The following is a 54,033-nucleotide window of genomic DNA, read 5'->3' as shown; positions in this document are numbered from 1 at the left end:
TTAATGAGTCTTTTACTGCCAATTGCTTACCCCCTACTCTACAGCAAACGTCTGTCTCCTTAATATTAAAAAAGAACAAGGACCCACTTCTTTGCAGCTCATATAGGCCCATCTCATTGATCAATGTGGATGCTAAACTATTAGCTAAGGTGTTGGCTATGCGTTTAGACTCAGTCCTACCGTCGTTAATGTCTAATGACCAAACTGGATTTATCAGAAATAGACACTCCTTTTTCAATGTTAGACATTTATTTAATATTATATATGCTCCTCCTTCACCCGCTTGTTCGGAGGCTGTTGTCTCCCTGGATGCAGAGAAGGCCTTCGACCGAGTGGAGTGGGAGTACCTTTTCTATACTCTAAGAAAGTTTGGGTTCTGTAAAAAATTCACTTCCTGGGTGAGGCTTCTATACTCCCTTCCTTCTGCCTCCGTCAGAACTAATAATATAAATCCGGAATACTTTAGTCTTCGGCGTGGTACCAGACAGGGCTGCCCCCATCTCCTTTACTTTTTGCAATCACCATTGAGCCTCTTGCTATAGCTTTAGGTTCCCATCCGCAAATCTCTGGAATCTTCAGGGTTGAGGCTGAACAAAAGGTAGCACTGTACGCAGATGATCTGCTCCTTTTTCTCTCCAATCTCAGTCTATCACTGCCACATGTACTTTCCACACTGGAGGCCTTTGGGGTAATTTCAGGTTACAAGGTCAACTATGACAAAAGCAAGCTATTTCCTTTGAATGCTGCTGGGCGCAACTTTTCATCACAACAAGTGCCATTTAAAGTTGTTGCTAATAAATTCACATACCTAAGTATTCAAATTACAGATACCTCTGAAAAACTCTTTAGAGCAAACTTTGAACCTTTGCTTATTAGAACTAAACAAGATCTAAAGCACTGGTCCCTACTTCCCCTATCTGTAGCTGGATGTGTTAACTCTGTTAAAATGAATATTTTACCAAAATTCTCTTACCTCTTTCAATGTCTACCAGTTTACTTAACAAAAGCTTTCTTTCGTAAACTAGATCGTTTGATATCAGAGTTCCTATGGTAGGGACAGCCTCCAAGACTTTGCAAAGCTTACTTAGAAAGTGTTAGGGTTTTGCTGGGATTCGAACCTGGTTCGTTGGTGTGATAATCCAGCAAACCCCCACTAGGCCACCAGGGGGATGACTCAAATGCAGAGGCGTGAGGCGGAAGTAGAAAAAGAATCAAAAGGTTTATTTAAACTATATACACTATATACAGGGCAAAACAAAAGACAAAAAAAAACCAAAGAGTATAATCCAAAAGAAAAGCAAAGTGCAAAAATACAAAAGCTAAGAAGATCAAAAAACACAGTACAAAGGAAACTGGAGATAAACATAACAGCACAAAGACTCCGTGACAAGAGGACTGAACTCAGGGGTATAAATAGACAAACTAATTAAGGACACAGGTGAAGATAATTAGGCAATTAACACAAACACAAAAACACAGGAACAGTGGCGGCCTCTAGAGGCCAAAATAAACATGACATGAAAAGGAAATAACAGCGGCCTCTAGAGGCCAAAACAGTCCTAGTCCTAACAGGACCCCCCCCTCTAGGAGCGTCTCCTGACGTTCCCAGGGCGATCCGGATGGGCCGAATGGAAGTCCCGACATAGTTCTTTATCAAGGACATCCCGAGCAGGAACCCAGCAGCGCTCCTCAGGACCATAGCCCTCCCAGTCCACCAGATATTGCAACCCGCCGCGGACCCGGCGGGAGTCAAGCAGGCGATTCACAGTGAACACAGTCTGCCCCTGGAAGATGCGGGGGGGTGGGGGGTTCCTAGGGGCAGGGGCATACGTAGACGTCAGTACGGGCCGTAACAGGGAAACATGGAAAGTGGGGTTGATCCTCAGAGTCCGGGGCAACTGGAGCCGGTAGGAGACAGGGTTCACCCTGCGCACCACCTTGAAGGGGCCAATGTAGCGAGGAGCAAGCTTGCGGTTCTCCACCCGCAGTGGAAGGTCCTTAGTGGACAGCCAAACACGCTGCCCAGGGCGGAAAGCGTGTGCAGGTCTTCTATGGCGGTTGGCCTGAGTCTGGTTGGTTCTGGAGGTCTGTATGAGGGTCTTCCTGACCTTGCTCCAGGTCTTGCGACACCGTCTCACATATTGGTTGACCGAGGGCACCCCCGCGTCCTCCTCCTGGTCCGGGAACAGAGGTGGCTGGAACCCGAATTGGCACTGGAATGGCGACAGCTTGGTGGCCGATGACTGCAGGGTGTTGTGGGCGTACTCCGCCCATGGCAGCCAGGTGCTCCACGATGTCGGGTTATCCATAGCCAGGCCTCGCAGGGTGGTTTCCAGGTCCTGGTTGAGCCTCTCCGTCTGACCATTGGACTGTGGGTGAAACCCAGAGGAGAGGCTGGCAGTGGCTCCGATGACCTTGCAGAACCCGTGCCACACTCGGGAGGAGAACTGGGGCCCTCGGTCTGAGACGATGTCCTGTGGAAGACCAAAGACTCGGAAGACATGATTAAACAAAAGTTTCGCAGTTTCAAGAGCAGAGGGGAGTTTGCACAGTGGTATGAAGCGGCAGGCCTTGGAGAATCTGTCAACTAAGACCAAAATGACCGTGTTACCTTGTGACTCAGGGAGACCCGTGATAAAGTCGACTGCCACGTGGGACCAGGGACGCCGGGGAATGGTCAGAGGATGCAGGAGACCCTGGGGACGCTGTCGTGGGTTCTTGGTTCTGGTGCAAACCTCACAGGACAGGACAAATGACCTTACTTCCTTCTCCATGTTAGGCCACCAGAAGCGTCTTTTCAGGAAGTCCAGGGTCCTCCGAGCTCCCGGGTGGGCGGTGAGAGGGGAAGAGTGACCCCACTGGAGAACCTTGGCCCGGGCTTGATGTGGGACGTACAAGAGGCCTGGTGGCCCCGTCCCAGGACCGGGGTCCTGGCGTTGGGCTCGTCGGACAGCCTCCTCAATACCCCAGCGGACAGGGGCCACAATCCGGGACACAGGGATAATAGGCCCGACTTCATTCTCCCTGTTAGTGGCAGAGAACAGTCTGGACAGTGCGTCAGGTTTGGTGTTCTTGGAGCCGGGGCGGTATGAGAGGGTGAAGTCAAACCGACTGAAAAACAGGGCCCACCTAGCCTGTCGAGGGTTCAGTCTCTTGGCTTGCTGGAGGTACTCCAGGTTCTTGTGGTCAGTCCAAACCAGGAATGGATGTTGTGCTCCCTCCAGCCAGTGCCTCCACTCCTCAAGGGCCAGTTTGACCGCTAGCAGTTCTCGATCCCCCACATCGTACCAGGACTCAGCAGGACTCAGGCGGTGGGAGAAGTAAGCGCAGGGGTGCAGCTTTCCTTCCGAACGTTGAGAGAGCACCGCGCCGACACCACTGTCCGAGGCGTCCACCTCCACGATGAATGGTTGGGAGGTGTCCGGGAGAACCAGAATGGGTGCCGTGCAGAAGCGGTCCTTGAGGTCTTTGAACGCCTTTTCTGCCTGAGGAGACCAGCCATAAGATCCACCTGTCCCTTTGGTGAGGTCAGACATGGGTGCTGCCACAGAACTGAAGTTCCTGATGAACTTGCGGTAGAAGTTAGCGAATCCTAAGAACCGCTGAACCTCCTTAACGGACTTGGGAGTAGGCCAATCCCGGACGGCCAGGGTCTTGGCAGGGTCCATTTGGAGTTGGCCTGTCCGTACAATAAATCCCAGAAAGGAGACCTCGGGAACATGAAATTCGCATTTCTGGGCCTTGGCGAACAGATTGTTCTGTAGCAGCCTCTGGAGAACCTGGCGGACATGGTGGCGGTGCTCCTGCACGGTCTTGGAAAAGATAAGGATGTCGTCGAGGTAGACAAAAACGTATAGGTTAATCATGTCCCTTAAGACGTCGTTGATTAGGGCCTGAAAAACAGCTGGTGCGTTGGTGAGTCCGAAGGGCATCACCTGGTATTCGTAGTGCCCAGACGGGGTGTTAAAGGCAGTCTTCCACTCGTCTCCCTGTCGGATACGGATGAGGTGGTATGCGTTCCGTAGGTCCAACTTGGTGAAGACGGTGGCGCCTTGGAGCAGGTCGAAAGCTGTGGACATCAGCGGAAGGGGATATCGGTTGCGCACAGTGATCTTATTCAGGCCCCTGTAATCAATACATGGTCGGAGCCCCCCATCCTTCTTGCCGACAAAGAAGAAGCCGGCTCCAGCAGGTGAAGTGGAGGGTCGAATAAACCCAGAGACCAGGGCATCTTTGAGGTATTCCTCCATGGCCTTGCGTTCTGGCTGAGAGAGTGAAAACAGTCTGCCACGAGGAGGGGTAGTCCCAGGGAGCAAGTCGATGGCACAGTCGTAGGCCCGGTGCGGAGGAAGAACGGCGGCCCTGCTCTTGCTGAATACCTCCTTGAGATCCCAGTACTCTGTGGGAACTTGAGATAACTCGGTGAGATCAGGGGGCTCGGCAGGAGACACAGGAGAGCTAGAGAGCAGACAAGAGGCATGGCATGCAGGGCCCCATTCCACAACCTGGCTTGTTACCCAGTCTATGCGAGGGTTGTGGCGAGTAAGCCAAGGAAGGCCTAGAATAACTGGGAACTCAGGTGAAGGAATCAGGTGCAGGGATATTTCTTCCTTGTGACCTTGAGACTGGAGGAAAACTGGAGAAGTAACTTGGGTGACTCTTCCATCACCTAACGCTTGGCCATCGAGGGCAGACACAGACAGTGGGACTTCAAGAGGTGCAGTCGGAATATTGATGCTTTGGGCGAAGTGAATATCCATAAAGTTCCCAGCCGCCCCTGAGTCTATCAAAGCTTGACAAGAGTGGACAGACTCACCCCAGGAGATGGAGACCGGGATGTAGATTCCTTGGCCAGGGAGTCCGGGAGAGAGGGTAGGCCCCGTCACAACCCTCCCTCGACTGGACGGGGCGGTCCTTTTCCCAAGAGTTCGGGACATGATGCTCGGAAGTGACCAGGCTTGCCACAGTAGATGCAGCACTTGTCCCTCCTTCTGCGCTCCCTCTCAGATGCGGAGAGGCGAGTACGACCCACTTGCATGGGTTCTGGACAGTCACTGAAGGAGGTAGACGGTCTCCAGGTAGAGGTAGGGAGGCTGGGGGGGCTCAAGGCTTGGTGGCGTTCTCTCATCCTGTTGTCCAGACGAATAGCATGTGAGATGAGGGTTTCGAGGTCACTTGGGCATCCAATAGAGGCCAGACCGTCCTTGATGGGGTCAGACAGACCATGGTGGAAGGCTGACACCAGGGCAGTCTCGTTCCATCCACTTACTGCTGCGAGTGTTCGGAACGAGATGGCGTAATCTGCGACGCTTCCTCCTTGCCGGATGGACATGAGCTTTCGGGCTGCGTCGGTACTGATGTCTGCCTGATCGAAGACCCGAAGCATCTCTTCAGAAAACAGCTGGAAATCAAAGCACTCAGGTCCCTGTCTTTGCCAGATAGCAGTAGCCCAGGCTCGCGCCTTACCAGCTAATAAGGTGATCACAAAGGCAATCTTGCGGCGATCCGTAGTGTAGGTGGTAGGCTGAAGCTCAAAGGTGAGTTGACACTGGGTAAGGAACTCTCGGCACTCACTGTGCTTGCCGTCATACCTCTGTGGTGCAGGAAGGCTGGGTTCGCGAGGTGAAGAAGGCAGCATTGCAGGAGGCACTGGAGCAGGAGTGGGAGCTGGATCAGGAGCAGGAACTGGATCAGGAGCAGGAGATGCAGGCAGAGATGTCAGCTGTGCCAGGGTTTTCCCAATTTGCTGAAGCAGTTCCTCGTGGCGAGCGAGGGCCTCACGTTGGCTGGTGAGCGTACGTCCATGAGCGTCCATGGTCGCTCCGAAGCGTGTCAAAGCTGCCATAATTCCCTGAAGGTTGGCCGGGTAGACAGTTGAAGCAGCCTCTGCTGAGTCGGTCATGACGGAGTCTTTCTGTTAGGGTTTTGCTGGGATTCGAACCTGGTTCGTTGGTGTGATAATCCAGCAAACCCCCACTAGGCCACCAGGGGGATGACTCAAATGCAGAGGCGTGAGGCGGAAGTAGAAAAAGAATCAAAAGGTTTATTTAAACTATATACACTATATACAGGGCAAAACAAAAGACAAAAAAAAACCAAAGAGTATAATCCAAAAGAAAAGCAAAGTGCAAAAATACAAAAGCTAAGAAGATCAAAAAACACAGTACAAAGGAAACTGGAGATAAACATAACAGCACAAAGACTCCGTGACAAGAGGACTGAACTCAGGGGTATAAATAGACAAACTAATTAAGGACACAGGTGAAGATAATTAGGCAATTAACACAAACACAAAAACACAGGAACAGTGGCGGCCTCTAGAGGCCAAAATAAACATGACATGAAAAGGAAATAACAGCGGCCTCTAGAGGCCAAAACAGTCCTAGTCCTAACAGAAAGGCCAAAGTGCCTTGGTGGTCTGGCTCTACCCAACTTCCAATACTACTACTGGGCTACTAATCTACGTGTGATGCGCTACTGGCTGCAAACCACCAATCCAGTACACACTGCTGCCTGGCTTAGTATTGAAGCTGCCTCCTGTAAACTATCGTCTCTTACAGCACTCTTGTATTCTCCAGAAAACTCTACTACTGTGCGATATACAAAGAACATAGTGGTTAGGACTACTCTCCAAATTTGGAGGCAATTTAAACTTAATTTTGGCATTCTTCCTTCCTTGCTTCATGTCCCTATAGAACAAAACCATTTATTTCCCCCATCATTGATGGGCAAGGAGGCTTTCTCTACATGGGTGCAAGCAGGTATCACTTCTTTCAATGCTTTGTACATAGAAGGAACCTTTGCCTCGTTTCAGCAGCTGACTGAAACATTTTCCTTGAAAAAAAGTCATTTTTTCCAATATTTACAGATCTGTAGCTTTGTTCAAGCTGAAATGCCTAATAAAACCACAAAATCCACAACAAGACATATTTTTAGAACCAGTTTTTAGGGAGAAGGGTTTCATTTCGTATATGTATGGTAGAATCTTTTCTGAATACAATCATTCCTTGTCTTCCATTAAGACACTCTGGGAACAGAATCTTGGGGAGGTGTTTGATGAGGATGTTTGGGGGAGAATCTTGTATCATGTCCATTCCTCCTCTTTTTGTGCCAGACATGGACTAATACAATTTAAAATTCTCCATCGCACTCACTGGAGTAAGGAGAGGATCTCTAGGACTTACCCTCACATAAACCCCCTCTGTGATCGATGCCAGCAGGCTCCAGCCTCCTTAATTCATGTTTTTAACCCTCATCCTACCATGTTATTTTACGCCTTAATCTTACCATGTGGGGTCCGTTTGGACCCCAATACTTTTCTTTAAAATTAAAGCTTATAAAGAAAAAATCACCAGATAAGTTTTGTTCAGAACATCCTGTATTCATAACAGCAATACACTAAAGGGCCCAAGGCATAAAGAACACACTTAACCTTCATCCTACCAGCCAGTTTTACATACACAAACTACCAGGCGGGGTCCGTATGGACCCCAGGAGGGAATACCTTGAAATCAATGCAGTAAGAACCAATTCAATGCAGCAAACAGACATAACTTTATTGAAGAACAAAATCCACTATGGCTGAATATCAATTATGTATTATAAATGCAATAACGTTGCAATAATATTGCAATAACTAGCATACATGTAGCAAATTATAGCGCCACAAAAAAAATTGGCATTATATACATGATTTTTGCAGCTCATGCAGCTGTAAAACATTCTGGATTACAACTTAGGTCTTTTCTTACAGAATTTAAAACAAAAAAGTAATTGTAAAATAATTTAGGGCTTTTGTTTTGCAGCCTGTGCTTACTGCAGCAGTGGGGTCCACACGGACCCCAAGAAGGAATGCCTTCGTAGTTTCATTATGGAACATAAAAGAAATAAAAGAAGTTAACTTTCAGTGTGCTATTCAATTATAAAATGAAAGACAGATAAACTTTACTCTGGGGTCCAGTTGGACCCCAGTAACAAATTAATTATACCTTCACAATGCAAAAAGCTGATCTTCCGGTGCTTTAGTGTTTTAATTAAGACATAAATTCTGACAAATTCATAAAACGGTGAGGCAGTATGTCACATATTTTTAAAATGGCAAACAAACATATAGGTGCGGGGTCCAGATGGACCCCACTTGGTAGGATGAAGGTTAACTTGTCCAACTCTCCATAACTTTTGGACTGGAATTTTCAATACCCTATCTACTATATTGAATGTGCCCTCTGACCCTAGCCCAGTAACTATTCTGTTTGGGGTGCTACCTTCTACCCTAGCGGTGCCTAAATTTAAGGCTGACTTTACAGCATTTGCCACTCTATTGGCTAGGAGATTGATCCTACTCAGATGGAAATCCTCCACCCCTCCCACAGTTTATCACTGGCTGAAGGATCTTTTGTCCTACTCCAAGCTAGAGAAGATGAGGGCTACATTGCATGGCTCCGCCACTAAATTCTACAAAATATGGAATCCTTTTCTTGAACATCTGAAATCAATTCAGTTCCGCTCTGCCAATCTGTAATCTGTATTGTACTCTTTTAGATGTATGTAGTCTTTGTGCGCTATACGTAAGTGGGAATAACATTTAATATATACCTTCTGCTGGATAGTGTCATTCAGAAAGGTCCCCTTTTTTCTTTTAAATTTTTTTCCTCTCCCCCTTTTTAAAATTTTTTTCTCTTCATTTGTGAGTCTTTAATTGTAATCTGTACTGTGTCTGTAAGTGTGTTTGTGTGTGTAAGTGTATTCATGTCCAAAATTTGACCCAGAATCTAAATACTGAGTCTTAATGGGTTATTCTTTTTGGGTCTTATAATTCTAATTCTGATTTCATGCTGTCATTTGTAAAACATTCTATTCATTGATATCATCATTGTATAATTTTGACTTGAAAAGGAAACCAATAACAAATCATTTGCCAAAAAAAAAAAAAGATTCAGAGAATCCAGAAAAATCTCTGTACATAAGGGACAAGGACGAAAACCAACATTGGATGCCGGATGATCTTCGGCCCTTCAGGCGACACTGCATTAAACACAGACATGAGCCTGTGGTGGAAATTGCTGCATGGGCTCCAGAACACTTCCTAATATCATCGTCTATGAACACAGTTCATCACTAAATCCACAAATGCAAGTTAAAACCATATATAAAGAATATCCAGAAACTATACTGCCTTCTCTGGGCCCAAACTCGTTTACAATGGACTGCGGTGAAGTGGAAAACTGTCCTGTGGACTGACAAATCGAAATTTGAAATTCTTTTTGGAAATAATGGAGGCTGCATCTTTCGGGCTAAAGACAATGCAAAACTGCATTCTGCACCTATTCCAACTGCATGGCTTCATGGAAAAAGAGTCCAGATGCTAAACAGGCTTGCCTGCACTCCAGATCTGGCTCTCATTGTAAACGTCTGGCGCATTATGAAATGCAAAATGCAACAAAGGAGACCCTGAACTGTTGAGCAGCTGAAATTGTATATCAGGGAAGTACAGGATAACATTTTACTTTCAAAAGTACAGCAGTTGGTCTCCTCAGTTCCCAAACATTTACAGAGTGTTGTTAAAAGCAGAGGTGTTGCAACACAGTGGTAAACATGTCCCTGTCTCAACTTTTTTGAACCATGTTCCTGGCATTAAATTCAAAATGAGCATAATATATTACTTTCAGCTCCAACATTTGATATGTTGTCTTTGTATTGTTTTCAATTAAATATAGGGTTTTGATGATTTGCATGCCATTTCATTCTGTTTTTAATTTATAATTTACTTTTTTGGAAACAGGGTTGTAATTGTTTCCGGGGCATTGTGGCAGGGTTCATCTCATCTCATCTCATCTCATCTCATCTCATTATCTGTAGCCGCTTTATCCTTCTACAGGGTCGCAGGCAAGCTGGAGCCTATCCCAGCTGACTACGGGCGAAAGGCTGGGTACACCCTGGACAAGTCGCCAGGTCATCACAGGGCTGACACATAGACACAGACAACCATTCACATTCACACCTACGGTCAATTTAGAGTCACCAGTTAACCTAACCTGCATGTCTTTGGACTGTGGGGGAAACCGGAGCACCCGGAGGAAACCCACGCGGACACGGGGAGAACATGCAAACTCCACACAGAAAGGCCCTCGCCGGCCCCGGGGCTCGAACTAGGGTATTAGGCAGAAAAAGAAATTTACCAGTCAAAAATACTATTTTATATAATCCTGATAAGCGCCGCAGGTGCGAAGACGAGCGCCGCAGGCGCGAAGTCCCTCTAGGGGGGTCTGGGGGCATGCACCCCCAGAAAATTTTTGAAATTTAGACTTCATTTCCTGCATTCTAGGACATTTTCAGGGTGAAATGGCGTGTAATTTTTGATCAGAAATATTGCATATTTTTACTTTGTATTTTTTTCAGTTTCAATCCTGAATGTATCAGATGTATGTATGGTGTTTGATTTGGTAACAAAAGTGAAAAGAAAATAAATAACAATGAATTGTATATAATCTTTTGATCTAGTTACAGTATTTAATAAAAAAAAAACCCAACAGTATTCTATTTTACCATACCCCAATGAAACCCCCTTGTTAATCAATGTATCACACATACCTTTTCTGTCTTTTTGTGGAAAAACGAATCAGTTTTTGTCACATTCAATTTGGGGCGTTTGTTGGGATTCATCTTGATCCAGAAGAGTGAGTCAGCAAAAAAAAATGCGGTTCTCCCGCCAAGAAAGAGGAAACTACAACGCAGGGTGTTTGGCAATTTTCGACCAATCAGAATTCGCGATTTATTCAGTCCGCATGTTACAAGATTCAGTGCGGGCCAAAATGGCGGAAACGATTAAATATTCTGATTTTTCATTTCAAGTTTTCAGTATTTTTCGTATTAAACTGTGTTTCTTACGATTTGTAAATGATGGCGGAACCACACACGGACTGGCCATCGGGAGTAGCGGGAGTTTTCCCAGTGGGCTGGTGGTTCAGTGTGGGCCAGCGGAGAAAAAAAAAAAAAAAAAAAAACAGTTGCGCGCTGGCCTTTAATATGATAAGCAATGTTAACAGTTTCTTTAACAAACTGTTAACATTGCTTAAAGGCCAGCGCGCAACTGTAATAAGCAATGTTAACAGTTTGTTAAAGAAACTGTTAACATTGCTTATCATATTAAAGGCCAGCGCGCAACTGTTTTTTTTTTTTTCTCCGCCGGCCCACGCTGAACCACCAGCCCACCGGGAAAACTCCCGCTACTCCCGATGGCCAGTCCGTGTGTGGGCGGAACATAACTGGATTTATCGGATGACATGTGGGAGTATTCATGTGCGAAAATTTTCGGCATTATCGTCCGTTTCAGTATCCGTCTGTGTGTATACTTGCCCGTTGAAATCGGCAATCGCCCGTCAAATTTACGGGTGGACGGGTCTCTGCCTAATACCTTAGCTCGAACCCAGGACCTTCTTGCTGTGAGGTGACAGCGCTAACCACTACACCACCGTGCCGCCCGCCATTTCATTCTGTTTTTAATTTATAATTTACTCAACATCCCTACTTTTTTGGAAACAGGGTTGTAATTGTTTCCGGGGCATTGTGGCAGGGTTCATATAAAAAAAATTCTAGACTTCCTCCCATTCATAGCCAGTGCTTGACCATACCCTCTTGACCACCCAAGTAATCACATGGCTCAGAGATATTTAAAAAACAAAAAAAACTTATTGTGGTTTAAGCTAGAAATGAAGCAAAACCTGACTAATTCTGTCAACTGCACCATTTGTCATTTTTGTTTCATAACTAAATTAGCTGGATTTTTTTTCCTGCATGGCACCAGGGCACTTCCAAAAATTTAGGCAAACAAGAAAACTATTTTTGTTAGCATTTAACACATGGGCTATGCAGCAAAAACTATATTGAAATAAATGACAGAAAATGACATGTTTAAATAAACTTTGATTCCATTTTCAATACTTTCATCTGCACAATTTGTTTCAAGTGTCTCACAATCAGATAAGGACAACATATCATTTGCACAGGGTGATATTACGGACATTCAAAACATAAGTGCCTTCAGGAAGTAACAACCAGTTTAATATGTAAAGAAGTTTAGAATTGCATTGATGTTGATAACCAGCACGGTGGTGTAGTGGTTAGCACTGTTGCGTCAGAGCAAGGGGGTTCTGGGTTTGAGCTCAGTGGCCGACGGGGGCCTTTCTGTGTGGAGTCTGCATGTTTTCCCCGTGTTTGTATGGGTTTCCTCTGGGTGCTCCAGTTTCCCCCACAATCCAAAGACATGTAGGCTAGGCTAATTGGTGGCTCGAAATTGAACGTAGCTGTACCTATGAGTGTGAATGGTTGTTTGTTTCTACCGTATGTGCCAGCCCTGCGATGACCTGGTGACTTGTCCAGGGTGTACCCTGCCTGTCGCCTGTAGTCAGCTGGGAGAGGCTCCAGCTTGCCTGCGACTCTGCACAGGATAAGTGGCTATGGATAGATGTTGATCACTGTGTAATGGAGGCTGTTTCAGTGTCTGTTTATACTTTGTCAATCACTAGTCAATGGATAGAATTTACCTCGGGATTCTACCCACAATGGGAGGTCCTGGGTACAGAGCCCAACCCTTTGTCCAGGACAAAAAGATGGCGCTGGCCTGTGCCAAAGATTACCTGTAGCTGTTGACACTGGGAGGCACGTAGAAGAGCCAACCGAACCTTCCTCTATGTGTGCCTACAGCGTCATACAAACCTCTGCAATGATGGGACCCTGACCTCAAGTTCCTCGTCTGCGAACAGAGGGGGCTGTTATCCAACCTGGCACTCAAAAGAGGACAAACCAGTAGAGGAACAGTACAGAATGTTGTGCACACACTCTGCCCACAGAAGTAGACTCCTCAAGGAGGAGGTGTTAGTGGAAATGAGGCAAGGCAGAATCGATTCCAGGTCCTGGTTAATCCATCTGGCCATGAACAATTTTTCTTGTAATATGGTAGCTTGGCTATTTTAGGAGGATTTTCATAACTGGGTTTTGGTTAATAATCTTGAGGTGCCAGCCTTGACTTATAGTAACATAAAATTTGGTTTTATCTCTTTGAGAGTTATCTTTGCTTAGACTCGTTGAAACTGAATTTGAATGCCATATATGTTTATGAATGCTTGTCATATTTATCATTTAATTTGACCCCAGACAGAAATCCGGATTAGAACTGCCTTACTCTTGTATCTTTTAGTTATTTTTTTTCTTAATCTAATGGCTTTCACTGTGCCCCCGACTATTATTATTATTATTATTATTATTATTATTATTATGCCTCTTTCCTCTCTGGGTAACTCACTGTAGTAATATCAATCTGACTAAAACCAGCATGGGGAGATGAGAAACCCAAGAACGTCACTTCACTTGATGAATTTTCACTGTTCCTCTTAGAAATCAGCTAATCCTCATATTCACTCAGATGTGTAGGCCATGATTAAACCATGAAGAGCAATGTGAAAATATTCTAGGGCATTTAGGCAGCTTGAAAAAAAGGTGAGTGAGGCTTCTTGGGTCTGAGCCCCTCATAGTTTAAAGTCCTAGTACCACCCCTGGGCAGGATCTATTGAATATTTAATGTGTGGCACATCGTGTGACGTGATTGTGTACAAAAACATAGTCTGGTTACCTGTAGTTAGTGCAAAACATTTACCCTGTGTCCAAAATCACTCACGTCTCATTATATAGTGGACTGTATAGTGAGCTTCCCTTTTTGTAATGCTGTCCGAATGTATAGTGAGAATTATTACACCCTATATAGTGGACTCGTAGTGTCCCACAGTGCACCATGAAAAGTAGTGTACAACCACTGTGTACAACCGATGGTCACTAATCAACCAATATATACCATCATGCATTGCGGTCGTGCTAAAAGGAAAAAAAAACGTGTTGGGGTTAATGGACAGAGGAAGAAACATATAAATGGACATTCAAGTAAAATTAAAAATAGTAAGAGAATAGAAAAAAGCTAAAATAGAATGAGACAGATAAACTAGACTGCATTTCTGCAGAGAAAATACAAAGTGTGTTTGCTGACCTGTAGCAGAAGAGCTAACATGCTAACATGCTAAGGCCAACATGCTAGCATGCTAATATAATAATGGCTAACATGGTAACAGCTAGCATGCTAACATGCTAAGGTTAACCTACTAACATACTATAGCTAACATGCTAACTGTGAGCATGCTAACAGCTGCCATGCTAACAGTGAGCATGCTAACAGATAGCATGATAACATGCTAAGGCTTATATGCTAACTACTAGCATGTGAACATGCAAATTGCTAACATGCTCGCAGCCAGCATGTGAACATGCTAATTGCTTATATAGTGAAAATGACATGTTAGCATGAACTGGTGTAGCATGCTTGTATAAAGTTTTTGGATTGATGCACCTGTTCTCTCGTTCTTGTCGTTTTTCTGTCTTTTTTTGATGTGGAAAAAATGACACCAGTTCAGACGGATGTGTCGCTATTTCAAAAGCTGTAGGAGGAGTAGCGGCTCCAAAATACGAGTGTGCTATAATAGTAAATACCGCGAGTTGGCCTAGTGGTTAGCATGTCCGCCTCTCGATGGGTAGATCGCGAGTTCTACTCACGGTCGGTTCATACCAAAGACCATCATAAAAATGGTACCTACTGCCGTCTGGCAAGGCATGCTGCAATACAAATGCAAGTGGGGAGTCAAACTCTCGCGGTTACCAGAGGACTAGCCCCCCACTGTAACCCTAGCTATGCAATAGGCAAGAGGCCGAGGGCTACGGAAACGGGGATCGGCACCGCCCTATGCGCCACAGGGCGTGGGAAGGACTTTGATAATAATAAATAAAGTAAACTTAATAATAAGAACTAGACTGCATTTCCACAGACAAAATGCAATGTTGGCTTGCTGAGCAGTATCAGAAACAGCTATCATGCTAACCGGCTAAAGCTAGCATGATAACATGCTAAAATGCTAACATGCTAAAATGCTAACATGCTATGTCTTACATGGCAACAGCCAGCATGCTAACATGCTCATGTGAACATGCTAACATACTAATGCAAACCTGCTAACCTGCAAATGCTAACATGCTAATATGTGAATGTTAACATGCTAAAAGCTAGCATGCTAACATGGTAATACTAATATGCTAATACGCTATGCCTTACATGTTAACAGCTAACCTGCTAGCATGCTAATATGCTATTGCTAGCATGTTAGCATGCTAATGATACCATGCTATACCTTGCATGCTAACAGCTAGCATGCTAACATGCTAATGCAAACATGTTAACATGCAAATGCTAACATGCTAATGCTAATATGCGAAAAGCTAGAATGCTAACATGCTAATATAAACATGCTAACATGCTATGCCTTACATGTTAACAGCTAGCATGCTAGCATGCTAATGTGAACATTTTAACATGCGAATGCTAACATGCTAAAAGCTAGCATGCTAATATTAACCTTCTAACATGCTAATGCTAACATGCTAGCATGCTAATTGCTAACATGCTAAAAGCTAGCATGCTAACATGCTAATACTAACATGATAACATGATAATGGATAATATGCTAATTGTTTGCATGTTAACAATCTAAGGCTAATAGGCTAACAACTAGCATGCTAACAGCTAGCAGGCTAACATGCTAATGGATAACATGTTAACTGTTAGCATGCCAACGTGCTTAACGTGACATCCTAATATGCTAAAGGCTACCATGCTAACTGTTAGCATGCTAACATGCTAATCCTAACATGCTAACAACTCTCATGATAACATGTTAAAGCTAACATGAGAACAACTAGCAATTGCTAATAGCTAGCATGGTAGTGTGCTAATGGCTAACATGCAAACAGCTAGTACGCAGTGTGCATATGGGCAAGGATTCCTAATAAAGTGGCCTTTGAGTTGTAGTTGATTTGTTTTCAAAGTCTCAAATGAGCAGATCCTTGCCAAATGCATTATCGCGTGTGGGGGAATGGAGGGATGACTCTGTCATGCTTCCAATAATTAGTGGCAGTGTGGAGGAAAAAGGGATGAATGAAAGGCAAGACAAAGACGAGTGCAGGTCAGAGCTGATATCATGTGTGTGATGGGTGAGTTGGCCTGAGGAGCCACATGAAGTTTGGTGGATGTGCGGTGAAGTGTTACTGAGTAAAACTCCATTCATTTGAATGGGGCCAAAAATCATTGGAAGACTATGGGGGGAAAAAGGGATGCGTGAAACCCAAAGAAAAAAATGAGTGCGGTCTCAGATAAGGGGATGGATATGTGCAGGGACTTGGCCTGAGGCATCATTTGAAGTTTCTTGAACTTTGGTCACTCGGTTCAAAAAATTGACGGAGACTGAAAGTTTTTCTCCCGAAACTCCATGTATTTTCAAAGGGGCCAAAAAGCAATGGAAGCCTATGAAGGAAAAAGGGATGAGTGAAAAGAAAGGAAAAGACGAGTGCAGGTCAGAACCGATTGCATGGATGTGTCGGGGGAGTTGGCCTGAAGTATCACATGAAGTTTGGTGCGTCTCGGATGGAGCGTGTCCGAGCAGGATGATTCGATTCATGAGCCCTATTCATTCTCTTTGGGGAAAAAATGACAGAAAAAGGACAAGAACGAGAGAACGGGTGCGTCGATCCAAAAGCTGTATACAAGCACACTACACGGGTTCAGGCCGGACGTGTCAGAGTTGGAACGGTGTCGCTATCTCAAAAGCTGCAGGAGGAGTCGCAGCTCCAAAATATGAGTGTGCTATAATAATAAATACATCAAGTAAACTTAAGAAGAAGAAGAACAATAGTGTGCTTGCTGCTTCCCTATATAGTGAGTAGGGAATAGTGAATGAGTGCGTGATTTCGGACACAGCCTTTACTGTCGGATGGTATCAAAGCGTTTTGTGTTATCATTCAAAATCATTCCAAAATAGAAGGAGCACGTGACATGAGCCAGAGCAAATCAACGGCAAACAATCAAAAATCAACATCAGGCAAGCAAACTTAACAGCAGCAAGCGACTTTAACAAGAGCAAGAGATTATTTCACAATTTAACACCTTCAACTACTTCAACACCATCAACTTGACGTTTCAACAGGAGATTCACTTCAGACTTCACACCATCCTCTGGAAAATGGTAAGTTTTAACCACATACCTTTCTGCATACGGTGATGTTAATTAGCAAAATTGATCGTCAGGATTCACAGTACAGGACCACTGTTTTTTTTTTTTTTAATTTATGGTATTTGTCACACGCCGTGACCCAGAGCAACTCACATTTATCTCATTTATCCAAGTGATTGGTATTTAAGGGACTTGCTCAAGGGCCCAGCCAGAGCAGCTTGGCAACACCGGGATTGAACTCAGGACTTTGAGCAGTAGTCCAACTGCTGGGAAAATTCTGCATGTAGACGCTCATTGAAGTTTCCAAATCTGTCACTGCTCAACTCCTGAATATTTTCTATCGTGAACACAGTCATTAAAAAGCTTATAATCTTTGCTTTCCAAAGAAATTCATCTCGTTAAGATCTGTTCAGTACTTTGGGAGGAACGGCAGGTTGAAGTTGGTACAACAGAGTTCACTCTCTGCTCGCGGCACATCGGGAAACTACCGCTGCTTTTTGAGTCACGGGAAAGCGGTCAGGCTCTCTCTCTCTCTCTCTCTCTCTCTCTCTCTCTCCTGATAGGTTTCCGACTGGATTACTCCTGAATATCAATCAGATTACTTTTATAGGGATGTTCTCTCACTCTCACTGTTTCTGATGAAGTCTCATCTCATCTCATTATCTCTAGCCGCTTTATCCTTCTACAGGGTCGCAGGCAAGCTGGAGCCTATCCCAGCTGACTATGGGCGAAAGGCGGGGTGTTTCTGATGAAGTATTCAGCAAAAATTTCCGTCTGCTGATGTTTGATGTTATGACGTACGAAAGACTTTGAAGTGAGTTTTCATAGCTTTACCGACTTATATTTTCAAATCAAACTGATTCATGAAAATAAATGACTCTTTGAGCTGAGCTCCTGCGCTTTGTGTACGACGGTGCGTATGATTGGTAATTACTAACATCGGCCACTAGGCGGTGTTTAGGACTGGTAATTACTAACATCGGCCACTAGGCGGTGTGTATGACTGGTAATTACTAACATCGGCCACTAGGCGGTGTTTAGGACTGGTAATTACTAACATCGGCCACTAGGCGGTGTGTATGACTGGTAATTACTAACACTGGCCACTAGGCGGTGTGTATGACTGGTAATTACTAACATCGGCCACTAGGCGGTGTTTAGGACTGGTAATTACTAACATCGGCCACTAGGCGGTGTGTATGACTGGTAATTACTAACACTGGCCACTAGGCGGTGTGTATCTCGTTCTATGATTACCAGTCATACACACCGCCTAGTGGCCAGTGTCAACCAAATTAAACAAAAGAGGCTGGCTATGATATAAGAAAATTCTACAACCCAGAAACAGATGGGAGCTCCGCTTTTAAGCAGTGCCTAAATCTATATATTAGAATATAACTGTAGTTGTTTTGATGAAAAATAGTGAGATATTAGTGTTTAGAATGATAATTTAAAAATCTGGAAGTCAGAAACGGAGTGTCAATTTCAAATCAACTAAATGCAATTGTTTATTGGATGTGGCTCACTCAGTTTTTTCGACGTTCGCCTTGAAAGCTGTGAATATTAATCGAAATAATCATTTATATTCTTTATATTTAATTGTAATTAACACTGATTTCTCCTTTGTGATGTATACATGAGAGTTAAGATCAGCCTTATATTGCACAAATAAAGCCATTTGGTGAAACTTTGAAGAAGAAAGTGTACCGATTTAACATTTTTATCTAATTAGCAAAATAAATACGAATTAAATACTAATTTGCATCATTGGTTTTTGGTAATTTTTTAAACTTTGCATTCAGTATACAACTCTCTATGTGCCTGACAATTTCCATGTAAATATCTTGAAAAACAGAAAAGTTATTAAGAAAAAGCACTTGAGCTCATTCATTAATGAGGCCCATGTTGGACTGTGTTATCCTCATACAGAATATCACAACAGTTTTCTAAAAATTAAGTTGTTTTTCCAATCTTTGACTGGTAATATCTCAAGAACAGATATACATATTTTAATTATGTAAAAATTATGTTGTTCTGCAATCATTTCTGAATTCAGTGAGATCAGTTTTAAGCGATTTGGATTTAATTTGAACTTTCAGCTGATATGCCTAATAATATATCCAGACCTGTTTATTCAGAGAAATGTAATTATTTCATCATTAGGCTTCAGTATGTACCTGTTTCTTCACCTGTTCACTAAATACTTGTTCATGACAATTAAACAAAACACAGCGGCTGTATTACCCAATGAGGAAAGTGCCATGTTTTGGTCTTAAGCAGCTCTCAGATATTAAGTGTCTTTAAGTGCCCCAAGAGGCAAGTGTCTTTAAAGCCAACTCTGTTCCTTTCTTCACTTTCAGGCTCAACAATTTTTCAACGTTCTTCAGAGTCCAAGCCTGTCCCACCCCATCCTTCCACCCCATGCGTCATGGGGTGACATAATGGATGCTCTGGACGATGGGCTCGAGGGTGTAGAGCCCTTCATGTTACATGTGAGACACTAAGCTTGTGAATAAATTGAACATACAGTTAGGTCCATATATATTTGGACACTGACATAAATTTTGTTTTTTTACCTGTTTACTGAAACATATTCAAGTTATAGTTAAATAATGGACATGGACATAAAGTCCAGACTTTCAGCTTTCATTTGAGGGTATACACATTAAAACTGGATGAAGGGATTAGGAGTTTCAGCTCCTAAACATGTGCCACCCTGTTTTTAAAGGGACCAAAAGTAATTGGACAATTGACTCCAAGGCTATTACATGGGCTGGTGTTGGCAATTCCTTCGTTATGTCATTCTCAATTAAGCAGATTAAAGGCCTGGAGTTGATTTGAGGTGTGGTGCTTGCATTTGGAAGATTTTGCTGTGAAGAAAACATGCGGTCAAAGGAGCTCTCCATGCAGGTGAAACAAGCCATCCTGCAAAAAGACCTGGACGCCCACAGAAGACAACAGTGGTGGCTGATCGCAGAATAACTTCCATGGTGAAGAGAAACCCCTTCGCAACAGCCAACCAAGTGAACAACACTCTCCAGGAGGTAGGCGTATCAATATCCAAATCTAGCATAAAGAGAAGACTGCATGAAAGTAAATACAGAGGGATCACTGCACGGTGCGAGCCACTCATAAGCCTCAAGAATAAAAAGGCTAGATTGGACTTTGCTAAAAAACATCTAAAAAAGCCAGCACAGTTCTGGAAGAACCTTCTTTGGACAGATGAAACCAAGATCAACCTCTACCAGAATGATGGAAAGAAAAAAGTATGGTGAAGGCGTGGTACAGCTCATGATCCAAAGCATACCACATCATCTGTAAAACATGGCGGAGGCAGTGTGATGGCTTGGGCATGCATGGCTGCCAGTGGCACTGGGTCACTAGTGTTTATTGATGATGTGACACAGGACAGAAGCAGCCGGATGAATTCTGAGGTATTCAGAGACATACTGTGTGCTCAAATCCAGCCAAATGCAGCCAAACTGACCCACAACCCACAAGGCCCACAAACAAACAGCAACTGAAAACCGCTGCAGTAAAGGCCTGTCAGAGCATTAAAAAGGAGGAAACACAGCGTCTGGTGATGTCCATGAGTTCAAGACTTCAGGCAGTCATTGCCAACAAAAGGTTTTCAACCAAGTATTAGAAATGAACATTTTATTTACAATTATTTAATTTGTCCAATTACTTTTGAGCCCCTGAAATGAAGGGATTGTGTTTAAAAAATGCTGTAGTTCCTCACATCTTTATGCAATAATTTTGTTCAACCCACCGAATTAAAGCTGAAAGTCTGAACTTCAACTGCATCTGAATTGTTTTGTTCAAAATTCATTGTGGTAATGTACAGAACCAAAATTAGAAAAATGTTGTCTCTGTCCAAATATTTATGGACCTAACTGTATATAGCATAAATGTTTAATTCTCTCTTTTCCTGTCTAAACCAGGATCCCTGGAGAGCAGATAACATCAGCCAGGAAGAGGAGCAGAAGCTAATGGAGCATAAGTTGCAAGAACATACACAAACACAGGCATGCAATATAATAACTCTTCTAATTCCTTTTCTTTCTCAGAGTGAAGATGTGCAGGCTGGCAGTATAAATGCTCCTCTGGCTCCACCTGTAACATCACCAGCAGTGTCAGAGCCTGAGCCCGGATCTGCCACCCATGTCCAGCCTCAGCCGTCCGTGGAAAAGCAAGACCGTTTCAAAGCGCCACCATCCACACTGCCAGATCCTCTTTCATGGGGTGACATCATGGACGCACTGGATAATGGGCTAGAGGACATAGAGCCATTCACTTTACATGTGAGACACTGAGCTCGTGAATAAGTTGGACATATATAATGTTAATCATTTTTTTCAGTGGTGTCTTTAATTCTCTAATTCTTTCATGTTTTTTTTTGTCTAAAATAGCATCCCTGGAGCATGAATGTCATCGACAAAGTAGAGGAGCAGAAGCTAGAGGAGCAGCAGGGAGAGGAGCAGCAGGTACAGGCTACAATCCAGAAGCAGCCTGTTCAGAAGAAGAAGGTCCCTGAGAAACGCATCAGCAAGAACAAGAAGGTAGAGTCTTTTTGCAGATCACAGATCTTTTGCAAAGAGGACATGCTTTAAATCCATATATGGATATGTGGGTGTATCTCTGAGTTCATGTCTGAGTGCAAGTCTGTGCTGACTTTTACATTTATGCATTCAGACTAGGTTTTGTACAGCTATGATTTTTTAGTTTAGTCATTCACTTCATTAACATGCTAGATGTTGACTCTGCCCTGTTCTGTAGACATTCACACTCCTACTGAGGAATTTGGATGGCAGCGTGGAAGACGAGCGCCTACAGGAGGAATTCAGGCGATTTGGGACGGTCATCAACGCAAAGGTCACTAGCAATTACTAATCCCTAGATTTCATTCCTTTCTCAAGAACCAGTGTTCACCTCACCTTACTCACTGTATTACATCAAAAGTAGTGTACACTTGCAGCACAAGGAGATGAATGTGTAGAGGGGTGATTTTTTTTCTCAAATGGTGTATTTTCTGAATGTGGATGAGCTACGAATCTTTTTGCATTGTATGTGCAATGCATGTAATGCTCATTCTTTGCTTTCTGTATCTTCTCGCTGTCCTCTACAGGTCATGATGAAGAATGGCCGTTCAAGTGGCAAGGGCTTCATCACCTTTACATCTCGTGATGAAGCCAGAAAAGCCATCGTCACCATGAACGGCAGGCTGTTGGGCAGCAGGCCTGTGTACATGAGTCCGGCTCAGAGTAGCCGCACTAGACAGCTGACCATCCAGCCACAGGGTGAGTCACAGCTGTCTGATTAGTTTTGCGTTAAGTTTAACAACACTGGTGTTGAGAGAGTGCGGTTTGGGTCTCAGCATGCTTGGGGGTGGTCAAGGTGTAACTATAACACCAGTGGTGGACTGAGAATTCATACTTGCGTGAATGTAGTGAGTCAAAATCTGACGCAATTAAAAAGATTGAAAGTGGATGTATACTATTAAAGTAAGCAAATTAGTGGAACTTACTGATTGTACGCAAAAGTGAAATGATTGGCTGTACCTACAGATGCCGCTCCAGAGAGACAGGAAGAGCCTCGGCGAGAAAAGAAGATGCCGGAGAAGACGATCAGCAGAGTACAAGCAAAGGTGCTACTGTGACTATATTTAGAGTGACTCTTATCGATTTGGACCAGCTTTTGGTCACAGCTGTGTTTAATCACATTTTTAGTTTAAGAATTGGCTTAATACTGAGTGATTGATCAGTACGTATTATTATATCCCACAGTACAAACACCCACATGCACACACTCACACACTGGATGTTAACTCTGCTCTCTGTTCTGTAGACTGGCGAAATCTTCGTGAAAAATTTGGACTACAGCGTGGATGACGAGTTCCTGCACGACTATTTCCAACCCTTTGGAAGCGTCATCAGAGCAAAGGTTACTTTCAACTACTAATCCCTACATTTTATTCCTTTCCCAAGACCCTGTGTTCACTTCCCCTTACTCACTCTATTAGGTCAAAACCTATGTGCACTTGCAGCACAAGGATATGAGTGTGTAGCGGGGAGTTTTTTTCTATAGTTTGTACCAAAAATTACCTTTAACATAAAAGAGATTCATATCAACTATGGGGAGGTGCAATACCAGAACCCTGACGCTAACACAACATAGCTGTACATAGTTTATATTTTTCTGGACAGACATTGCTCGGTTTTCCTCATGATTAATCACATGAGAGTGTGTAACGCTCACTTTTTGCTTTCTGTTTCTCCCCTACAGGTGATCATGGAGAATGGGCGATCGAGAGGCAGAGGATTTGTACAGTATACCACTCCTGACGAAGCCAGAAACGCCGTAGAAATGCTGAACGGGAAGATCCTGGGCGGGAGGCCATTGCATGTGGCGATAAACAACGAGCAGCACAAGACTACCTTTGCCTGGACGCAGAGGGTGCAGCAACATCGTGAGTCACAGCTGTCCTGAAAGTGTCTTCCAAAGTGCATTTCCCATTATGTACTTAGCTACTTACTGAACAAAGCACATGTGGAGTGACAGAAATTTTGAATGCAGTAATAAAATGATGTAAAATCCTGCAACAGTAAAACAAGATTGTCATAACAATATTATAAACTATGATATTTGACAATTATTGTGATGTATACAAGTCCACACACAGTGTACGCTAATATGGCTCTGCTTTTCTCTTTCAGGTCGTCCCTGTGTCGCGCCAGCAGCCAAATAAATTAATAAACCTTGTCAAAAATGTAACAAAACATGGTCTGGGTCTTTATTATAGTCAATAAATGTTGGTGCAATCAGCTTGCACAGTAACATCTGTGCTGTTAAATAATCAGTCATAAAATTTCACCCTAATAAATTTATATTTTTCATTAGAAATGAGACAAACACGAAGAGAGAATAATAATAATCTAGTCTTTTTCATAAAACACTGAAATCAGATCATGATTATAACAGTACACTGCTCAAAAAACATTGTAGGCTGATTTCAATTATACTGGGATATGAGTTAAATTGGGACAGTTAAACACAAAAAATTAATACACATAAAATATACTATGTACCTGTTCAAGTCATTTACTGATGTATATAATTGAATCATTTTCAACATTCGGTATGGTTCTAGTTATTTGTGACAGTCTTAAAATACAATAAATGAAGAGAAGAAGGGATGTGATGGATACTTGAACAGATGCATGAAACACCCTACTACTAAGTTTACATGATGAGTTAATACATTTTCTGCCTGAAAATGACTGATGCTCGAACAAGACGTGAGGCTTCGAAGACCACTAGCACTACCCGCTCAAAGCCAGACTCTCCAAAAAGCATGGTAACGCTGAAGAGACTAGCATCGAGACAGACACACTGAGTGCCACTAAATTCACGGATGCCCTACAAGCTTTAAAAGTGGATATATGTGGCAAAATTTATTCTAAAGTGGACTTGCTATCCAGCAATCTCCATACCGAAATCACAGCTGTTAAAGAGAAGCTTAAAAACTCCTTGTCGGGCTTGCAGGCTACAGTGGATAGGCATAGCGCCACTATTCACGATCTGGAGTGTTTTGCCACAACACACAGCGACACTGTTGCTAGCATGGAGTCCAAACTTGGCGAGTTATCCGCAGAAGTGTGTGCACTAAAAACAAACTGCAATGATCTGGAGGGCAGGCAGAGAAGACACAATCGTCGCATACTAGGCATACCTGAGGGAGATGAAGGGTCCCGTCCTACTGAATTCATTGCTCAACTACTTCAGGACATGCTGGAGTTGGAGGAGAAGCCCTTGCTGGACGGGGCGCATCGTTCTCTCCGTCCAAAGCCGAAGAGAGGGAAGCCACTGCGAGCATTTGTCATCAGAGTCCATTACTACCATGTCCACAACCAGATTCTTCGACGAGCAGCTGAGGCTTCTCCATTATCACACAAGGGTAGCAGGCTGTCCATCTTTCCTGACTTCACGGCGGAGGTTGCAAAGAAACGTGCAGCATTCGTGTCGGTAAAGAAGATTCTGCATGAGCACCCTTCAATCAAATTCAGATTTTTCTTCCCGGCTGAACTGAAAATAACGATGCCTTCAGGTGATGTTTCCAAATTCACTGATCCGGGCGTAGCAATGGCCTTTGTCAACGGCGCAGTGCGTGAACCAGCAAAGTAGAATAAGATTGCAGTAGGCTGTGCTTTTACCAGGGACAGTTGATGTTCTAAAGTTCTAAAAGTGTCAATCAGCTAGCCTAATCTTCCATTCGAGTAGCCCTCATCAATGCTAGTTCTGCGAGCATTCTTTATTTTTTTTATGTTTATTATCGGTAATGTGAATTAAAAATATTGTGCTTTTTATGACCTTTATATTTGATGCATTTATAGCACTTGGCCCAGTGGGCGAGTAGTGAGTTTAGTTTAAGGAGTTGGATGTTGGCCTTTAAGGAGAGCAGGCGCGCGCGTCACGGTCAGGATGACGCTTCAGCTGTTTGTGGTTTGTCTCTTTGTCTGCATGTTTTACCTGTCGTTTTGTTTTTTAGGGTTTTTTTGTTGTTTGTATAGGGGCCTTCTGATATATACAAAGGTAGCTTCTGACAGTCCTGTAAGGGTTCATTTGTTAGTCTACTGTATCATACATTTGCTGCTTTATCTTGATATAATATGATCTCACAAAGCAGTCCTCACCCCACTCCCCAATTTTTTTTCTTTCGTTTATTTAAAAGGGACAATGCACATTAATCAACATCTCCATATGAATTAAAAATGTAAATGTGCCAGAGTTAGTAAATTAGCTAATTTTCATCTGTAGTCCCTTGGCAGGTCAGTACAGCAACATAAAACAACAAAGCAACAACAACAAAACAATACAAGGACCCAGCACAAGAATGAGTAATTTTGTATGAGTGATGTGTGACCTGAGGGCTATTCATGGTTACAAGACTTTTGATCCATCTCTTAAGCCTGGTTTTAAAAGTTGTATAATTTGAACTTTCCCTTACCTCACAAGGAAGACTATTCCAGTAGTTAGAGGCCCTTACTGAGAAGACTGTATGCCCAAATTTACTATATCTGCGTTGTATCATACAGTCTCCTCGGGTGGTTGCCCTAGTTACCATAATTCACAATCCATCCATCTGCTTCACAAATTCACTCAATGGGGGAGGTGCAAGCCCATGTAATATCTTAAAAATTAGGCAAGCATCTAAAAAATGTAAAAAACTATCAAAATTAAATAAATTGTACTTCTTAACAATATGACAGTGGTGATAGCTGATTTTTTTTTGTCAAGAACTTTTAAAGTTTGCTTATATAGGACCTCTGTTGGTTTCAAAGTTGTCTTATTAGCTTGAGACCAACTTGTGAAACAATATGAAATGTAAGAAAAGATCATGGCATGCATAAAGAGGTTAGCTGCCTCTATTGTTAAATATGGTGGTATGTGTCTAAAATTTGCCAGGTTGAATTTAATGGTGTTGATCACCTTTTTAACATGTTTTTTGAACATTAGGTTAGAGTCTAAAATGATTCCAAGATATTTAAAATCAGACACAACCATGTGCTTTTCTCCACCAATTAAAACATCAGGTTGATGTGTCTTAGCATGTTTCTGTGAAAAGAACATACAAACTGATTTATTTATGCTTAAATGTAAGCATGAGTCTCTTAACCACTCAGAAACATGGACCCTTGGTACCCTTGGACCCCCTGCAGCTAACTTGCTTGCAACTTGTTGTTTGTTTTTTGCATGTACATAAAGAACTGTGTCATCAGCATACATCTGTATGTCGACAGATGAACATCCTGATGGCAGATCATTAATGTACAGACTAAACAAGATAGGTCCCAACACTGATCCCTGTGGCACTCCTATATTACAGTTTTGAAAAGTGGAATGAGTATTGCGAATAAGTACACTTTTTTTCCTGTTAAGTAAATAAGAACTCATCCATTTAATGGCATCTACTGAAAAATTACAAAAAGATAGTTTTGCTATTAGTGTTTGATGGTTCACAGTGTCAAAAGCCTTTTTAAGATCTAAAAACACTGCGCCTATTTCACCACCTTTATCTAATTGGGATTTAACACTTTCCAAAAAAATAACAATTAGCTGGTTCTGTGGAGTGGTTGGTGCGAAATCCAAATTGTTTTGGATGCAGTGGGGTATGGCCCAGATTTAGGTGTTCTGTCAGCTGTTCCGCTACCCATCTCTCAGCCACCTTGGATACCACTGGTAGGATGCTGATAGGTCTGTAATTTGACACAGAGGTTTTATCACCAGACGTATAGACAGGACTTATCAATCAATCAATCAATCAATCAATCAATCAATCAATCAATCAATCAAGTTCATTTGTACAGCGCTTTTAACAATAAACATTGTCGCAAAGCAGCTTTACAGAATTTGAACGACTTAAAACATGAGCTAATTTTATCCCTAATCTATCCCCAATGAGCAAGCCTGTGGCGACGGTGGCAAGGAAAAACTCCCTCAGACGACATGAGGAAGAAACCCCGAGAGGAACCAGACTCAAAAGGGAACCCATCCTCATTTGGGCAACAACAGACAGCCTGACTATAATATTAACAGTTTTAACAGGTATAACCCTCAACTGTCCTCATGGGGCCGTCCTTCACCGGAGTGGGGCGATAAAACTCCGACCAGACACAGGGCACCAGGATGGATCAAGCAGGTCCGAGGGGCAGAAGAGGCCAGCATCTCAATCCCAGGATCAACATGTAACTCAGAGGGACAGATTGGGGGGGGGGGGGGGGAAGAGAGAGAGAGAAAGAAAACATGTTGTTAGGTATGCCCTAAAAATGACAAGTATTAAATCTGTGTGGTAGGCTCGCAGAGACAAGAGTCTTTACATCAGGCATGACACACAATGGCATGTTAATATGGTAAAAAAATATATCATGACCTGCTCTGGCTGGATGCTAGATTGGGTGATGGGAGCACACTCCTCAGCAATGATGAGATGCAGATGGGACCCTTAGGCCTGGCCAAGACAATTCAGTTACATTTCACCGGGTCTGGGACATGCGACAGAATGTCTGACGGCCGATTCCCTGCAGGCTATGATAGCCAGTCGAGGTCCCCACCGTCTCCACCAAAAGATTTCCTGTTGACTCCATGTAACTCAGAGGGACAGATTTGGAGTGGGGGGGGGGGGAGAAAGAAAACACAGGTGGTTAGGTATGCCCAATGTCACCTGAATAAGTAGGAACAGTATACATATTGCACCGAGTACAAGCAGGGACTCCGGCAACTAACTATGACAGCATAACTAAAAGGAGAGAGCCAGAAGGTAACACAGGCATGAGGGAGCCCCGGGACATAAAGCAGCCAGCCACTGCACCGTCAACAAACTCGAGTGAGCAAGCGAGTGGGGACTGACAGCATCCATACATCCCAGTTTACCAAAACACTCTATGTCTGAGGACCCTCCAGACCTACTCCTTTACCTCATAAACACCATTAACAAAAGGCTTGACTAAACAGATATGTTTTCAGCCTAGACTTAAATGCTGAGACTGTGTCTGATTCCCGAACATTACTTGGAAGGCTGTTCCATAACAGTGGGGCTTTGTAAGAAAAGGCTCTGCCCCCTGATGTAGCCTTCACTATACGAGGTACCAGCAGATAGCCTGCACCTTTTGATCTAAGTAGGCGTGGCGGGTCATAGAGGAGCAGAAGTTCACTCAGGTACTGTGGTGCGAGACCATTTAGTGCTTTAAAGGTCAATAGTAGTATTTTATAATCAATACGAAATTTGATTGGGAGCCAATGCAGTGTGGATAAGACAGGCGTGATGTGGTCATATTTTCTAGTTCTAGTAAGGACTCTTGCTGCGGCATTTTGAACTAACTGGAGCTTGTTTATGCACTTATTGGAACATCCAGACAGTAAGGCATTACAATAATCCAACCTGGAGGTAACGAAAGCATGGACTAGTTTTTCTGCATCATGCAATGACATTAAATTTCTTATCTTTGCAATATTTCTGAGATGAAAGAAAGCTATCCGGGTGATGTTATCAATGTGAGTTTCGAATGAAAGACTGGGGTCAATAATCACTCCGAGGTCTTTTACTGCTGCACGTGAAGAAACGGAAAGGCCATCCAGAGTTACTGTGTAATCAGAAAACTTACTTCTAGCTGTATGTGGTCCTAGCACAAGTACTTCAGTCTTGTCAGAGTTAAGCAGAAGGAAATTTATAAGCATCCAGTGTCTAATGTCCTTAACACATTCCTCAATTTTATTAAGCTGGTGTGTCTCATCAGGTTTTGCAGAGACATACAACTGTGTGTCATCAGCATAACAGTGGAAACTAATACAATGTTTACGAATAATATCGCCCAGAGGTAACATATATAGAGAAAAAAGCAGTGGACCCAAGACAGAACCTTGTGGAACACCAAACTTTACCTCGGTACGTCTAGAAATATCACCATTTATATCAACATACTGATAACGATCAGTTAGATAAGACCTGAGCCAGGAGAGGGCCATTCCCTTAACTCCCACAACATTTTCTAGTCTATCCAGAAGAATGGAATGATCAATGGTATCAAATGCTGCACTAAGGTCAAGCAACACAAGTAGCGAGACACAGCCCTGATCAGACGCCAACAGTAGGTCGTTTACTACTTTAACCAGTGCTGTCTCTGTGCTATGATGAGGTCTAAATCCTGACTGATACATTTCATGGATGTTATTCCTATGTAAATATGAGCATAACTGCTGTGCCACAGCTTTTTCAAGGATCTTGGAGATAAAGGGGAGGTTTGATATTGGCCGATAATTGGACAGCTGACAGGGATCAAGGTCAGGTTTTTTAATCAGGGGTTTGATAACTGCTAGTTTAAAGGATTTGGGTACATAGCCAATCATAAGAGAAGAATTTATTATTTTTAGAAGCGGTTCAATTACTCCAGGCATTATCTGTTTGAATAGATGTGTCGGTAAGGGATCTAGTACGCAAGTTGAGGCTTTTGATGTAGAGATTAATGAAAGTAATTCAGTTTCTTTTAGGGGAGTAAAACATTCTAACTGATGATCTGATACAGTTATATTGTTAACTACAAGGTCACTTTCATTGTCTAACCTTAAATTAGTAGTTTGAATTTTTTGTCGGATATTCTCAATTTTGTCATTAAAAAAATTCATGAAGTCGTTGCTACTACATACTGCAGGTGTGCACGTGTTGATAGTGGACTTATTCCTGGTTAATTTTGCTACAGTATTAAATAGGAATCTAGGATTATTTTTGTTATCTTCTATTAGGGAGGAGAGATATGTTGATCTCGCAGCACTAAGAGCTTTTCTATACTTCAGGAAGCTCTCCTTCCACGCCAATTTGAACACTACCAATTTTGTTTGACGCCATTTACGTTCCAATTTTCGAGTGGTCTGTTTTAATGTGCGAGTGTCATCATTATACCAGGGTGCTAATTTTTTGTCTCTGACCATTTTCCTTTTTAGAGGAGCTACATTATCTAAAGTATGGCGGAATGTTGACTCTAAGCATTCAGTTGACTGCTATGACTATAAGTTGACTACTTATGACTGCTATTTTCCAGATACTGGGAAATACACCACTTTTAACTGAAAGATTGATCATATGAGCAATGGGATGAGCTAAAGCATCCTTATGTGATTTTAAAAATGTGGTAACTACACTGTAAAAAATATAAATGACAGTTGTTGTTCAAGCTCACAATTTTATTGTAAACTGACTCAGAAAAACAATTTTGACATCTAACAAACAAACTCACGTTTGTACAACTCATTTTTCTTAGAAAATAACTAACAAAGATACTTGATTAAGCAAAACAAGTTTTTCTTAGTTTCCCTCAAATTTCTAAAGACTGTCCTACTCTCTAACAAGAAGTTTTAAGTTTTCTTACTTTATGTTCATTGACACGCCTACTACGGGGTTTCCTTCCTTTCTCCACAAGCCCAACGAGCTTCATTCTCAGACCATACTCTCATACACACTAAGTTCTTGAGCAGCTCAGTTCATTGGGCCCAATTCTAATGTGAGTAAAGACCGGTTCTTAAGAAGATCAGTTCATAAGTTCATAAGTTAATTTCAATGTGTGTATTCAAAGTGTAATGTGTGTATTCTTGCACACAATTAGAAATGCACATCTTGCATTCATTCTCAGACCCAATACTCACACATTCATACACAGTATAAGACTAGTTCTCAAGAAGCCCTGTTCATAGGGCACGAGTCTGTGAATTCACAATTGTAATGTGAAATTTTCAAAATGGTGAAAAGGTTTTTTTTTAACTACACTTTGTGTTGTGTTGAATGATGGGGTGTGGTGAAAATTGTTAGAACTCAAAAAACAAAATTGGTAGAAGTTAGATTTTACATATGAAACTGAAAGTCTTTGTTGATCAAACTTAGTATAATGAGTTTGTATTATTAAAAACAAAAGGTTGGCAGAATTCACAAATCTGTGTTGTGTCAACCTTTGACTTATTTAAGTGAAGAGGTTGGCAGAATTCGCAAATTTGTGTTGTGTCAACCTTTGGCTTATTTAGGTAAAGAGAACTCAAAAAAACAAATGCATCACGTTGCCTAGATAATTTCAGTTCTGTCAACCATTTTTTTTTTTACAGTGTAAGCCATAGGCATCCTTTGCTTTTGAATTTTTGAGATGCAGTAATTCTTTTCACTGCTAATTCAGATATCTCCATTATTCTAAAAGATGGTTTTGTGTCATCAATAAGGACACATGGTGTAGTTCCGGTTGGCAAGCCTTGGGCCAGCTCCTTTTTTTTTTATTAGATAACCGACTCCTCCCCGCCGTGCACTCCCGCACCTATAATCCCATAGTTATTTCTGATCATGGCCCTGTGACATTAGAACTTAACTGGAAAGGTCATATTCACCATGTTCACCATGGCGTTTTAATATACGGCTATTGTCAGATGATGACTTTGTAAAATTCATGTCCACTCAAATCGATGTGTTTATTAAGATAAATAAAACCGAGGACACCTCTCCCTCTACCCTATGGGAAACATTTAAAGCGTACATCAGGGGTCCTATGATCTCATATGCAAGCCATGAGAAAAGAATGAGAGAAAAAGGAATGACAGATCTAATGTCTCAGATCTCACAACTTGACCAAAATTATGCCTCTTCTCCTACCCCAGATGCATATAAACAGAGACTTGTATTACAAGCTGAATTTAATAACTTGTCAAACACTCTTGCTGAAGATCTGCTTTTTAAATGTAGATATGCTCAGTATGAGCAAGGTGATAAGTCCAGCAAGCTGCTAGCTCATCAACGGCGCCAAAAATCCTCAGCTCACCAAATTCTAAAAATAAACACACACACAGGCATTACAACTGATCCACAATTAATAAATGATCAATTCAAAAACTTCTACAGTCACTTGTACACCTCCGAGAATCAAAGTGGGCTGTCAGAGTTCGACTCTTTCTTCAGGAACCTTTCCATACCAAGCTTAGATGCAGCCTCAGCATCAGGTTTAGAACAACCAATCACATTAGAGGAGATTTGTAGCGCAATCTGTGCTATGCAAAGTGGCAAATGTCCTGGCCCAGATGGCTATCCCATAGAATTTTATAAGAAATTTTCAGATCAGTTGACCCCTCTCTTACTTGAAATGCTTAATGAGTCTTTTACTGCCAATTGCTTACCCCCTACTCTACAGCAAACGTCTATCTCCTTAATATTAAAAAAGAACAAGGACCCACTTCTTTGCAGCTCATATAGGCCCATCTCATTGATCAATGTGGATGCTAAACTATTAGCTAAGGTGTTGGCTATGCGTTTAGACTCAGTCCTACCATCGTTAATATCTAACGACCAAACTGGATTTATCAGAAATAGACACTCCTTTTTCAATGTTAGACGTTTATTTAATATTATATATGCTCCTCCTTCACCCGCTTGTTCAGAGGCTGTTGTCTCCCTGGATGCAGAGAAGGCCTTCGACCGAGTGGAGTGGGAGTACCTTTTCTATACTCTAAGAAAGTTTGGGTTCTGTAAAAAATTCACTTCCTGGGTGAGGCTTCTATACTCCCTTCCTTCTGCCTCCGTCAGAACTAATAATATAAATCCGGAATACTTTAGTCTTCGGCCTGGTACCAGACAGGGCTGCCCCCTATCTCCTTTACTTTTTGCAATCACCATTGAGCCTCTTGCTATAGCTTTAGGTTCCCATACGCAAATCTCTGGAATCTTCAGGGGTGAGGCTGAACAAAAGGTAGCACTGTACGCAGATGATCTGCTCCTTTTTCTCTCCAATCTCAGTCTATCACTGCCACATGTACTTTCCACACTGGAGGCCTTTGGGGTAATTTCAGGTTACAAGGTCAACTATGACAAAAGCAAGCTATTTCCTTTGAATGCTGCTGGGCGCAACTTTTCATCACAACAAGTGCCATTTAAAGTTGTTGCTAATAAATTCACATACCTAAGTATTCAAATTACAGATACCTCTGAAAAACTCTTTAGAGCAAACTTTGAACCTTTGCTTATTAGAACTAAACAAGATCTAAAGCACTGGTCCCTACTTCCCCTATCTGTAGCTGGATGTGTTAACTCTGTTAAAATGAATATTTTACCAAAATTCTCTTACCTCTTTCAATGTCTACCAGTTTACTTAACAAAAGCTTTCTTTCGTAAACTAGATCGTTTGATATCAGAGTTCCTATGGTAGGGACAGCCTCCAAGACTTCGCAAAGCTTTCTTAGAAAGGCCAAAGTGCCTTGGTGGTCTGGCTCTACCCAACTTCCAATACTACTACTGGGCTACTAATCTACGTGTGATGCGCTACTGGCTGCAAACCTCCAATCCAGTACACACTGCTGCCTGGCTTAGTATTGAAGCTGCCTCCTGTAAACTATCCTCTCTTACAGCACTCTTGTATTCTCCAGAAAACTCTACTACTGTGCGATATACAAAGAACATAGTGGTTAGGACTACTCTCCAAATTTGGAGGCAATTTTCAATGCTTTGTACATAGAAGGAACCTTTGCCTTGTTTCAGCAGCTGACTGAAACATTTTCCTTGAAAAAAAGTCATTTTTTCCAATATTTACAGATCTGTAGCTTTGTTCAAGCTGAAATGCCTAATAAAACCACAAAATCCACAACAAGACATATTTTTAGAACCAGTTTTTAGGGAGAAGGGTTTCATTTCGTATATGTATGGTAGAATCTTTTCTGAATACAATCATTCCTTGTCTTCCATTAAGACACTCTGGGAACAGAATCTTGGGGAGGTGTTTGATGAGGATGTTTGGGGGAGAATCTTGTATCATGTCCATTCCTCCTCTTTTTGTGCCAGACATGGACTAATACAATTTAAAATTCTCCATCGCACTCACTGGAGTAAGGAGAGGATCTCTAGGACTTACCCTCACATAAACCCCCTCTGTGATCGATGCCAGCAGGCTCCAGCCTCCTTAATTCATGTTTTTAACCCTCATCCTACCATGTTATTTTACGCCTTAATCTTACCATGTGGGGTCCGTTTGGACCCCAATACTTTTCTTTAAAATTAAAGCTTATAAAGAAAAAATCACCAGATAAGTTTTGTTCAGAACATCCTGTATTCATAACAGCAATACACTAAAGGGCCCAAGGCATAAAGAACACACTTAACCTTCATCCTACCAGCCAGTTTTACATACACAAACTACCAGGCGGGGTCCGTATGGACCCCAGGAGGGAATACCTTGAAATCAATGCAGTAAGAACCAATTCAATGCAGCAAACAGACATAACTTTATTGAAGAACAAAATCCACTATGGCTGAATATCAATTATGTATTATAAATGCAATAACGTTGCAATAATATTGCAATAACTAGCATACATGTAGCAAATTATAGCGCCACAAAAAAAATTGGCATTATATACATGATTTTTGCAGCTCATGCAGCTGTAAAACATTCTGGATTACAACTTAGGTCTTTTCTTACAGAATTTAAAACAAAAAAGTAATTGTAAAATAATTTAGGGCTTTTGTTTTGCAGCCTGTGCTTACTGCAGCAGTGGGGTCCACACGGACCCCAAGAAGGAATGCCTTCGTAGTTTCATTATGGAACATAAAAGAAATAAAAGAAGTTAACTTTCAGTGTGCTATTCAATTATAAAATGAAAGACAGATAAACTTTACTCTGGGGTCCGGTTGGACCCCAGTAACAAATTAATTATACCTTCACAATGCAAAAAGCTGATCTTCCGGTGCTTTAGTGTTTTAATTAAGACATAAATTCTGACAAATTCATAAAACGGTGAGGCAGTATGTCACATATTTTTAAAATGGCAAACAAACATATAGGTGCGGGGTCCAGATGGACCCCACTTGGTAGGATGAAGGTTAACTTGTCCAACTCTCCATAACTTTTGGACTGGAATTTTCAATACCCTATCTACTATATTGAATGTGCCCTCTGACCCTAGCCCAGTAACTATTCTGTTTGGGGTGCTACCTTCTACCCTAGCGGTGCCTAAATTTAAGGCTGACTTTACAGCATTTGCCACTCTATTGGCTAGGAGATTGATCCTACTCAGATGGAAATCCTCCACCCCTCCCACAGTTTATCACTGGCTGAAGGATCTTTTGTCCTACTCCAAGCTAGAGAAGATGAGGGCTACATTGCATGGCTCCGCCACTAAATTCTACAAAATATGGAATCCTTTTCTTGAACATCTGAAATCAATTCAGTTCCGCTCTGCCAATCTGTAATCTGTATTGTACTCTTTTAGATGTATGTAGTCTTTGTGCGCTATACGTAAGTGGGAATAACATTTAATATATACCTTCTGCTGGATAGTGTCATTCAGAAAGGTCCCCTTTTTTCTTTTAAATTTTTTTCCTCTCCCCCTTTTTAAAATTTTTTTCTCTTCATTTGTGAGTCTTTAATTGTAATCTGTACTGTGTCTGTAAGTGTGTTTGTGTGTGTAAGTGTATTCATGTCCAAAATTTGACCCAGAATCTAAATACTGAGTCTTAATGGGTTATTCTTTTTGGGTCTTATAATTCTAATTCTGATTTCATGCTGTCATTTGTAAAACATTCTATTCATTGATATCATCATTGTATAATTTTGACTTGAAAAGGAAACCAATAACAAATCATTTGCCAAAAAAAAAAAAAGATTCAGAGAATCCAGAAAAATCTCTGTACATAAGGGACAAGGACGAAAACCAACATTGGATGCCGGATGATCTTCGGCCCTTCAGGCGACACTGCATTAAACACAGACATGAGCCTGTGGTGGAAATTGCTGCATGGGCTCCAGAACACTTCCTAATATCATCGTCTATGAACACAGTTCATCACTAAATCCACAAATGCAAGTTAAAACCATATATAAAGAATATCCAGAAACTATACTGCCTTCTCTGGGCCCAAACTCGTTTACAATGGACTGCGGTGAAGTGGAAAACTGTCCTGTGGACTGACAAATCGAAATTTGAAATTCTTTTTGGAAATAATGGAGGCTGCATCTTTCGGGCTAAAGACAATGCAAAACTGCATTCTGCACCTATTCCAACTGCATGGCTTCATGGAAAAAGAGTCCAGATGCTAAACAGGCTTGCCTGCACTCCAGATCTGGCTCTCATTGTAAACGTCTGGCGCATTATGAAATGCAAAATGCAACAAAGGAGACCCTGAACTGTTGAGCAGCTGAAATTGTATATCAGGGAAGTACAGGACAACATTTTACTTTCAAAAGTACAGCAGTTGGTCTCCTCAGTTCCCAAACATTTACAGAGTGTTGTTAAAAGCAGAGGTGTTGCAACACAGTGGTAAACATGTCCCTGTCTCAACTTTTTTGAACCATGTTCCTGGCATTAAATTCAAAATGAGCATAATATATTACTTTCAGCTCCAACATTTGATATGTTGTCTTTGTATTGTTTTCAATTAAATATAGGGTTTTGATGATTTGCATGCCATTTCATTCTGTTTTTATTTCATAATTTACTTTTTTGGAAACAGGGTTGTAATTGTTTCCGGGGCATTGTGGCAGGGTTCATCTCATCTCATCTCATCTCATCTCATTATCTCTAGCTGCTTTATCCTTCTACAGGGTCGCAGGCAAGCTGGAGCCTATCCCAGCTGACTACGGGCGAAAGGCTGGGTACACCCTGGACAAGTCGCCAGGTCATCACAGGGCTGACACATAGACACAGACAACCATTCACACTCACACCTACGGTCAATTTAGAGTCACCAGTTAACCTAACCTGCATGTCTTTGGACTGTGGGGGAAACCGGAGCACCCGGAGGAAACCCACGCGGACACGGGGAGAACATGCAAACTCCACACAGAAAGGCCCTCGCCGGCCCCGGGTCTCGAACCCAGGACCTTCTTGCTGTGAGGTGACAGCGCTAACCACTACACCACCGTGCCGCCCGCCATTTCATTCTGTTTTTAATTTATAATTTACTCAACATCCCTACTTTTTTGGAAACAGGGTTGTAATTGTTTCCGGGGCATTGTGGCAGGGTTCATATAAAAAAAATTCTAGACTTCCTCCCATTCATAGCCAGTGCTTGACCATACCCTCTTGACCACCCAAGTAATCACATGGCTCAGAGATATTTAAAAAACAAAAAAAAATTATTGTGGTTTAAGCCAGAAATGAAGCAAAACCTGACTAATTCTGTCAACTGCACCATTTGTCATTTTTGTTTCATAACTAAATTAGCTGGATTTTTTTTCCTGCATGGCACCAGGGCACTTCCAAAAATTTAGGCAAACAAGAAACCTATTTTTGTTAGCATTTAACACATGGGCTATGCAGCAAAAACTATATTGAAATAAATGACAGAAAATGAGATATGTTTAAATAAACTTTGATTCCATTTTCAATACTTTCATCTGCACAATTTGTTTCAAGTGTCTCACAATCAGATAAGGACAACATATCATTTGCACAGGGTGATATTACGGACATTCAAAACATAAGTGCCTTCAGGAAGTAACAACCAGTTTAATATGTAAAGAAGTTTAGAATTGCATTGATGTTGATAACCAGCACGGTGGTGTAGTGGTTAGCACTGTCGCCTCAGAGCAAGGGGGTTCTGGGTTTGAGCTCAGTGGCTGACGGGGGCCTTTCTGTGTGGAGTCTGCATGTTTTCCCCGTGTTTGCATGGGTTTACTCCGGGTGCTCCAGTTTCCCCCACAATCCAAAGACATGTAGGCTAGGCTAATTGGTGGCTCGAAATTGAACGTAGCTGTAACTATGAGTGTGAATGGTTGTTTGTTTCTACCGTATGTGCCAGCCTTGCGATGACCTGGTGACTTGTCCAGGGTGTACCCTGCCTCTCACCCGTAGTCAGTTGGGATAGGCTCCAGCTTGCCCGCGACTCTGCACAGGATAAGTGGCTATGGATAGATGTTGATCACTGTGTAATGGAGGCTGTTTCAGTGTCTGTTTATACTTTGTCAATCAGTAGTCAATGGATAGAATTTACCTCGGGATTCTACCCACAATGGGAGGTACTGGGTACAGAGCCCAACCCTTTGTCCAGGACAAAAAGATGGCGCTGGCCTGTGCCAAAGATTACCTGTAGCTGTTGACACTGGGAGGCACGTAGAAGAGCCAACCGTACCTTCCTCTATGTGTGCCTACAGCGTCATACAAACCTCTGCAATGATGGGACCCTGACCTCAAGTTCCTCGTCTGCGAACAGAGGGGGCTGTTATCCAACCTGGCACTCAAAAGAGGACAAACCAGTAGAGGAACAGTACAGAATGTTGTGCACACACTCTGCCCACAGAAGTAGACTCCTCAAGGAGGAGGTGTTAGTGGAAATGAGGCAGGGCAGAATCGATTCCAGGTCCTGTTTAATCCATATGGCCATGAACATCTTTCCTTGTAATATGGTAGCTTGGCTATTTTAGGAGGATTTTCATAACTGGGTTTTGGTTAATAATCTTGAGGTGCCAGCCTTGACTTATAGTAACATAAAATTTGGTTTTATCTCTTTGAGAGTTATCTTTGCTTAGACTCGTTGAAACTGAATTTGAATGCCATATATCTTTATGAATCCTTGTCATATTTATCATTTAATTTGACCTCAGACAGAAATCCGGATTAGAACTGCCTTACTCTTGTATCTTTTAGTTATTTTTTTTCTTAATCTAATGGCTTTCACTGTGCCCCCGACTGTTATTATTATTATTATTATTATTATTATTATTATTATTATTATTATTATGCCTCTTTCCTCTCTGGGTAACTCACTGTAGTAATATCAATCTGACTAAAACCAGCATGGGGAGATGAGAAACCCAAGAACGTCACTTCACTTGATGAATTTGCACTGTTCCTCTTAGAAATCAGTTAATCCTCATATTCACTCAGATGTGTAGGCCATGATTAAACCATGAAGAGCAATGTGAAAATATTCTAGGGCATTTAAGCAGCTTGAAAAAAAGGTGAGTGAGGCTTCTTGGGTCTGAGCCCCTCATAGCTTAAAGTCCTAGTACCACCCCTGGGCAGGATCTATTGAATATTTAATGTGTGGCACATCGTGTGACGTGATTGTGTACAAAAACATAGTCTGGTTACCTGTAGTTAGTGCAAAACATTTACCCTGTGTCCAAAATCACTCACGTCTCATTATATAGTGGACTAACATGCTAATATGTGAATGTTAACATGCTAAAAGCTAGCATGCTAACATGGTAATACTAATATGCTAATACACTATGCCTTACATTGCTAACAGCTAGCATGCTAACATGCTAATATGCTAATGCTAACATGCTATACCTTGCATGCTAACAGCTAGCATGTTAACGTACTAATGCAAACCTGCTAACCTGCAAATGCTAAATGTTAATATGTGAATGCTAACATGCTAAAAGCTAGCATGCTAACATGGTAATACTAATATGCTAATACACTATGCCTTACATTGCTAACAGCTAGCATGCTAACATGCTAATATGCTAATGCTAACATGCTATACCTTGCATGCTAACAGCTAGCATGCTAACATGCTAAAGCAAACCTGCTAACCTGCAAATGCTAAATGTTAATATGTGAATGCTAACATGTAAAAGCTAGCATGCTAACATGGTAATACTAATATGCTAACATGCTATGCCTTACATGCTAACAGCTAGCATACTAACATGCTAATATGCTAATGCTAACATGCTATACCTTGCATGCTAACAGCTAGCATGTTAACGTACTAATGCAAACCTGCTAACCTGCAAATGCTAAATGTTAATATGTGAATGCTAACATGCTAAAAGCTAGCATGCTAACATGGTAATACTAATATGCTAACATCCTATGCCTTACATGTTAACAGCTAGCATGCTAACATGCTAATATGCTATTGCTAGCATGTTAGCATGCTAATGCTAACATGCTATACCTTGCATGCTAACAGCTAGCATGCTAACATGCTAATGCAAACATGCTAACATGCAAATGCTAACATGCTAATGCTAAAATGCGAAAAGCTAGAATGCTAACATGCTAATATAAACATGCTAACATGCTATGCCTTACATGTTAACAGCTAGCATGCTAGCATGCTAATGTGAACATTTTAACATGCGAATGCTAACATGCTAAAAGCTAGCATGCTAATATTAACCTTCTAACATGCTAATGCTAACATGCTAGCATGCTAATTGCTAACATGCTAAAAGCTAGCATGCTAACATGCTAATACTAACATGATAACATGTTAATGGATATTATGCTAATTGTTTGCATGTTAACAATCTAAGGCTAATAGGCTAACAACTACCATGCTAACAGCTAGCAGGCTAACATGCTAATGGATAACATGTTAACTGTTAGCATGCCAACGTGCTTAACGTGACATCCTAATATGCTAAAGGCTACCATGCTAACTGTTAGCATGCTAACGTGCTAATCCTAACATGCTAACAACTCTCATGATAACATGTTAAAGCTAACATGCGAACAACTAGCAATTGCTAACAGCTAGCATGGTAGTGTGCTAATGGCTAACATGCAAACAGCTAGTATGCAGTGTGCATACGGGCAAGGATTCCTAATAAAGTGGCCTTTGAGTTGTAGTTGATTTGTTTTCAAAGTCTCAAATGAGCAGATCCTTGCCAAATGCATTATCACGTGTGGGGGAATGGAGGGATGACTCTGTCATGTTTCCAATAATTAGTGGCTGTGTGGAGGAAAAAAGGATGAATGAAAGGCAAGACAAAGACGAGTGCAGGTCAGAGCTGATATCATGTGTGTGATGGGTGAGTTGGCCTGAGGAGCCACATGAAGTTTGGTGGATGTGCGGTGAAGTGTTACTGAGTAAAACTCCATTCATTTGAATGGGGCCAAAAATCATTGGAAGACTATGGGGGGAAAAAGGGATGCGTGAAACCCAAGGAAAAAAATGAGTGCGGTCTCAGATAAGGGGATGGATATGTGCAGGGACTTGGCCTGAGGCATCATTTGAAGTTTCTTGAACTTTGATCACTCGGTTCAAAAAATTGACGGAGACTGAAAGTTTTTCTCCCGAAACTCCATGCATTTTCAAAGGGGCCAAAAAGCAATGGAAGCCTATGAAGGAAAAAGGGTGAGTGAAAAGAAAGGAAAAGACGAGTGCAGGTCAGAACCGATTGCATGGATGTGTCGGGGGAGTTGGCCTGAAGTATCACATGAAGTTTGGTGCGTCTCGGATGGAGCGTGTCCGAGCAGGACGATTGATTCATGAGCCCTATTCATTCTCTTTGGGGAAAAAAAATGACAGAAAAAGGACAAGGACGAGAGAACGGGTGCGTCGATCCAAAAGCTGTATACAAGCACACTACACGGGTTCAGGCCGGACGTGTCAGAGTTGGAACGGTGTCGCTATCTCAAAAGCTGCAGGAGGAGTCGCAGCTCCAAAATATGAGTGTGCTATAATAATAAATACATCAAGTAAACTTAAAAGAAGAAGAAGAACAATAGTGTGCTTGCTGCTTCCCTATATAGTGAGTAGGGAGTAGTGAATGAGTGCGTGATTTCGGACACAGCCTTTACTGTCGGATGGTATCAAAGCGTTTTGTGTTATCATTCAAAATCATTCCAAAATAGAAGGAGCACGTGACATGAGCCAGAGCAAATCAACGGCAGGCAATCAAAAATCAACATCAGGCAAGCAAACTTAACAGCAGCAAGCAACTTTAACAAGAGCAAGAGATTATTTCACAATTTAACACCTTCAACTACTTCAACACCATCAACTTGACGTTTCAACAGGAGATTCACTTCAGACTTCACACCATCCTCTGGAAAATGGTAAGTTTTAACCACATACCTTTCTGCATACGGTGATGTTAATTAGCAAAATTGATCGTCAGGATTCACAGTACAGGACCACTGTTAGTTTGTTTTTTTTAAATTTATGGTATTTGTCACACGCCGTGACCCAGAGCAACGCACATTTATCTCATTTATCCAAGTGATTGGTGGTTAAGGGACTTGCTCAAGGGCCCAGCCAGAGCAGCTTGGCAACACCGGGATTGAACTCAGGACTTTGAGCAGTAGTCCAACTGCTGGGAAAATTCTGCATGTAGACGCTCATTGAAGTTTCCAAATCTGTCACTGCTCAACTCCTGAATATTTTCTATCGTGAACACAGTCATTAAAAAGCTTATAATCTTTGCTTTCCAAAGAAATTCATCTCGTTAAGATCTGTTCAGTACTTTGGGAGGAACGGCAGGTTGAAGTTGGTACAACAGAGTTCACTCTCTGCTCGCGGCACATCGGGAAACTACCGCTGCTTTTTGAGTCACGGGAAAGCGGTCAGGCTCTCTCTCTCTCTCTCTCTCTCTCTCTCTCTCTCTCTCCTGATCGGTTTCCGACTGGATTACTCCTGAATATCAATCAGATTACTTTTATAGGGATGTTCTCTCGCTCTCACAGTTTCTGATGAAGTATTCAACAAAAATTTCCGTCTGCTGATGTTTGATGTTATGACGTACGGAAGACTTTGAAGTGAGTTTTTATAGCTTTACCGATTTATATTTTCAAATCAAACCGATTCATGAAAATAAATGACTGAGCTGAGCTCCTGCGCTTTGTGTACGACGGTGTGTATGACTGGTAATTACTAACATCGGCCACTAGGCGGTGTTTAGGACTGGAAATTACTAACATCGGCCACTAGGCGGTGTGTATGACTGGTAATTACTAACATCGGCCACTAGGCGGTGTTTAGGACTGGTAATTACTAATGTCGGCCACTAGGCGGTGTGTATGACTGGTAATTACTAGCATCGGCCACTAGGCGGTGTGTATCTCGTTCTATGATTACCAGTCATACACACCGCCTAGTGGCCAGTGTTAACCAGTAAAGAAATTAAACAAAAGAGGCTGGCTATGATATAAGAAAATTCTACAACCCAGAAACAGATGGGAGCTCCGCTTTTAAGCAGTGCCTAAATCTATATATTAGAATATAACTGTAGTTGTTTTGATGAAAAATAGTGAGATCTTAGTGTTCAGAATGATAATTTAAAAATCTGGAAGTCAGAAACGGAGTGTCAATTTCAAATCAACTAAATGCAATTGTTTATTGGATGTGGCTCAGTTTTTTCGAGGTTCGCCTTGAAAGCTGTGAATATTAATCGAAATAATCATTTATATTCTTTATATTTAATTATAATTAACACTGATTTCTCCTTCTTTGTGATGTATACATATGAGACTTAAGATCAGCCTTATATTGCACAAATAACGCCATTTGGTGAAACTTTGAAGAAGAAAGTGTACCGATTTAACATTTTTATCTAATTAGCAAAATAATCACGAATTAAATACTAATTTGCATCATTGGTTTTTGGTAATTTTTTAAACTTTGCATTCAGTATACAACTCTCTATGTGTCTGCCAATTTCCATGTAAATATCTTGAAAAACAGAAAAGTTATTAAGAAAAAGCACTTGAGCTCATTCATTAATGAGGCCCATGTTGGACTGTGTTATCCTCATACAGAATATCACAACAGTTTTCTAAAAATTAAGTTGTTTTTCCAATCTTTGACTGGTAATATCTCAAGAACAGATAAACATATTTTAATTATGTAAAAATTATGTTGTTCTGCAATCATTTCTGAATTCAGTGAGATCAGTTTTAAGCGATTTGGATTGAATTTGAACTTTCAGCTGATATGCCTAATAATATATCCAGACCTGTTTATTCAGAGAAATGTAATTATTTCATCATTAGGCTTCAGTATGTACCTGTTTCTTCACCTGTTCACTAAATACTTGTTCATGACAATTAAACAAAACACAGCGGCTGTATTACCCAATGAGGAAAGTGCCATGTTTTGGTCTTAAGCAGCTCTCAGATATTAAGTGTCTTTAAGTGCCCCAAGAGGCAAGTGTCTTTAAAGCCAACTCTGTTCCTTTCTTCACTTTCAGGCTCAACAATTTTTCAACGTTCTTCAGAGTCCAAGCCTGTCCCACCCCATCCTTCCACCCCATGCGTCATGGGGTGACATAATGGATGCTCTGGACGATGGGCTCGAGGGTGTAGAGCCCTTCATGTTACATGTGAGACACTAAGCTTGTGAATAAATTGAACATACAGTTAGGTCCATATATATTTGGACACACACATAAATTTTTGTTTTTTTACCTGTTTACTGAAACATATTCAAGTTATAGTTAAATAATGGACATGGACATAAAGTCCAGACTTTCAGCTTTCATTTGAGGGTATACACATTAAAATTGGATGAAGGGTTTAGGAGTTTCAGCTCCTTAACATGTGCCACCCTGTTTTTAAAGGGACCAAAAGTAATTGGACAATTGACTCCAAGGCTATTACATGGGCTGGTGTGGGCAATTCCTTCGTTATGTCATTCTCAATTAAGCAGATTAAAGGCCTGGAGTTGATTTGAGGTGTGGTGCTTGCATTTGGAAGATTTTGCTGTGAAGAAAACATGCGGTCAAAGGAGCTCTCCATGCAGGTGAAACAAGCCATCCTTAAGCTGCGAAAACAGAAAAAACCCATCTGAGAAATTGCTACAATATTAGGAGTGGCAAAATCTACAGTTTGGAACATCCTGAGACAGAAAGAAAGAAAGCACTGGTGAACTCATCAATGCAAAAAGACCTGGATGCCCACAGAAGACAACAGTGGTGGATGATCGCAGAATAATTTCCATGGTGAAGAGAAACCCCTTCACAACAGCCAACCAAGTGAACAACACTCTCCAGGAGGTAGGTGTATGAATATCCAAATCTACCATAAAGAGAAGACTGCATGAAAGTAAATACAGAGGGATCACTGCACGGTGCGAGCCACTCATAAGCCTCAAGAATAAAAAAGGCTAGATTGGACTTTGCTAAAAAAAACATCTAAAAAAGCCAGCACAGTTCTGGAAGAACATTCTTTGGACAGATGAAACCAAGATCAACCTCTACCAGAATGATGGAAAGAAAAAAGTATGGTGAAGGTGTGGTGCAGCTCATGATCCAAAGCATACCACATCATCTGTAAAACACAGCGGAGGCAGTGTGATGGCTTGGGCATGCATGGCTGCCAGTGGCACTGAGTCACTAGTGTTTATTGATGATGTGACACAGGACAGAAGCAGCCAGATGAATTCTGAGGTATTCAGAGACATACTGTGTGCTCAAATGCAGCCAAACTGATTGGTCAGCGTTTCATAATACAGATGGACAATGACCCAAAACATAAAGCCAAAGCAACCCAGAAGTTTATTAAAGCAAAGAAGTGGAATATTCTTGAATGGCCAAGTCAGTCACCTGATCTCAACCCAATTGAGCATGCATTTCACTTGTTAAAGACTAAACTTCAGACAGAAAGGCCCACAAACAAATAGCAACTGAAAACCGCTGCAGTAAAGGCCTGGCAGAGCATTAAAAAGGAGGAAACACAGTGTCTGGTGATGTCCATGAGTTCAAGACTTCAGGCAGTCATTGCCAACAAAGGGTTTTCAACCAAGTATTAGAAATGAACATTTTATTTACAATTATTTAATTTGTCCAATTACTTTTGAGCCCCTGAAATGAAGGGATTGTGTTTAAAAAATGCTTTAGTTGCTCACATTTTTATGCAATAATTTTGTTCAACCCACTGAATTAAAGCTGAAAGTCTGAACTTCAACTGCATCTGAATTGTTTTGTTCAAAATTACTGTGGTAATGTACAGAACCAAAATTAGAAAAATGTTGTCTCTGTCCAAATATTTATGGACCTAACTGTATATAGCATAAATGTTTAATTCTCTCTTTTCCTGTCTAAACCAGGATCCCTGGAGCTCGGATAACATCAGCCAGGAAGAGGAGCAGAAGCTAATGGAGCATAAGTTGCAAGAACATACACAATCACAGGCATGCAATATAATAACTCTTCTATTTCCTTTTCTTTCTCAGAGTGAAGATGTGCAGGCTGGCAGTATAAATGCTCCTCTGGCTCCACCTGTAACATCACCAGCAGTGTCAGAGCCTGAGCCCGGATCTGCCACCCATGTCCAGCCTCAGCCGTCCGTGGAAAAGCAAGACCGTTTCAAAGCGCCACCATCCACACTGCCAGATCCTCTTTCATGGGGTGACATCATGGACGCACTGGATAATGGGCTAGAGGACATAGAGCCATTCACTTTACATGTGAGACACTGAGCTCGTGAATAAGTTGGACATATATAATGTTAATCATTTTTTTCAGTGGCGTCTTTAATTCTCTAATTCTTTCACTTTTTTTTTGTCTAAAATAGCATCCCTGGAGCATGAATGTCATCGACAAAGTAGAGGAGCAGAAGCTAGAGGAGCAGCAGGGAGAGGAGCAACAGGTGCAGGCTAAAATCCAGAAGCAGCCTGTTCAGAAGAAGAAGGTCCCTGAGAAACGCATCAGCAAGAACAAGAAGGTAGAGTCTTTTTGCAGATCACAGATCTTTTGCAAAGAGGACATGCTTTAAATCCATATATGGATATGTGGGTGTATCTCTGAGTTCATGTCTGAGTGCAAGTCTGTGCTGACTTTTACATTTATGCATTCAGACTAGGTTTTGTACAGCTATGATTTTTTTTAGTTTAATCATTCACTTCATTAACATGCTAGATGTTGACTCTGCCCTGTTCTGTAGACATTCACACTCCTACTGAGGAATTTGGATGGCAGCGTGGAAGACGAGCGCCTACAGGAGGAATTCAGGCGATTTGGGACGGTCATCAATGCAAAGGTCACTAGCAATAACTAATCCCTAGATTTCATTCCTTTCTCAAGAACCAGTGTTCACCTCACCTTACTCACTGTATTACATCAAAAGTAGTGTACACTTGCAGCACAAGGAGATGAATGTGTAGAGGGGTGATTTTTTTCTCAAATGGTGTATTTTCTGAATGTGGATGAGCTACGAATCTTTTTGCATTGTATGTGCAATGCATGCAATGCTCATTCTTTGCTTTCTGTATCTTCTTGCTGTCCTCTACAGGTCATGATGAAGAATGGCCGTTCAAGTGGCAAGGGCTTCATCACCTTTACATCTCGTGATGAAGCCAGAAAAGCCATCGTCACCATGAACGGCAGGCTGTTGGGCAGCAAGCCTGTGTACGTGAGTCCGGCTCAGAGTAGCCGCACTAGACAGCTGACCATCCAGCCACAGGGTGAGTCACAGCTGTCTGATTAGTTTTGCGTTAAGTTTAACAACACTGGTGTTGAGAGAGTGCGGTTTGGGTCTCAGCATGCTTGGGGGTGGTCAAGGTGTAACTATAACACCAGTGGTGGACTGAGAATTCATACTTGAGTGAATGTAGTGAGTCAAAATCTGACGCAATTAAAAAGATTGAAAGTGGATGTATACTATTAAAGTAAGCAAATTAGTGGAACTTACTGATTGTACGCAAAAGTGAAATGATTGGCTGTACCTACAGATGCCGCTCCAGAGAGACAGGAAGAGCCTCGGCGAGAAAAGAAGATGCCGGAGAAGACGATCAGCAAAGTACAAGCAAAGGTGCTAAAGTGACTATATTTTGAGTGACTCTTATCGATTTGGACCAGCTTTTGGTCACAGCTGTGTTTAATCACATTTTTAGTTTAAGAATTGGCTTAATATTGAGTGATTGATCAGTACGTATTATTATATCCCACAGTACAAACACCCACATGCACACACCCACACACTGGATGTTAACTCTGCTCTCTGTTCTGTAGACTGGCGAAATCTTCGTGAAAAATTTGGACTACAGCGTGGATGACGAGTTCCTGCACGACTATTTCCAACCCTTTGGAAGCGTCATCAGAGCAAAGGTTACTTTCAACTACTAATCCCTACATTTTATTCCTTTCCCAAGACCCTGTGTTCACTTCCCCTTACTCACTCTATTAGGTCAAAACCTATGTGCACTTGCAGCACAAGGATATGAGTGTGTAGCGGGGAGTTTTTTTCTATAGTTTGTACCAAAAATGACCTTTAACATAAAAGAGATTCATATCAACTATGGGGAGGTGCAATACCAGAACCCTGATGCTAACACAACATAGCTGTACATAGTTTATATTTTTCTGGACAGACATTGCTCGGTTTTCCTCATGATTAGTCACATGAGAGTGTGTAACGCTCACTTTTTGCTTTCTGTATCTCCCCTACAGGTGATCATGGAGAATGGGCGATCGAGAGGCAGAGGATTTGTACAGTATACCACTCCTGACGAAGCCAGAAACGCCGTAGAAATGCTGAACGGGAAGATCCTGGGCGGGAGGCCATTGCATGTGGCGATAAACAACGAGCAGCACAAGACTTCCTTTGCCTGGACGCAGAGGGTGCAGCAACATCGTGAGTCACAGCTGTCCTGAAAGTGTCTTCCAGAGTGCATTTCCCATTATGTACTTAGCTACCTACTGAACAAAGCACATGTGGAGTGACAGAAATTTTGAATGCAGTAATAAAATGATGTAAAATCCTGCAACAGTAAAACAAGATTGTCATAACAATATTATAAACTATGATATTTGACAATTATTGTGATGTATACAAGTCCACACACAGTGTACGCTAATATGGCTCTGCTTTTCTCTTTCAGGTCGTCCCTGTGTCGCGCCAGCAACCAAATAAATTAATAAACCTTGTCAAAAATGTAACAAAACATGTTCTGGGTTTTTATTATTGTCAATAAATGTTGGTGCAATCAGCTTGCACAGTAACAGCAGTAACATCTGTGCTGTTAAATAATCAGTCATAAAATTAAAACTGTAAAAGGTTATTTTGGACATACACAATATTTTCTTTCAGTTCAAGGAAGCTAAGGAAATCTGTCATAAAAATCAATTGATAATGTTATGTGTAATTGCTGTGTAATATTACAGTGGCTATAAACATCTACACACCCCTATTAAAATGGTAGGTTTTTATGAAGTCAGAGAAGGACACTAAGATGAACCATGTCAGAACCTTTCCCACCTTTAATCAGAAGTTGCAAAGTATACAATTAAAGCGAAAAACAAACACAATTTTTTTTGAGGGGGGGATTTAAAAAAACATACACTAAGCCTGTTGCATCAGTGCACACATCCTTAAACTAATAGTCTGTTGAATCACCTTTTGATTTTAAGAGTCTCATGGTATTATTTTCAAATGAAAGATGTGCATCAGGATCCCATGAGATGCTAAAAAAAAAAGCCCACACACACACACTCACACACACCACAAACACACACACACACAAGCAAGAGGTTTTTACTGTCATATTTCATACGCATGTGAGTTTACAGGATATGAAGATGAAGTTTGCAAGAAAAAAGACAATGTTTGTTAAAATGATAAAGAGGAGGTGCATTGTTCATTTTATGTTCTTATTTATTTTATTAATTATATACTTATTTTCTTGTATTTTTTTGCCAGTGATTTGCTCCAGTGGCCTGAGCTAAACTTCCAAAAATAATTACTTAATTCAGGCCTGAACACCGGAGGTAAAGGTCCTATAATTTTCCAAAGGATTACTGTTTGAATTCAAGACTTGGCCATTTTTGAGATTGCTCTTGTGGACAAAAACTCATGAAATTTGGCAGACACACACACGTTTTACATTTTGACCTATTCTTCGGATTCATGTCAGATTTGGTATATATGATGTCTCATCTCATCTCATTATCTCTAGCCGCTTTATCCTTCTACAGGGTCGCAGGCAAGCTGGAGCCTATCCCAGCTGACTACGGGCGAAAGGCGGGGTACACCCTGGACAAGTCGCCAGGTCATCACAGGGCTGACACATAGACACAGACAACCATTCACACTCACACCTACGGTCAATTTTAGAGTCACCAGTTAACCTAACCTGCATGTCTTTGGACTGTGGGGGAAACCGGAGCACCCGGAGGAAACCCACGCGGACACGGGGAGAACATGCAAACTCCACACAGAAAGGCCCTCGCCGGCCCCGGGGCTCGAACCCAGGACCTTCTTGCTGTGAGGCGACAGCGCTAACCACTACACCACCGTGCCGCCATATATGATGTCACTAAAGAAAAAAAAATCGCTTAATTCCATCCATGGGCGGCACGGTGGTGTAGTGGTTAGCGCTGTCGCCTCACAGCAAGAAGGTCTGGGTTCGAGCCCCGTGGCCGGCGAGGGTCTTTCTGTGCAGAATTTGCATGTTCTCCCCGTGTCCACGTGGGTTTCCTCCGGGTGCTCCGGTTTCCCCTACAGTCCAAAGACATGCAGGTTAGGTTAACTGGTGACTCTAAATTGACCGTAGGTGTGAATGTGAGTGTGAATGGTTGTCTGTGTCTATGTGTCAGCCCTGTGATGACCTGGCGACTTGTCCAGGGTGTACCCCGCCTTTCGCCCGTAGTCAGCTGGGATAGGCTCCAGCTCGCCTGTGACCCTGTAGAAGGATAAAGCGGCTAGAGATAATGAGATGAGATGAGATGAGATGTGATGAGATGAGATGAGATGAGATGAGATGAATTCCATCCATCCATTATCCATAACTGCTTATCCTGTGCAGGGTCGCTGGCAAGCTGGAGCCTATCCCAGCTGACGATGGGCGAGAGGTGGGGTACACCCTGGACAAGTCGCCGGTTCATCGCAGTTGCTTAATTGCTGTCTTGTGTTAATCTGGTGCTGTCGCTGGATGTGCGAGGGCCTGACAGCACCACTTGAATGGTATTGTTCTTAAAAGTAAATCCTCTTGAAAATCATGTGCTTAAAGGACCTCATTTTGACTCACAGCAGCACTGTGTTCTAGCTGTGTTGTAGATTCTGATAATATGCAAAATTTCTAATCTTTCTAGAATATAACAAACCCAAAAAACTAAAGCATATCTGATAAAAAAAATTATTATTAGGTGGCTCTTACTGTCTATTATGAACAGCAGTTTCCTAATTTGTGAAAGTCTTTGTTGTTTTGAAACATACTTAGCTGGCTTATTCAATCACATTATGATAGAAGAGATTGCGGCGTATAATTTGTGAATGAAAAATTACATTTTTTCAGCACTGCTGTTTTTTTTTGACAACCCCACATCCAAAAAAGTTGGGATGCTGTATAAAATGTAGATAAAAACAAAATATGATGATTTGCAAATGATGGAAACCCTATATTTCATTGAAAATACTACAAAGACAAAATATCAAATGTCGAAACTGAGAAAAAGGGATTTTTTTTGTTTTTTGAAAAATATATTTTGAATTTAGTGCCAGCAACATGTTTCAGAAAAGTTGAGACAGGGATAACAAAAGACTTGGAAAAGTTTGATCATGCTAAAAAATACAGCTGGTAGAACTTCTCATAACTAATTAGGTTAATTGTCAGCATGATTGTATATAAAAAGAGCATCCCAGAGAGGTTGAGTCTCTCACAAATAAAGATGGGGATGGGTTCACCGCTCTGTGAAAGTGTGTGGGGAAAACAGTGCAACAATTTAAGAATAATGTTCCTCAATGTAAAATTGCAAAGAATTTGGGTGTCACATCAGCTCCGGTACACAATATCATGAAAAGACTCAGAGAATCTAGAAAAATCTCTGTACATAAGGGACGAGGACGAAAACCAACATTGGATGTCGGATGATCTTCTCGAAAGACATATTCACACATTAACTCATGGAATGAACGAATGAGGAGAGTTCACAGAGGTAGACAAATAATGCAGAAAAATATGTAAAAAGAATCCAAAAGTACAAACAAAATATAAGAAGCAAAAATCCTAAAAGAAAAACTACAACTAAATACTTCAACACAAAACTTCCAGGTAACAAACTCCAAACTACCAGAACAAAATCAAGGTGCTAGGGCGGGCGGGCTGGCTGGCTGGCGGGCCCGCCCGACCGCCAGCCAATGCTCCAGGAGAAAACCTGATAACTGGGCAAAGAGACCAAATTCAAGGATGGCTTATATACAAGGGCTGACAAGGAACAGGTGCAAACAATGAACACACTCATCACAGGGAGCAAAAAGTAACACAGTCGTCATTGGGGAATAATGGCTCCTCCTAGGAGACAACCATAGATTTAAAACTCAAATGATGCTCATATTAAAGTCCTTTTAGCAAGGAGCTTCTCCTTGCCACCATTGCCTCTGGTTTGTTCATTAGAGATAAATTAATTTTAAAAGCAGATTTCTGTAAAGCTGCTTTGTGACAATATCCATTGTTAAAATTGCTATATAAATAAAATGGGTTGATGAAGAGAAGGATCTCGGAGTTGTGATATCTAGCACTCTAACATGGAACTCACATGTGAACTCAATTGTCAGTAAAGCCAACAGAATGCTGGGACTTTTGAAAAGATCGTGCACACAAATCATAGATACTAGCGTAAGAAGATCTCTCTACCTCGCCTTTGTTAAGTCTCAACTGTGCTTTGCTTCTGAAGTATGGTCTCCATCCACAGTCGTGTTAAGATCTTTGATTGAAAGAGTCCAGCGTCGTGCTACACGTTGGATCCTCAAGCAGAAGATTGGAGATATGGCCTACAAAGACAGACTCACAGCTCTAAATTTGCTACCCCTGTCTTATGACAGAGAGCTGAGGGACTTAGTTTTTTGTATAAATGTATATTTGGCCCTACCAACTTAGATATAAGCCAGTTTGTCACCTTTGTATCTCATGGCCGTACCAGATCACTCAAGCCGTCATTAGTTTTAAAGCTCGCCTACTGCAGAACAACCACTTACCAGGCCTCCTTCTTTAATAGATCTGTTGAACCATGGAATTTTGTCTGTAAAACGTTTTCTTCTGACAAGTTCTGTAGTATTGATGTATTTAAATCTTCCCTACGCTCGTTTTATAATGAACTTCTGAAATCTATTTACAGTATTGACTTTAGCTGCACCTGGACTATGATCTGTACTTGTTCCTGTCATTCTTAATTGTAATTTTTTATTTATATTTATTTATTTACTTATTTTAACTTAATCGGGGATGCGCCTCGCATGGGTCGCCCGTTCGCGTTTTCCCCTTTGGACTTTTTTTTTTTGTTTAATTTTGTCTTGAATTCGTTTTTTTGTTTTTTTCAATATTGTCATTTTCTTGCTTTTACGTATGCTTATTATTTAGTCCAATAAAGCTGGATAAGATAAAAAATAGAATTGAATTGAAACAAATTAAGTCATTCTTTGTGGTGAAACAAAACCTATGTTTTCTCACTCTCAGGCTTTCATTCTTTCTGAAACTTCACAAAATACCTCAGGAAGATGACCTGCATGGTTGCAGTGCAAAAAACAGGACACTGCATCACCCTTATTGCATCCACAGTTATTCATTTTGGGATCCTGGACTTCAGTTGAACTGATGCATGTGGTCATTTTGACAGTTTTCAATCAATATTATGTAAAATGCAAGTTAAATTTGTATTTTAAGACTTTATTTCCCCCCACAATTCCCCCAAAATCCAGCTTGGGGGTTGAGGTGAAGGTCCAATGGGAGTAATTATGGTTTTCCTGAATGACATCA

General features: G+C 41.7%; 2 protein-coding genes and 1 long non-coding RNA gene across 3 annotated transcripts; all 3 read left to right on the top strand.

Moving 5' to 3' along the window:
- The first annotated feature begins 21,296 nt into the window (after window positions 1–21,296).
- Window positions 21,297–23,863, top strand: LOC132873339 (polyadenylate-binding protein 4-like). Its single transcript, XM_060908801.1, has 8 exons — window positions 21,297–21,403; window positions 21,512–21,661; window positions 21,879–21,974; window positions 22,228–22,399; window positions 22,667–22,746; window positions 22,947–23,042; window positions 23,385–23,568; window positions 23,816–23,863. Exons 1-8 carry the CDS (start codon window positions 21,353–21,355, stop codon window positions 23,845–23,847), a joined length of 861 nt encoding a protein of 286 aa, XP_060764784.1. The 5' UTR covers window positions 21,297–21,352; the 3' UTR covers window positions 23,848–23,863.
- Window positions 23,864–44,617: 20,754 nt separating this feature from the next.
- On the top strand, window positions 44,618–48,107 carry LOC132873809 (uncharacterized). The gene is made up of 6 exons (XM_060909610.1): window positions 44,618–44,668; window positions 46,393–46,752; window positions 46,860–47,009; window positions 47,229–47,324; window positions 47,577–47,748; window positions 48,016–48,107. Exons 1-6 carry the CDS (start codon window positions 44,618–44,620, stop codon window positions 48,105–48,107), a joined length of 921 nt encoding a protein of 306 aa, XP_060765593.1.
- Window positions 48,108–48,299: 192 nt separating this feature from the next.
- LOC132873838 (uncharacterized) lies at window positions 48,300–49,227 on the top strand. Its single transcript, XR_009651604.1, has 3 exons — window positions 48,300–48,391; window positions 48,734–48,917; window positions 49,165–49,227. It is a non-coding gene; the product is annotated as an uncharacterized LOC132873838 (long non-coding RNA).
- Window positions 49,228–54,033: the final 4,806 nt, after the last annotated feature.

Source organism: Neoarius graeffei, chromosome 25 (genome assembly GCF_027579695.1).
Source record: "Neoarius graeffei isolate fNeoGra1 chromosome 25, fNeoGra1.pri, whole genome shotgun sequence".
NCBI lineage: Eukaryota > Metazoa > Chordata > Actinopteri > Siluriformes > Ariidae > Neoarius > Neoarius graeffei.
Note: the sequence above shows the minus strand (reverse complement) of the source record. Positions and strands in the feature narration are given on the sequence as shown.

Bases quoted from the DNA above. Each gene is read 5' to 3' on its own strand.
- LOC132873339 (XM_060908801.1), top strand. From the start codon at position 21,353: ATGGACGCACTGGATAATGGGCTAGAGGACATAGAGCCATTCACTTTA. The intron at 21,662-21,878 runs GTAGAGTCTTTT...CCTGTTCTGTAG, and splicing joins GCATCAGCAAGAACAAGAAG to ACATTCACACTCCTACTGAG. The intron at 21,975-22,227 runs GTCACTAGCAAT...TGTCCTCTACAG, and splicing joins GGACGGTCATCAACGCAAAG to GTCATGATGAAGAATGGCCG.
- LOC132873809 (XM_060909610.1), top strand. From the start codon at position 44,618: ATGGATGCTCTGGACGATGGGCTCGAGGGTGTAGAGCCCTTCATGTTA. The intron at 46,753-46,859 runs GTGAGACACTGA...TGTCTAAAATAG, and splicing joins TAGAGCCATTCACTTTACAT to CATCCCTGGAGCATGAATGT. The intron at 47,010-47,228 runs GTAGAGTCTTTT...CCTGTTCTGTAG, and splicing joins GCATCAGCAAGAACAAGAAG to ACATTCACACTCCTACTGAG.